This window comes from Ictidomys tridecemlineatus, chromosome 14 (assembly GCF_052094955.1).
Source record: "Ictidomys tridecemlineatus isolate mIctTri1 chromosome 14, mIctTri1.hap1, whole genome shotgun sequence".
NCBI classification, from domain to species: domain Eukaryota; kingdom Metazoa; phylum Chordata; class Mammalia; order Rodentia; family Sciuridae; genus Ictidomys; species Ictidomys tridecemlineatus.
In genome coordinates, this window is record NC_135490.1 from 11,848,950 (window position 1) to 11,921,038 (window position 72,089).

Consider the following 72,089-nt stretch of genomic DNA (forward strand, 5'->3'; position numbering starts at 1 on the left):
ACACAGATAAGAATGGCTGCCAGCTTCTCATCAGAAACAACGGAGCCCACAATTTAATGGAGTGGGGCATCACTGGAGTGCAGAAAGACTTTTATATCCAGGAAATATTTCACCTTCAAACATGGGGGTGAAACAAGGATACTTTAGAAAATCAAAAACCACAATGATTTGTTGCCAATGGATCTTTACTAGTATGCTAAGGAAGAGCCTTCAGTCTGAAGGGAAGTGAAAGCAGATGGAAATTGGGGTCTTTGAGGACATGGAGAAAGCCAGAAATGGCAAATAAGTGACTAAATATATGTTCTTCTTCTCTGATTTATTTAAAGGACAAACTAGTTGTTGAAAGCAAAAATACACACAGAAGATGGGATTTATAACATATGGAAGTAAAAGATGAGAAAAAGATAACCGAAAGAATAGGGGTGGGTAAATGAAAATAATTGCATTTTATATAAATTACACATTAATAAAGTTGCACAAAGGAACGTAGTATAGGGCTGGGGATGTGGCTCAAGTGGTAGTGAGCTCACCTAGCATGATGCGTGAGGCACTAGGTTTGATTCTGAGATAAAATTTTTTAAAAAATAAAGATATTGTGCCCACCTAAAACTAAAAGATAAATATTGAAAAAAAAAGAATGTAGCATATTAATCATGTCAAAAATGGTTACCTACCAGAAGAATGAGATGTTATACTCCATTTATGTATGCTGTATCAAAATGCATTCTACTGTCATGTATAACCAATCAGAACAAATAAAAACATTGAATGATATTGCAAAAAAAGTTTACATATTTTCCAAAGACTATAAAACTAACATCAAAGGAGCATGCTTAAAGTCAAAAAAGTAAATTAATAAGATAGCAAGAAAAATTAATAATCCAAGAACAAAATTTTTTTAAATAAAGCCTTTTTAAAAATGATGCCTTGAAAATACTGAATAAAAATAAGTATTTATTTTTATAAGAGTATTTAGTCTGATTTTTAAAAAATTAGAGATTATATATAAGTAATATTAAAATTTATAAGAGTATTTAGTCTGATTTTTAAAAAATTAGAGAGAGATTATATATAAGTAATATTAAAAGTCACAAATAGATTTAATGATGGCTACCAATAAAATGTTACAAAGGAATGCCACTGACAATTTATATTAATATGGTGAAAATTTTTTTTCACCAAAAAAGGGTGAAAGTTCAAAGAAATAAAAAATGAAAACAAACTATAAATAAAAGAAAAAATTCACTTTGAAAGACAAATTAGTTTAAGAAAATAAAACATTGATATGTTTTCAACAATCATTTTTTTAATTGCTGGTATACAACATTGACAAGCGATTTAGTCAGTTTTTCTGTCACTGTGACCAAAAGACTTGACAAGAACAACATAGAGGAGGAGAAGTTTACTTTGGCTCACGGACTCAGAGTTCTCAGTCCACAAACAGCTGACTCCATAGTTCTGGGCCCAGGTAAGGCAGAATATCGCAGCAGAAGGGCATGGAAGAGGAAAGCAGCTCAAGTCTTGGCAATAGAAAGCAGAGAGAGTTCTCACCAGGAACAAAATATTAACCCCAAAGGCATGTCCCCAGTGACCCACTTCTTCCAGCCACACCCTACCTGCCCACAGTCACCCAGTTAACCCATACTAGTGAATTAATGCACTGATTAGGTTAAGGTTATCATAACCCTTTAAATTCACCTCTAAACTTGCTTGCATTATGTCATACATGAGCTTTTGGGGGACACTTTATACCCAAACCTTAAGAGTGAGTATATGGATGAAATGCCCATTCTCTTCAACTATGCAAAGTGGCTTTAAGGAGGGTACTTCTTCAGCATATATAGAAGTTTACATGCCCTTTGACTCAGTTGTTTCACTATATTGGCATGCACCCAAGACACTTCCAATGATGCACTTTGTACTATTGAAATCCTGGAACATACTACATATCCTACACTTAGAGGTTGGTTGTATATTTAACACATTAATTATTATTTTTCTTTTTTTATTGATTTTATTTTTTAAATACATGACAGCAGAATGTATCACAATTCTTATTAGACATATAGAGCACAATTTTGCATATCTTTGTATAAAGTATGTTCACACCAATTCATGTTTTTATACATGTACTTGGTTTTTTTTTGCATTACACTTCTTATTACACATATACTCCACAATTTTTCATATCTCTGTATATAAAGTATGTTGACAACCAATTCGTGTCTTCATACATGTATTTTGTATAATGATGTCCATCACATTCCACCATCCTTGTTATTAATTCTATTTTTTAAAAAGTTTAAAATAAGGTATATCCATGTTTGCTTAATGAAAAGTTTTACAAGGCATGTATTTAAAGGGAAAAAGACATATTACAGAGTAATATGTGCAATGTAACCCCATTTAAATTTTAGAACAATGACAAGACTTTGTACTCCACTGTATCTAGCAGAATATTTTCTACACTATGATACATTATCAATTAGGGATGAAGGTAGGAGGAGACTGTATAAAAGGACATAAGCAAGTAATAAGGTAAGCATGCATACATTATGTACATGCTTGATTTTTCAACAAGCGTGCTAGGGAAATTCAATGGAGAAAGAATAATCTTGTCTGAAAATCGTGCTGTAACTATTGGATAGTCACATGTAAAGGTAAATAAATAATCACCCTTGACCCTTACCTCACATCAAATACAAAAATCTATCTTAAAATCAATAATATTTCTGACTTTAAGAGCTAAACATAAAACTCCTAAAGAAAACATAGGAGAATATCGTAAGGACCTTGAACTTGGCAAATATTTCTTAAATACAATGCAAGAAGAATGAATGAATGAATGAACTATTGATAAATGTGCTCAAACAAAGAAAAGGCCAGTCCCCCCCCCCCGGAAAAAAAGGGCAAATCTTGTATTATTTCATTTACCTAAAATTCTAAAAAAAAATTTTTAAAAGTGAGAAAATCTATACTGACAGAGATTGAATTCCTGAGGCCTGGACAAGGAAGCAGGGACATGACAAGACAGGGGAGAGAAGGATTCCCAAGGGTCAGTCTCAGAATGGTCATACATGCAGTTCCCTCTTAGTAGAAATCTGTCCCTCACCACTAGAACTTCACTTCTCTCCACTCTGGACTCCGAGGGCAGAAGATACAGAGCCCACATAACCACAGCTGGTGACCCTTAAGAGTTGGGCAACCCAACAGCCCTGCCCAACACTGCCTAACTGCATCTTAGCTATCGCTAGATTTTACCTCCTCTAGGAAGACTTTCCTGACACATACTCAGGGTCATGCGATTATTGACTCCGAATTTTTAACACATTCACAAGTATTTGCTCAACTGTCCCATAATTTCCACTTAGCCAAACTGGTGATCTTAATAGAGAGATGAACATAGTGGTATATAAGAAGGTCATTGTTCCTTCATAGTATGTCAAACACCTAAGTAATATTTAACAACACATATTTTCTTCCTATTCATACTGATTACCTTGACTTTGAAACAGTGTAAAAGCAAAAACTAAAATCACATGGATGATCCTTTTCATATCAATAATTTGGCTTTTAAATTTATTCATGACTTCATATAGCTAGGATGTCCGGAGAGCATTAACGCACACATTTCTGTCCCCTCTGATCACCCCCACCAAAACAGATATGACATGGAAGGTTATCATCATACAAGGCCATACAGACCAGACAAAGGACTTGACTCATGGAGAGTCAACTATTCGAGTGGCACAGAGTTGCTCTTCGGTGAAAGGAAATGCTTAACTATTCGATTTTGTAACTTCTCCCAGGTGGGTATCCATGACGTCCATCTGAATGAGGAAAGGCATCATTGTGCTTCTAACTTTGCCAGCGGTTCTGAGGATCCAGAACTTGAGACCCCTCCAACGAGCAGCTGTCAGGGCTGGAGCTCTCCAGTCCCTCTCCTTACGCAGAGAGAGAAACCACACACCCTCAGGAACTCACCCAAAGAGCCATCGAGCTGCCCCCGTGATTGGGCCTTTTGCCAGCAAGAGGCAAAAGCAATTTCAGTGGAACAATGAGGGACAGAGGGAAGGGCAGCTGCCGTGCTTGGGTCGTCAGTGCTGACGGGACAATGAGGAGATGCAGCCAGCAAAGAAATTCCAGAGGAAGCAACACTCCTCCCTGAAGCTCTGGGTGCAGGCCTGGCCCAGGCATCAGTGGTAGCCCGGAGGTGACTGTCCCAGCTGGAGGAGGAGGGGTACTCTTTCAGGGGTGTCTTTGCCTTTCTCCTCTCTGCTCGGCTCTCCCAGGCTGTTTGAAAAAGGTTTTGTTCAGCTGAAGCTAGAGTTTACCCGGACTCAAAGAGAAACTTACTCTCCTATTTCCTTTCCTAGAGCAGCAGAGGACAGGTATAGGAGATGTTGCAAGGGAACGTTGCATGGGGCCTGGGCATATCCGAGATTTCTAAAAAAGCTTCTTTCTGGATACACGCATTTTAATTTCCTTCTATAGCATACCAATCGTTAGAATCTTGAACTCAACCACTATGGCAAGAAATATGGAATTTCCTCACAAAAGCCAAAAATAGAAGTTCCATGTGACCCAGCAATCCGGGCACTGGGAGCATATCCAAGGGAAAGGAATTCAGTATGTCAAAGAGACACTGCACTCCCATGTTTAGGTAGTACTATGCCCAATATCCAGGCAGGGAATCCACCTAAATGTCTATCAAGGGATGGAGAGAGAAAGAAAAAGTGATATATATATATATATATATATATATATATATATATACACACACACACACACACACACACACACACACACAATGGAATATTGTTAAGCCGTAAAAAAAAAAAAAAAATGAGTGAAATCCTGTCCTATATTGTGACATAGATAGAACTGAAAGACATTATATTAAAGAAACCAGATCCAGAAAGATAAATACGCATACTCATAGTAGAAGCTACTCACAGAAAGAAAGAGTAAAACAGAGGTAGCCAGAGATGGGGAGGATAGCAGGGAGGTGGCATGGATAGCAGATAGATAATGGGAAAATATAAAAAAAAAATAAAAATATAAAAATATAGTTAGATAGGAGGAATAAGTTCTAGTGTTCTACAGCACAGTAAGGTGATTATCATTAACGATGATTCAGGTTTCAAAATAGAAGATGTCAACTGTTCCCAACACACAGAAATGATACATGTTTGAGGTGATAGAAATGCTAATTACACTGATATGATCCTTAAACATTATAAACATGTTTGGAAATATCATATCATATCTCATAAATACAAACAATTATTATGTCATTGAAAACATTCATTAGAGTCAGATAGGCCCACTGTTGAACAGTGACTGGGCCTCGAGAATCATTCCCTTTGTGGATATAAAATGCATACTAACGTGACAGGACACTGTTGTAAGGAGATGGCAGTAGTGACATGAATTGGATATGTCCGGGACTCAAATCCCTGAGGGTGGTAAGTTTATTTATGGGTGTGAGTCTTGGAAAGGGCACTAGAGGCTGCAGGAATCAAAGTTGGTCCAAAGCAGGAGCAAGGAACATCCTGTGGACTTAGAGTCTAACTGGCTATAAACCAGCATTTTCCAAGTTAGTTCAAGGAATGCTAGTTCTTTGGGGCATTAATGAGTGTTATCCTTAAAAAAAAAAAAAAAAAAGGTTATCGGAACAAAATGCATTTGGAAAACACTGGGTTGGATAATTTAAAAGCTTTCTTCTTGCAGGATCTCTAGGTGACCTTCCATTTGTGGAGGTTCATGGTACATTTCCACACCAGAGTGAATTTGAGCATAGGGAACTCTTGCTCTTGATGCATTTCAGAGGACTATGGGGACATTCTCTGGGAATGTGGGTCTAAATGAATGGGCCTCTGGCTCTCCTCGGATAACTCCTTCTTAACCGGACCCATCTTACTCATTAGGCACTACAAGATGGTGCCCAGCATCTGTGACCTTTTCAAAGACTTAAAGATAATTGAGAACTGGGAAGAAATTTTGCTAATTCCAAAGGAAGACGTACAAAAGGAAAACTGCAAAACCTTGCAATAGATATTTAAGTAAATATCTACAAAATGGAACAGCATACCAACTAGTCAACTGCTGTTCAACGCCTTACATAAAATTACTTAAAATATACTTACCATGGAATATGGGTACATTTTAATACATTTGCTGTGCTGTGTGATTCAGGGACTCCATTAGAATGAGAACCTAGAAATCAGGAAGGACATCTGTTACTTTGATAAGGACCATCCCCTTAAACTTTGTGTATGCATTCATCTCTCTCTCTCTCTCTCTCTCTCTCTCTCTCTCTCTCTCTCTCTCTCTCTCTCTCACACACACACACACACACACACACACACACACCTTGGAGCTGAAAAAATCCTAACCAATAAGAAACCAAAGTATGAACCCAGCCCTGTCATGAGAGCCACAGCTAAGCCCAGTCAACTCGCCCAATAGTGGTAGGGGGTGGGGAACCCTCCACCCTCACCTTCCTCAAGCAGTTCGGATTCCTCCCCACAGAACAAATCCTTTTTGGCAATAGCCACAGGATCCTGCAGTAAAGCACAGCTCTTTCCCAGTACATCTGCCCCTCCCTGCGAAAAGCCATTCAGGGCACCTATTTCACAGCTGGTGGCTCTGCATTCACTGCCTCTGAAAGGAGCTGGGGCTCCCAGGGGTTGCCTCCAAATGGATGGCACCGGCGACACTTTCAGGAGTGAGTAGGGGAGGAGGCTGAGAGGGACTGAAAGGAGACCCCAGGGCTTTAAAGGTCCTCTAAAGACATTTCATTTGTTTGAAAGGAGCCACTCGGGGTCATGAAAAGGTACGAATTCTCAGCACCTCCCTCACTGTGGACCCGAGGCCGCTCCTCACATCCTCCTTCACCTCAGGCTGGCGGGAGAGGAAAAGCTCCTACAAGAACCACCACAGGGCTCGGGAGGGAAATGACTCCGCGTCCATGCATCTCTTCCTGTGATCTGGAAAGATCTGGGCTCCTGAGATCAGCCCATCTCTCTATTTCTTTGCAGAAAAAGAAAAAAAGGGAGAGAGAGAGAGAGAGAAAGAAGAAAAGCCCAAAACATTGACCTTTCTTTCAAATCCATCTATGTTTCAAGGTCTGTTAAATATCATGTCAGGAAATACTCTCTTCTCACTTCTAATGTTTGATTTTAACAGAGTGACTCATTTCTCATTGTTTCCCGTATTCCAAAGTCTGTTGTGAGTGATTTAAATGGCAAATGAAAAAAAGGGTAACTACACACACACACACACACACACACACACACACACACAAAACCAACTGCCCTTCCTTTGTTAATCTAACAAGAGAAAACACTATTGACTACAATTATATGAAGAGATTATCATAGCCACAAATGTAAGAGGCAGCCATGAAAACATAATTAAAATTTGGTGTAGGAAAAGAACAATATTCACCATTCCACACCTTTTTCAGCTAAATTTCCTTGTCTTGGTGGCAGTGGCTCCCCTGAGGACATTTTTGCCCTTAAGGATCGTGTGACTTTGTCCAAAACTGTAACTTTTTCTCTCTCTCTTCCCTATTATTGTCACCAGAGAGTGTGGAATGAGATGTTCAAGAAAATGCTTGCCTGCAGGCCAGAGTGCATTTCCTCTGCGCTAGGATTTCCATTTATTCCACTAAATTTCCTTACAATTAATTTTTAAAAGGGCTGAGAGAGTTCATTTCCCAAACAGCTGACAAGAACTGCATTCCATGAAAGCAAACACAATGGAACTTGGTGACCATTTTTGCTACCATTATAAAATCCTTGCAGTATGAATTCTGATCCTGCGCATGATACTTTATTACTCTGATACAGTAATCAGAATATATTGTTACTCTCATGATACCCATCCAGAGCCAGAAACTGGTTTATCTTAATTGCACTTTAGCCTAAGACATATTAAATGCAACTTGATTATAAAATACGTCTGCATTGCCACAATAAATTTCTTGGCAAGATTTCTAAACATCAAGACGTCTCTGATCTCCTTGTCTGGCCAACGTGCCAGGTAACTTTGAATAAAGGCTGCTTCCTTCCCATGCCTCCCTTTTTCAGCCAATAAGCTAGTAATAATAGCTTTGTCTAGCACTCAGAAATGGCTGCAAGACACTTCTTTATTTGGACAGCCTGTTACAAATGACAAGCTGGCTTTGGGCTAAATATGTCAGCATGATGCATCAGAACAGGTTGTTGGAGTGGACGTTTTTAATTTTTATTTCACAAACTCATTGGCATCATCCATCGATCCCACTGTTCAATAGGGCAGATGCTGCCTTGTGTCCAGGTTCATGCAGTCTTGCCTTCCCCGATGACTTGACTATACTCACCTTCCCACCAGAGCCTTCCAGAGAGTATGTGTTGACTCCAGGCATAGATTTTATGGAGCACACCCAATGTATGGGTCCTTTGGCTGAGAGCAGAAAGCCCCAGTCCTCAGATTTGCATTAACCACTGGACAAGAGGTCTTTTCAAATATGTGCAATGTGACAGCATGCACAACCCCTGTGGCATCCCAAATCAGCCCCTGCCACCAACAGAATGCATACCCCTTCTTCACAAAGGCATTTTGGAGCAGGACCAAGAAGCAGAAGGCAAACTTACATGAGTTTGCCTCGTGTGTGCTTCCCACAATGCTCTGGAAGATTTCCAAACTGCAGGACAACCACAGAAAGTGATAGAAATTGTGTGAAAAGTTACTCAGCTTTAACCTTTGTCTAGAAAGTCCTGGAAGAAAGAATGCCAAATGAAAGAATGAATGAAAGATGTATCTTTGCTTTGGTAATGGGAAGCAATGCTAGCTCTAACCTTGAAATGAAATCCCTTTTTAACGAAGGAATTCAAAACACTGCAAGTGTATTATCTGATTATTCCCTCAGCTTCCCTGAACAATGTGAGTACAGATAATATCCTCCCATAGGAATAGGGAAGAACACTTAAACTTGCCTGCAACGTATTTCCTTATTAGACAATACAAGAATAGTACATAAAATGGTCTATACTGCAACACTTCCAAGAAGAGAGAACCATACTAGGCTGCAAGCTCACTAGCTAAGTAACAGGTATGGACTACAAACCTGTGTTGTCCCCCTAAGAAGCATTCTGATGGCATGAAATAATGAGCAAACAGAGCCAGGATTCACAACTGGGAGTTTTTGTTTATTTATTTATTTATTTTTGCTTTTTTTTTTTTTTTTTTTCCTTTTTTCAATTTAAAGGAAATGTGTCCACATTGTTGGTTGATTCGAGCGCCCCCATGTGTCTCAAAGGAGTAATTTCACTTTAGGTCTTTCGTAGGGCTATTTTAAAGGACAGATCAGATGACCCACAAAACCTCTTCACACTTGCTTCAGTAGCCTGCTGTATCTCTGGAGATGGGAAAGCTGCCCTAGGAGTATGAATTTGTCCTCCTGGATATAAAGAAGCATCACAACTTATACCTGAAGCAATGAGAAGCAGATGTTAACGAGAGAAGGCTAATTTCAATTTGCCTGTTCTGATTGAAGCCTGTTAAGTCATCGTGTGTGTGTGTGTGTGTGTGTGTGTGTGTGTGTGTGTGTGTGTGTGTGTGTGTTTCTTGCCCCTCAAGACAAGGGCTCTAAGCATTCATACTCTCTCTGCTACTGTGGTGGCCACACAAGAACCCAGAACTATTTCTGTAATTAGCAAATCTCAGGAGATTTTTCCCACTGTTCACACTATGACCACAAGCAAGCCATTTTTCGCCATGGGTCCTGGTCTTCTCCAGTGGGAAAGAAAGAGAGCACTCCTGTTATTACAAAATAGGATGCATCTTCAGTGATGCCTCACATAGACATGCATGCATAAATGTTAATTAATTGTTTCAAACCTATAAGCTCTATTCTAATTCACTAGCTATATTACATTCTCCTCACCCCACCCCTCCCCCAAAAAAGATTTAACATGCATCCTTTAAGGACTAGCTTGGGAATTCCTTAAGCATGGGAAAAGGTCAACCATCTCTTGCATTTCTCACCACTACCTGACCTAGTGCCAGTCACACAGTGACACTCCATAAACTAGGGCATGCTCTGGGCACGTGGGGAATGGAGGGAATTTGCCATCTTAATGTATTTCCTTGTTTGCTTTCTTTGATAGAGTTTAAAACAATCAAAGGCATGCAAGAGGCAGAGATTCATTCAAGGATTTGAGGCCATCTATACTGAAAACCTGGTGTCTTCACAGAAAAATAAAAATTTTAAAAAGCTTTCAGTTCATCCCCCCACCGCCCCCCCCACTGCCAACCCCCACATTTGTCTTGAGTTTAAAAAATCACAGTCCAACCATCAACAGAAAACACACAGGCCCAGAATTGCCAAAGAAAATGGCCCAAGCCCGGTCACTATGTCAGACCACCTTGCTGAGTCTTGCTCTCCACTAACAAAAAGAACATTTACCAAGAAACCAAGCTGTTGGGCTCCTCTCACCAAAAAGGTAAAGAGCTATTCACTGCTTCGAGTTAAGCTAGCCAAATCCAACAAAGCCCTGGAGAGTTTTGGCTTAATCTTCTCACTGAACTCCTGGCAGCCTTGCACGGGCACAGCCAGGGCATCGTCACCCAGCCCCAGGTACTGGCAGCTCCACGCTCACGCTCACACTTAGCACTTACTCTGCTCAGATGCAATGGCACAGGGTACCTAGCTCCCCTGCCACCCACTGCACCCCGGGGGCACCTCCAACCGAGAGGCCAGGCTTGGGAAGGCTCCTCACCCACCCAAAGTACAGTCAGTTCCTTTTGTTAGGTAACTTTATAACCTGAGCAGAACACCAAAGAGTACCTGCTCCACTGGGATACCAGGTGGTCCCTGCAAGTTAAGGGCAACCAAAAAATGGGGAGGGAAAAGTCTGATGTATATCATCTCCTTTATCATTAAATCAGGAGAAAAGATTCTTTTTTAGGAATTCCTTAGGTTAACTGATAGTGTCGATTTTATTTAAAACTTTTTTCATATTTTCCTCCTTCCTTACCTACAACCACCATTGTTACCTCATCAATCAACACAAACCGATATTGCTAACTAGTCGGAAAGCTTCCATTCCTTTCTTTGTCCAAACCATCATGTGCATGAATGCAAAGATTTTTCCCAAATGCTAATTTCAACACATTATTTAAAACAATTCCCATTCAAGAGCCCTTGGGACTCACTACTGCTTGCAAGAGAAATTCAAACTCTGAAATCTGACATTCCAACTCCTGCATATTCTCTCAGATCTGCAGGAGAAGTTACAGAGGAGCCAGTCATTCCCACAAGAGCTCCCAAGACTTTAATGACTGGCATATAAAGTCCAAGACAGAAGTACAGTTATCATGGATGTTCAGATAGCCTCCAATTGTGGACTTCTGGGAAAAGAACTTAGGTTGGGCATTACCACTTAGACTTCAACCCCCTCCCTTGATCTTCTCAAGCATATTGACACCCTCAAGTGTTTTGACATCCTCCAACATGTTGACGTGCACTCTAGTTATATTCAAACCCATGTGGCTGGCCACCATTGTATTTCTTCAAATGACAGCTTACCTGCCATTGCGAAAGGCTTGGCACGCAGAGCAACAAATTTCCAGGCATGTGATGGTAAGCAAGAAAAACAAGGAGGAACAATAAATCAGCATCAGAAAAAATACAGAACACATCCTCATACGTGTAGGACATTGCGTTCTGGTGAGAGCATTGGAGAGTAGGGAAAAGAAGGAGGAGGATGGGAGGTACACCATCACCTTGGCATGCCAGTGGGCAAACCAGGGAAAGTCCAGCAAGAGGAGCAAACATCAGTGCCTTTAACAGTGACAGTGGCCATGGTGGTGAAGAATCCGATGGACAGAAGTCAGGACCCTTGGAAAGAATATGCACCTGTCTTCTTGTGAGCTGGTTGACCTATTGCACTGAGTAACTTTGGCATTGCTACACATACATACTGTCCTGCCTAAAGCAATTAAAAAAAAAAAAAAACCTTGTAGCTTGTCCAAACAAGAATTTTATTTAAAACGTAAAATATCATAAATTCTTAAAAAGCAATCACAGAAGCTCACCTCCTTCCCCCACAAAGCCTTCCCTACATCTCTAGCTTGAACTCTCAGTGCACATGTTTTGCCAGGCAAGGCCATGACATCTTGAATCTTTAGGTGTCAGGGAGGTTGGGCATCTTCCCAACCTGCCTACAGGCACCTCAAGGTCAAGAATCCTTCATCTGCCTTCTTCTGGACCTCTTTTATTCCCCTCTCACCCCAGCACTCAGCCTGAAAGGTATTTGAGCAATACCAACACTGTCAACTGATATAAACTGAAACGTACAAGCATCCCCACTTTCCAACAACCCATTTTCACCAAGTGTGGCCTGGAAGTCACCCAGCAAACCCACTCCCCCTGTGTACAGAGCTCACTCTTGGTCGGTTTGTGATTGTAGAGCTGGAGGTCTCTTTCACTTCCATTTGAAGATGTGGGGATTTAAAGTGCAGCCACTGGCTCTGTTTCTTTGTAAGATCATCCTACCTAAGTCTGTACAAATCACCAATGGCCCTCCTGAAAATCCTTTAAAGGTTTTATAGTTTAATCCCTTCACTTCAGCACAGCCCTTAATGACCACCTTCCTACCCTGAGAAGTCCTCTCAAAGGTTGGTAACCTCCTTCACAAGTTACAGACAAGCCTTGCTGTTACCTACTTATAAGAAAATGAAAGCTTCTATAGTAGGCTTGATTGGTGATGCCACTGTAATTTTCCCATTAAGTCTGGAGTTTATCAGTCTTCTCTCCTCCACAATCTGGTCTTTTCCTACCCCTTCTTCCCAGTCCCGCCCCCTGCCTCCTCCCCACCCCCCAAGAAATGAACTGGTTTACCCAGCAGGTTTCATCTTGCTTTGACCAGCTTATGGTTTCAAACGTGATTGTGGAGTTCCTGGGCTTGAATCCACAGCTTATTAATTTCCAGGCATTCATGAGGTCTCTGTCTAGTGTGCTGTGGGAGGTGTGCAGGCGTGCCTCTGGTCACTGACACCCTGGGAGTTCGCAATTCAGCTAGTGACTGAAAAGGTGGAGTCTTTTAATTTGTGTTACTGTAGAATCACATCCCTTTGGAGGTGTAAGGACAGCCAGAGTTCAACTCCAGCATTTTACAGGTTTGAAAACAGAGATGGAGCAAGGGGAAAGGATTGATCAAGGTCATAGAGTTAATCAATCGAGGAGCTGGGTCTGCAGCTCAGAGCTGTCTTATCTCAATCCACCAAGACTCTTCCACTCACAAATCCTTCCTGGATGGCTCACGGATATGATTCCGAGTATAGGATGCTTGCAGGTCACAGAAATGCATCACAGATGCATAGTATGTGGGAACACAAACGTGCAGAGATGTGGAGACACTGTTTTGTACCCAGCTTAAAAAACAGAACATCCTGTTAAAGTTAGAGCAAAGGAGCTCTATTTAGATTAAGTTGCAATCCAAAGAGTTACACCTTCCCATCATACCCATAACTCCCATGGCCCTCAATAACTCCTTTTTTAAAAAAAAAAAAGATGAATACTGTTCAAAAACCACTTGGACAGATTTTCCTTTAGTTCAATCAATATAAAGTCATTCCTTAATCTGTGAAAATAGCTTTTTCACACATCTCTGCACACACAGCCACACACACATATAAAACATTGGCAGCAGGTACTTTTAATTTGCTGGAAAATATTTCTAAGAAGTCAAAAAGCTCCAGCTGAATAAGCGTGCCCTCCTATTGGCTGAGTTGACCAGTTGAGGCATATGATTGGTCCCTGATCCTGAGGACCGATAAGAACGGCTATAAAATCCCTGGGTGCAGCTCTTGGGCCCCCAGTTTGCAAAAGCCAGAGGTGCAAGAAGCAGCAACTGCAGCAGGCGGCGGCGGCAGCAGCAGCAGCGGCGGCAGCAGCAGCGGGAGACGGTGTTGGCAGCAGGGTCCGCAGGAGCAGCATCAGCAGCAACAACAAAAAAAAATCCTCATCAAATCCTCACCTAGGCTTTCAGTATATCCAGATCCACATCTTCATTCAAGCCGGGAGAGGGAGAGAGGAAAGGGGGGGAGGAAAAAAAAAAAACCTAACAACTTAGCGGAAACTTCTCAGAGAATGCTCCAAAACTCAGCAGTGCTTCTGGTGCTGGTGATCAGTGCTGCTGCAAGCCATGAGGCGGAGCAGAATGACTCTGTGAGCCCCAGGAAATCCCGGGTGGCAGCTCAGAACTCAGGTAAGCGCAAACCCCGGGACCGGCTTCTCCCCCAAAGAGCTGTCCTCATTTGCCTCTCACTTTTGCAACTGTGTCTGTAGCGGCTGATCTTGATAATAAATGTGCTTCGTGCCCCATGGCAATAAACTGCCAGTGTAATCCAATAGCCTTAGGAAGTGAAGCTCCTTTGTTTAATAAATTGCATGCAACTAACGAAGGAACTGGGCGCTCTGCTGAGGGTATTTCATTGCATAAGCCTAGCCTGATTGCCTGAAATCTGGCACGTACCCTCTTGGGGGAGGGGGCGGGGGAAAGGCTTGAATGTTGGCATGCCTCAGAGCACTCTCTACACTTTCCAGAAGCTGGTCTTAAGGTGAGACACAGCTTGTCTGATGCTGTCCTTTCCCCCTCCCCCTTTGAGACCCCCAAAACTTGACTTCTCTACCTCTTCAGAGAACCCAGAGAAGCTCGCTTTTCAGACTGATTTTCAGATCCATAGCCCTCCAGTCTGACAAATCCAGAGCGGATTCAGAGAAAACCCTCCGGATCCCACCCCCAACACCACTCCCTCACTCTCCGCCAGCTCGCTGTCTCTTGGGCTCCATTCAGTTGCCCTTGCAGCCCGTGGCCAGAAAGCCCCTTGGAAGAGAATATTCGTGAAATGAAGCAGCTGTTTCTCCAAGGGGAAGGTCTCACTTTCATCCCGACTCCCAGAGCAGTTAATTGTGTACGATCCCAGCCTCTGAAGGAAAAGGGGGCGTCGGGAAGCCTGTATCAAGACCTCAGCCCCTTCGCCCCTGTCCCCCGCTCTCTGCTCTTCCATTTCAGCCCTGTCTCCCCCAACTGTCAGCCTAGATGGGATCGCAGGTGTCAAAATGCTGCAGAGCGTGCTCCCCTTGGAAGAGCGCAGGTCCCTGCCGAGAGGAGGGCTTTGCTTCCCTTCCTTTTGTATTTAGTTGCTATAGAGATGCCTGATTCACAATTCCAGCTTGCCTAAAACAATAGCAGCCCTAATGCATATTAAAACTGCTTAAAGCAAAGTTATAATTTGAACCCGTGGAAATATATAATTAGGGAAATGACTTGTAACATCCCAGAGGCTGCGGGTGGTGGGAGGGGGTGGGGAAGCCTAACTGAACCATGCTTTTGATCTCGGAGGAGAATCCTACAGTATGAAGGCTACAGATCATTTCTTGCCGAGCTGCCTGCCAGAACACCCCCCTTCTGTGGGAGAGAAATTACTTTTATGGGAGATCTTATCCAGAATGTAGAAAGCCTCATGCAAGCTCTTTGCGGTTTTCTTCCAGTCTTGCACAAGGGGTGCCTTGGCCTTGTTATTCCACACCTGTGTTTCTCCAAAAAAAGGGGGGGGTTAATATGAGAGATTATACATACCTCTAAGCACTAACCTGTGGGGGTTGGGATGAACATGAACAGATGAGATTCCTTTCCACCAATATGATGGTAAGTTAAAAGCCTGAATTCATAAGGGTCTCCCTCAAGTGGCCTATTGGCAAATTCTTCTCTGCCATTTGGGCTAAAATCCCATGCTTTTTACCCTAAAGTGCATTTTTTTAAGCCAGGCCCTCCCACCTCCTAAACCCATCACCAACCACTTCAAGTGCCAGGCGATGGTCTTTGATCCCACAGAGCTGCTGGAAGGCACTGTGCATTGCCCAGACCCCAACCCTGCTGCAGTCACCAAAATGTGTGTGGGGGTGAGTCGGAGTGGGCACGTCTCCAAGGAAGAACTCATTCCCCTAGAGTGCTCTGGCTCTCAGAAGCCAACAGGGCCTGTCCATCCTCCTTCTTACCCCACTCCTCTTCAAATGGGTCTCTTTAATGGTCCTCAGGACAGAGTTCTGGGATATGTTCTTCTGGTCCCTTGTCCTTGAACTTTGCCTGCACTGGCTGGACCCCACCCAGCATCCCTCTGTTTGACTGAATGTGATGTCTCTTCCAGCTGAAGTGGTTCGCTGCCTCAACAGTGCTCTGCAGGTTGGCTGTGGGGCTTTTGCATGCCTGGAAAACTCCACGTGTGACACAGATGGGATGTACGACATCTGTAAATCCTTCTTGTACAGCGCTGCTAAATTTGACACTCAGGTAATAAGACCTTGACCCCTGCTCCCTCTGACTGATTGTCTTTAACAGAGTAGTCCACTGTTGTTCTGAGGAACCAGTCTTGTAGGGAACCAGCCCTGCTTCCCAGCCTCCCTATACATAATTGCCATCTCAGGGTGTGTGTGTGCACATACACATGCACACACACTCACAGCCTGGGTCAGGAAATAGGCTCTGTCTTACACACTCCCACCCCCACCCCGGGGCGTGCCAGTAAGAGCTGACAGAGGCTGGCTTAAAAGAGGAGGGGGATGAGCAGAGAAGCCTTCCCTCTTCTGAGGAAAAGAAAATGTTCTAACAAAGAACTTCTTGCTGTATGACCTGACTTACTGGCTTGACATCCAAATGACCAAAGTCTCCATCCAAGAATATCTAAAACTGGAGTATGACAGAATGACAGTTGTCAAGATGCAGGGTGGTTGATTATGGATCCCTTTCTTTTTTCCTCTTATTTCCTTTCTGTGGAGCTCAATTTTCAAGATTATCTAAGTGAAAAGGTGTTGTTGTTTTTTTTTTTTTCCTTTAAATTCTTGCCTATGACATACAATCTCCTCATGGCAAGGATATGCAGATGGTCATGATATAATGCAAAAAAAAAAACAGGCCCCCTGAAGATTCTCATATTGCACCCCCTGACCTCTTCTGTCAGTTCAAGCTAAGCCTTTTCTTCTATCCCCCTTCCTCGACAGGGAAAAGCATTTGTCAAAGAGAGCTTAAAGTGCATTGCCAACGGGGTCACCTCCAAGGTCTTCCTGGCCATTCGGAGATGCTCCACTTTCCAGAGGATGATTGCTGAGGTGCAGGAAGAGTGCTACAGCAAGCTGAATGTGTGCAGTGTCGCCAAGCGGAACCCCGAAGCCATCACTGAGGTTGTGCAGCTGCCCAATCACTTCTCCAACAGGTATGAACTCGGTCCACTTCTTTGCAATCAGAGGGAGAGGAGGGGCGGGTGGCTGGCAGAGCCAGACTAGGAAGGAGGGTTAAATTGCCACAGTCATGCTCTTATTTTAGCTTACCGTCTTCCCAGCTTTTGCAGGGAAAATATGTTTGTGATTGGTTGTGACAGTTTGAGCAGCTTGGTTTTTTTTCCCCCACTGTTATAGGAAAAGTCTTCCCATGCAGATAACAGAAAGCTTCATCTACAGCATCCCTGGGTACATTTTCTTTGTCCATTTCTTGCCATGACCCTGAAGGAAATGGTGACGTTTCTGGAAACCACCTTTTGAGACATCACATTTGGCTGGAACCAAAACCATGCAGCAGTATAATTGGCCAGTATCAAAACTTTGGTCAAATGTCATCATGCAGATTGTGCTAAATCCGCATGGATTTCAAATCAGTCCCAAGCCCAGTCAGACATTTCACTGGCTAACCCAGAACCAGCCATCTTACTTTCCTGGCATTTAGATTTGCTCAATGAAGAGCAAAATGGCCTAAGTGCCCTTGCTGGCTTTATGCTAGCCCATCCCTCTAGTCCAGGGTTTCCCAGGATGCAGTTTAGTGGTTGCCCAGAGTGTATCTCCAGCTTAGTGCTCTCACGTGACCAAAGCCACTGAGCTCAGAATGTCTGAGCATCACACCTTCCTATACCAAGCTCCTGCCTTAACCAGCCAGTGCTGAAATCCTAACACATGAAAAGGCTGGCCTCCTGGTTTCATGTGGGTTGGCCTGCAAAGGCTTCCTGCAAGAACTGAGGCATGTTGGTGGCGGGTAATGGAGACACGGCAATGCGGACCAGTCAGGGTCAGCCTACTGTGATCGCTCTTGGCCTAAAACTTGAATCCCAGGCGCAAAGTTCCATTGACTCTTCAGCCAAATCTTCTCAGATTCACAAAGATCAGCCTTATGTTCCTCTGGTCCCCTGAGAGCTATTACAGCCCTATCTGATTAATTTTCTAGCCAAGTGCCACCACCCTTCTCCAGAAAATGGCAACAGCCAAGTGTGTCTGGGGCTTATAAGAGAGCTAGTTATGTACCCATAGGAAAGTGGAAGACCAGAGAAGGTTCTCCCCCATAAGAAGAAGCTAAAGTCCCTAACATAAAAACTCTGTAAATTTCTGATTCAGTCTTAGATTAGTGCCCTTGAGAACCACATGTTAGTTTACAGAAATCATTTGTCTGGTCCTTGAAAGCAAACAAGGACCAGGGTTCTAACCAATTGTCTCAGAATAGGACAATCAAGTCTACCAGGCCTCTCATTTTTTTTTTTCTTCTTGTATGGGGAATTGAAGCCAAGGGGCACTCGACACTGAGCCACATCCCAACTCCTATTTTGTATTTTACTTAGAGTCAGGGTCTCACTGAGTTGCTTAGCACCTTGCTTTTGCTGAGGCTGGCTTTGAACTTGCCATTCTCTTACCTCAGCCTCCCCAGCCACTGGGATGACAGGTGTGCGCCATCTCACTCAGGTCAGATGGCTTGTCTCCTAATATCAATCTTGGTTTTAAGGAAGATCCCTGTTGCACGGGTAGGGATGAGAACTGGCTCTTTGTTAGCGACATCCTTCACCACAAGGAAAAGAAATGGAGAATTCTTCATCCAGCAGTGGCTTGAGACAAATTATGCGCGCATGCAGTAGATGGGGGTAGGGGAGTAGCAATGCCATTGCCACAAGTTTACACATCATGGAGCCAATTTTGAGACAATCTGAGCTCACCATTTCAACCGACACAGCATCTTCCATGTGAAGGGAGAGGTGCTGTGAAAGGAGGATGCATACACCAGAGGTCCCAAGGTCCCAACCCAACCAAGAAGAGACTCGTGGAAAGAGCTCTTAACCAGACAATCTTCCTTTCATTAGGTGCCTTATCTTTCAACACCTTCAGGAAATGGTCAAAAAAGAAACTCTTCTGATTCCCCCTTTTCACTATTAAGGATAAGGAAAGGGGGTAAGGAAAACAAATGGCCAGTTCTGGAAGGCCATCCTCCATACTAGCCCTTACCTTTCTCCAAGTATTTCGCTGCAGGGGGCTACTATTATTCCTCCTTGGGGCTGTAGAGATTTCCGGTTCCAGGCTGGGCCCGACTTGCTCTATTTAAGCTCCTCACCCTCCTGAGACATCCTGCTTTCCCAGCCTCTGTCCCACCATAGACACACACTAAGTTGGTGCCAGTTGGCACAGAATTGCAAAAGGAAGTAGTTACAGGTTCATTCCACCTTCCTGTGACTTATCTAGCATGAGATTGGAGGCTGGGAGAATCCAAAAGCCTGTGACTGGACCAGGAGTCAGAACAAGGGAGTTTCCCATGACAGAGAGGCACCTAGAAAAGGAAAGGTAGTTGAAGTGTCCCCTGGCTGAATCTGCAAACTGGGCCTTCAGGGATGAGAGAGGCAAGCAGAATCCACCAGGCGGCCGCGGGGCTTGGGAACCAATTAGACCAACCCAGATCCAGAGTGGGAAAACTGACAAAGCGTCCAACTCTCAGGGGCATGGATAGGGAACAGGAAACAGAAGAATAATATTGATCAAGGGAAACAAAGGACTATTTATAAACCCTCACACAGAACGTTCCTAGGCAGTGTGTGTGTGTATTTGGGTAGGCATGGCTGAAACAGTAGCTATGGAGAATATCTGATCGTATTCTTTACCAAGAGAAAAAAAAAAAAAAAAGTCAGGGATGGAATTTTCAAAGTGGGAAGAAAGAAACGTGCTTAAAAAGGAACTTTCAGGCTGAGAGATCAGAACACTTGGCTCACTGGGTCTTCGCAGTACAGCCCCTTTGCCCACCACAAAGGCCTTGGAGAGAAAGAAAGGAATCTACTCAAGTACTCCTAGCTCCTCCTGCAAAGGAGGGGCTTAACTCTGAGCTGCACTATTTTTGCTCAATTGAGAAGAAATCCCTAGAAATACAAAATGTCAGAGCTAAAGACCATTATGTAGACTAACTGCCTTATTTTTCTGATTAAAGATCAGAGGCTCAGAGACAGGAGTGACCTGCTGAAGGTCACACAGCTCGTGAGTAAGAGTTGGGCCCAGAATTCATGTGGCCTTGAGCCAAGCTATTTTGATTCCTACTTCAAAAGTGGCAGCCAGAAAAACTTGCAAGAAATAGCCACAATCCAAAAATAGAAAACCAGGCATAATTGAATATATATGCACCAGAATGGTCAGCAATTAAATTTGCATACATTCTCCCCTAAAAGAAAAGACATTTCCTCCCAATAGCTATGGAAACAGTAAGTCTTGGTGCAAGAGGGCGCTCGCTAAATATGTGACCGTTGCGAAGTCCACTTTTGCTGGTGGCACAACCTCTTCAATTATCTGTCTCACTTAGTGACCAATGGGAAAGAGGTGTCTCATTGACCAGCACATCCAAGAAGTAAATGTCATATCTCAGACTTAATGGAGAGGAACAGGGCTAACCCTGCTGACATTAAGGCACCACTAGCCACTGATCTCCAGCCTGCCCTATTGAGCTAACAAAACCCCATCAGGAAAGCAGGAAGGTGAGAGGCAGAGTGGACAGTCACTGGGCTGTCATACCTGGGCTAGCAGAGAGAGCAACACTGAAGGCAGGAGACCTCGGAGAAAGACAGCAGGTATTTAGACTGGGTGGGGCCATGGGCAACATGTGGCCCTGACGACAAGGGTAGCTATCGAAGTTTCATTTCCTTTAAGGTTTTGGACTTCTTGGTTCAGACAAAGGGCTTTCTGTTCTTTCTAAGGGAAGATCATTGTTTCCAGTGCATTTGGGGGCTCATCTGGCATGAATAGTTCTTTCTGGAAGTGGAAGGGTTAACTTCCAAGTAATAAAGTCTTTCCAGGGCCTTATCCTCCCAAACCTAATTACCCTCTGAAACAGACACAGTAATCCAGGGGACCACGAGTTAGGAGATGCCCAGAAACCAACGTATATATAGCTCGCTGAAGCTATCAGCACAAAACTGTTTGTTCTCAGTTTTTCCAAAACCAGTTTTCTCCCCATTTCTCCATCCAAGCAAAGGCTACTTGACTCATGTGCTTTATAATTCCAAAGTGCTGGAAAATGTTCCCCTGTGCCAGAGAAGCCCAGCTTTGCTCACAGCTGGATGTAATTGTCCCCAGGAGGGAGGGTCCTGCCAGGATTGCGTCTGCTAACTCGACCTGCACTTTTCTTTCCACCCTTGACTTGGTTCTCTCACCCACAGAATGGTGACCTCTTGGCTTCATTACCCACATTCCACTCTATTTACTGTCCATCCTTCCAAGGACCTCTCTGGGGGTTAAGTCCTTCTGGAAAGATGTGCAACCCTGCGCTCTGGGAGGCAAGTTAAAAATAAACAGGTTTCTTTTCATGGAAGATCCTGTGGCCCCAGAGATCTCTAGTCCCTCCAAGGAAAGGTCTCCCCGCATAGTCCCGCAGTGTCTCCTGTTAGTGAACAGAGAGCTAATGGGTTTGAACATCTGTCACCTCAGAAGGAAGCAGGTACATCCCAACCTAAATTGGAATACACCTGCACAGTTCTCCCCAAAGAATAGCACAAGTAATATCTATGCTCTAAACACTGCACGGTCTAATCCTTTCTGAGCCATAAAATTTAGCTGCATTTGGGGAATTTGGCTCCAAAGATGAAGGTAATTTGTACCAAACATGAGATTTCTTATAAAATCTACCATACTGACAGATCATTTATTCCTCAGGAAATCACGATTTATTGGAGGGAATTATGTCTTTAAAATGCCATTTCCTCAATGACCACAAAATAAATTAAAAAATCTACAGTGAGCAGGCAATATGGCCTGAGGTAGACAAAGAACAAGGACACAAATCGCACTTTCTATGTTTTCAGTCTAATCCGGAGGGGAAAACTGATCATGAAACCATCAAAGGCTGGGCAAATGTCTATAGGACATCGGAAAAAGGAAGAGGTCAGCAAGAGCCAGACCAGTGAGAGGTTTCATGGGATTACAGAGACAAGAATCTTAAGGACCATTAATCTTTCCTCTTAAAAATCCTCATGGCTTAGTGTTTGGTTTTCCAACTCCAAGATACCTTTGAAGGAAACCTGAAAATGGGATCAGTCAATAGAAGCCCTTATCAAGACTGACTGAGATGTCATAGGAAAAAAAAAAAAAAACATGAGACACAGGATTACAGGGGCCTTAGGAAGTTTAGTTAGAAGATGATCTCAAACGCACATATGCCTGAGCACATGCACCACTAAGAAAAAGGAACATTGCATCAAAATAACTACAAATCCACTTGCCATAACTATTAATATAAGCATAGACTGTTCAGTTCACCTTGTTACATTCATTTTGTTTAACTGAGTCCCAGTTCTGCCATTAACTCACTATATGTCCTTGGGCAAATCTCTTGGACTCTCTCATCTCAGTTTCACCTCTACAAAATGAAAGAGTTGAACTGACCACTAAATGGTCTCTGTGGTCCCATTTAGCATTAAAATTCTGTTTCTAAAAATTTCAGAGAGCACAGTCAGCCTGCTATTCAAAATGTCACCTAAATCTCCTGAATTCTAAACATAAAAACGAATTCCTCTCACATGGCAGGGCAAACCTGGGGAGCTCATGAAGTCAAACTAGACACTGCATAAATCTGGAAGCAAAAACCCAGGTTGGGTGAAGAACTATTTATGTTGGCCTGGTTTAACCAATCAGGACTGATGTTAGCAGGAGCCCAGATGATAACCTGGATGGGTCTCACCTGAACTCTCGTGAATGACTGTCCCATGCACTCTCTTTCTCAATGCAGATACTATAACAGACTTGTCCGAAGCCTACTGGAATGTGACGAAGACACCGTTAGCTCAATCAGAGATAGCCTGATGGAGAAAATTGGGCCCAACATGGCCAGCCTCTTCCACATCCTGCAGACGGACCACTGTGCCCAAACACACCCGAGAGCTGACTTCAACAGGAGGCGCACCAGTGAGCCGCAGAAGCTGAAAGTCCTCCTCAGGAACCTCCGAGGTGAGGGGGACTCTCCCTCCCACATCAAACGCACTTCCCATGAGAGTGCGTAACCAGGGAGAAGTGTTCACAACCTCGCCAAACTAGTATCATTTTAGGGGTGTTGACACACCGACTTTGAGTGTACTGTGCCTGGTTTGACTTTTTATTTTTAAGTAGTTCCTATTTTCTATCCCCCCCTTAAAGAAAATTGCATGAAACTAGGCTTCTGTAATCAATATCCCAACATTCTGCCATGAGAGCATCCCCACACACCAAATCCACACCACCATCCCGCCTCTGCAGAACATACCCTCTCCCATCACCTTCCTCCATCCACGTCTCTTCCCAGCTCCCCTCCAACTGCCCTCCAACACAAAACGTTCATGTAACTGCCCCGTCATTGTAATTGGGAGATGTGGAGCCCTTTAGAATGGTTGCCCCAGTAGAGTTAGCTGATACGAAACAACTTTATTTAAATGCATGTCTTAAATGCTCATAAAGATGTTAAATGGAATTCGTGTTATGAATCTGTGCTGGCCATGGACGAATATGAATGTCATGTTTGAATTCTTGATCTCTAATGAGCTAGTGTCTTATGGTCTCGATCCTCCAATGTCTAGTTTCCTTTCCGATACATCTACCAAATTGCTTGAGCCTGGCTCTCCAACCAGGCTTTGAGCCTGCATCTTCTTGCATCTAATGAAAAACAAAAAGCTAACATCTTTATGTACTGTAACTGCTCAGAGCTTTAAAAGTATCTTTAACAATTGTCTTAAAACCAGAGAATCTTAAGGTCTAACTGTGGAATATAAATAGCTGAAAACTAATGTACTGTACATAAATTCCAGAGGACTCTGCTTAAACAAAGCAGTATATAATAACTTTATTGCATATAGATTTAGTTTTGTAACTTAGCTTTATTTTTCTTTTCCTGGGAATGGAATAACTATCTCACTTCCAGATATCCACATAAATGCTCCTTGTGGCCTTTTTTATAACTAAGGGGGTAGAAGTAGTTTTAACTCAACATCGAAACTTAAGATGGGCCTATATGAGATAGGAAAAGCCAACAGGTTTATCTGAAGGACCCCAGGTCAGATGTTAATCTCCCAGCCCACCTCAACCCAGAGGCTACACTTGACTTAGATCTAACCTGAAACAGCTCTGTCACATCCAACTGGTAATTTCAGGAACCAAAAAGAGCATCCCTTCGGGCTTGGACCACTTGGTGTGATAAAGCCAACTGTACCTTGGGAAGGGGCAGTTCTTGACTCCCCACCTTTCATCAGTGCCTAGCATTCTGGCAAAGATGCTGGGGTGGGAGATCTCCCACTGAAGCAATCAGGGATGAGTCAACCAGCCTTTGGGTCTTTAGTCCGGGGAACTTGGGGCTGAGGGGGTGTAAATAACCCTGGGCTGTCCAGCCTTAATAGACTCCTCTTACATTTTTGTCCTGTAGCACGCTGCCTGCCAAAGTAGTCCTGGCAGCTAAACCATCTCTGTAGGATCGTTAAAAAAAGAGAAAAAAAAAAAGAAAAAAATATAGATAGAAAGAGGGAAAAAGAGCTGGTGGTTTGATCGTTTCTGCCTGCCGTGATGTTTACAAGATGGCGACCACCAAAGCCAAATGATTCGCCTATCTATGAACAACAGTAGTTTCTCAGGGTCACTGTCCTTGAACCCAACAGTCCCTTATGAGCGTCACTGCCCACCAAAGGTCAATGTTGAGAGAGGAAGAGGGAGGAGAGGCAGTTCTGCAGGGGCCGCTCCAATCTCGCTTGGTGTAGAAACTCTTGGTGCTTGACTCTCACTAGGCCAAACTCAAGATTTGACCAAACCGAGTGATAGGGACCCTGGTGGGAGGAGGGAGGGTACCTCTCCAGAAAAAATGAAAAGCAATACAACTTTACCATAAAGCCTTTAAAACCAGTCATGTGCTGCTCAAGGACCAAGAACAAGGTAGCAGACCCAGCAGCAGCAGCAGCAGCAGCGCCCACGCTGCTGCCATTGTCCCCACACAGCCCCCAAGCGTGCTGACGTCAGATTGTAAAGGGCATTTTTATACTCAGAACTGTCCCATCCCCAGGTCCCCAAACAAATGGACACTGCCTTAGCCTCTTGGAAATCAGGTAGAGCATATTCTAAGTTAGATTCTCCCCCTCCCGCCCCCACCGCCCGCCCCAGGCAAGGCTGACTTCTCAGAACCAGAAAAGCTAATAAAGTGTGTGTGTTGTGTCCATTTTGCAAACCCACTAAGCCAGGACCCCAAAGTGACAAGTAGTTCATGAGGATTCCTAGCAAAATTCTCTTTTATTTCAGTCCGGTAGATTCTCTCTTTTCTTTTCCTTTTATTATTTTTCCTCTCTCTCTGTCTCTCTCTCTCTCTTTTTTTCTCCTGTGATCTCTTCAAACCGTGGTACCCCCTTTTCTCCCCACAGTGATATTTATATATGTATCCACAATACATATATCTACACATACGGAAAGAAGCAGTTCTCACAACGTTGCTAGTTTTTTGCTTCCCCTCCCCTCCGCACCCCACCTCCTCTGCCTCTGTACTTCCAAAGCTTCGTCTTGTGTTCGCTACACAGAGTGACTGGGGGCTGACCTAGACCAGTTTGCATGATCCCTCTATTGTGATTTGGTTGCACTTTAGACATTTTTGTGCCATTATATTTGCATTATGTATTTATAATTTAAATGATATTTAGGTTTTTGGCTGAGTACTGGAATAAACAGTGAGCATATCTGGTATATGTCATTATTTATTGTTAAATTACATTTTTAAGCTCCATGTGCATATAAAGGTTATGAAACATATCATGGTAATGACAGATGCAAGTTATTTTATTTGCTTATTTTTATAATTAAAGATGCCATAGCATAATATGAAGCCTTTGGTGAATTCCTTCTAAGATAAAAATAATAATAAAATGTTACGTTTTATTGGTTTCCCCCCTACGTCTTTCATTGTTATTCTTTAAAAACTTCTTGAATGAGAGTTTCTAGCATGAAGTCACTGGCTGATTTGTTTTCTTTAAAGTCACTGAGTGTCCATAGGTTAATGAATGCAGTTTAAATCAACATTTTCCAAATTTCTTTAAAACTATTCACTGGCTCCCATTTACCCTCTTGATACAAAGGAAACCCATACCCCTTATGTGGTTGGAAGAGGCTTTATGGTCTACAAGCTACGCAGCAATCCAGCCTCACAGCTCCACCTTCTCTGTTCAAGGATCTCAACTTCCCAGCCACACAGGCAGCACTGGGAAGAATGGTGCTGTCTCTCCCTCCCAGGTCTTATTTATGCTGTTCTTGCTCTCTGGAAGATCTTCCCCTTTACCCTCTGCCTAGACTGGAAGCATCTGGGGGACAGGGAAGTATACTAGTTCACCAGTGCGTCCTTAGCACAAAATCAGCACCTTTGATACTTTAAATTATTTAGAAAGCATAGGAAGCGGGAGAAAGATAATTGAATCCCCATGTGACAGGGAAAGCAGACAGCTCTGTGGTTTCCATAACACAGCCACCACGCAGTCAGACATCTGGGGTTGAAATTCTGGCTCTGCCACTTATTAACTGCTTGATGTCAAATGAATTCCTTAATCTCAAAATACATCACTTTCTTCCTCTGTAAAATGGGAAGAGTGCTAATGACCCTGTAGAGCTGTCATAAGGCAATGGTTGAGTGGCTTACTGCATTCCCAATGCATAATTAGCTCCAGAGGCATCAGTGCAGCCTCATCACCACAGATTGGAGAATAGACCCTCGGCATCTCAGAAAGTGGGAGAAGAATTCACACCAGAACTACAGCTGGGCCTCCAAGGGTGGTTACAAGCTCAGTCACAGAAAAGGGCGAGTTTCTAGGATGCAATATTTTTTCAAGAGAGACCTCTATCATTTTTTCTAATTAGTAGATTCTTCCTAAGGTTTAAATTTTCAAATGGGGACATTTATTTCTCTCAATATCTTCCATTTTGAGCTCTAAACAACATATCCCAGCAGAACAATTGTCACTTTAAGGCCAAAAACGTATTATATTTGCTTGACTCTGGCCTGGCCAAGAAAAGGAAAAAAAAAAAAGAACATTCATTTCATTACTATCCTTCATCCTATCCTTCTATCATTATTTCCTTATAGAGAAGCAATACATGAGGCTACAGGGTGGTGTTAGAAAACTTAAACCTGGAACTTCTGTGGCCTGGGTTCAATGCTAGTCCTGCAACTTGGTTGCTTTGGGCTAAGAGCATGACCTCTTCACACCTTAGATTTTGCATTTGCAAAACTATCTCTATGAGGTAGGGACAAATAATAGGTCTTACCTCCAAAAGTGCCCAAGAATTAAATGTGTGGCATATAACACATTTAAACAGCGCTTAGCATACAGTAGGTATCCCCAGAACAGTATTGACTGAGCACTGAACAAACATTACCATTAGCAGGAACATGAGTGCTGTCACCACATGTAAATTCCACTCCCACCCTCCACGTGAGTTCTGAGGCAGTCTTTTGCCTGGACTTTTTTTTTTTTTTCTTGCTCTTTTTCTCTTTGTAGATCACTACATATTGAATCATAAATTTAATAATAAAATATCGCATTCTACAAAAAGTAGCAAATGATACCATGATGAACACCTGCACCCCATCACCAAGCTTAAGAAATAATAAAAGAATGCAGATGCCATTCTTTTGGCATGTGCCTCCCTGAACACATTCATACACTAACTACCCATGACTGAGGCATTTTGAAAAGCTTTGGCCCAAAATGGTAGAATTTCTCATAGCATTGAAATATATTAATTTTTTAGCAGAATTTTCTGTCTGCCTTTCTGAAAAGAGGTTACAAAGATCATGGAACAAACAGCCTATAAGTCTGTGGTATGAGAAGAAAAAGGTCAAGTCATTCCTCCTGGTGTGTCTGAATGAACGTCATGAAAAACCATCTGTATGGTTAGCATCAGATGTGGATGATTAAAGAAGCACTCTTAAATCACCACTTCTCAGAATGGCTGTGCACATCACCTAGAGATGATGGCAACATGACTGTTATGCCTGAGAGCCTGCATTTCTAATGTGCTCCTAGGCAGTGCTAATGCTGTTGTTCAAGCAGGATACTTTGAATAGCAAGGTCCCAAATGTAGCAATGTCTGTGAATCAGTTCCTCAGCTCTAGAGCCCTCTACAAACCACCACAGGGGTGTTGCTAAAGTGCAAGTTTGATTATTTCGCTTCCTTGCCTAAGTAAGCTCCTGATTGCTTCAAAGACAAAAATCAAGCTTCCTGACTTTAAGTGTAAGCCACTCAAAATATGTGCTCTTTGCCAGGCGTGGTGGTGCTCGCCTGTAATCTCAGCGGCTCAGGAGGCGGAGGCAGGAGGATTGTGAGTTCAAAGCCAGCCTCAGCAATTTAGTGAGGCTCTAAGCAACCCAGTGAGACCTTGATTCTAATTAAATACAAAATAAGGCTAGGGATGTGGCTTAGTGGTCAAGTGCCCCTGAGTTCAATCCCTGGAGAGATATAGATATAGATATAGATATAGATGATATAGATATAGATACAGATATAGATATAGATATAGATATAGATATAGATATTCCAGAATGTACTCTGGGTTCTGTTGGAGCTAACATCTTATTATTCCTCCAAAGACACCATGACTTTTTCTGCCTCATCACGTTCTCATACTCTTTACACGTATCATTCCTTCTAATGAATAGTCTTCCCCAAACTCCTTTTCACACTCACCAAAGCTCACATCACCCTCTGGAAGCCTTCCCCAGTATAGCCCAGCATGCAGCAAATTGCACCGCAGCCTGCTCTCAAAATGGGAAGCCCTAGACATCCATGTCCGATGCTCAACTCACATGCACTTAGCATTTATGAGCAGAGGAAGGAAGGGAAGAAGGAAAGGAGGGAGGGAGGGAAGAAGGGAGGGAAGAAATGAACTATTTCCACCCCAACCTTTAATCCACGACCTTTCCTTCCATAGGATCTGAGGCCCTAGCAGCAATAGCAGAGTATGCCAGGATATGGAAGGCATGTTGCCATGGTGGATAAAGAAATTAATCCTGGATATAGTTCCTTGAAACTAATTTCAGGTATCCTTAAATCTGCCAGCTTGTAACAACACTCTATAACTACACTTCCTGCTGGCATTAGCCCTGTTAAAGATATGCAGTTGCCCTTACTTTCTCCTGCTAATCTGAGCAACAAAAGACTCATCAACAAACATGTTTAGATATTTGCTAAATCTACACAAGGCATCAGACCAGAGAGCTGTAGCACAGAGAAAATGTGACCATCTGTGCATCAGACTACATCACATTTCCTTCTACACTTATTTATTTTGTCATGTAGGTATAATACTCCTCAGTTCACTAGTTATTCTTTGTGCTTCAGTTCTGCTATGAACTGCATTCCTCAGGGCCCCTTGGTTATCTTTCCCCAAAAAGGAGGAACTTGAAGTCCATGGAGAGATATTACCTAAGCTCACCCTGAGTACTGCAAAATCCAAAGAGCAATGCACATCACTGTATTTTGCAATGCACCGAAGCCCATTTACTGAGTCAGAGTCACCTGAGCGTCGATGTGCTTCTCGACACTGCCTGATGGCTGACAGGAGCATGCTGCACTGAGAACTCGCTGGTTCAGATCCTGACCTGCCAATTAAATGCTCCCCCTCCGTACTAAGGGATTTGCGGCTTCCAGTTGAGGATAGAATGCTGTTCTCAACTCTAGCACAATTAAGTGCAGGTGTATTTTCTGCTTCAGGAAAACCAGATACTGTATATGTCCCACAAGAGACTGGAGTTATTTCCAACATGTGGTCAAAGTCCTGGAATCAATTCCAATATCAGCCTGCTCACTTGTCCTGGGATTTCTTGGAAGCACAATCTCTCCAGGCCATAGCTCACTCCACACCGGCCTGGGCTCCTCTTCTCCCCATTCCCTATCCATCACGAGCCTGCAAGGACTCATACTTTGGAAACCTTGCATCTTGCTAATCCCATCATGCCTTGTATCCCTGTCACCCAAGTCTCCATTCAAAATGCAGGCGTCTCCTGTCATCTAGCCCTCTGCGCTCGGCACCTTCCCATACTGCCTCATGTCCACCCCACCTCCACTGTTCTTTTCCTTCCAAAATATGTTCATTCTACTTCAGTTATCTCCTGGTATTCAACAGAGATTGCTTCCAGGACCCCCCACCCTTCCTCAGATACCAAAATCTGTGGATGCACAAACCTCTTGCACATAATAAGGTATTATTTGTATAAAACATATGTACATCCTCCCATATGCTGTAGATCATATCTAGCATATTTATAACACCCAATACCAGAAAAATGCTATGTAAACCATTGTTACGCTGTATTGTTAAGGGAATAATGACAAGAAAAAGTCTGCACCTCTTCAGTACAAATGCAACTTTTCTTTTATTAATATTTTCAACTTCTAGTTGGTTGGCTCTGCAGATGAGTAAGCCAAGGACATGAAGGGTCAGCTGTGTGTATTTGTTAGGGTTTGGAAATGAGGGGTCCCCCAGAAGCTCCTGTGTTAATGCAGGAGGTGACGTGATTAGATCACGAGAGCTGTAACCAACTGGATTAATAATGGAATGAATTTGGGGCTGGTCACTGTAGACAGGTGGGGTGGGGCCGGAGGAAGCGGATCACTGGGGATGTACCTTGGGGATTATATGTTTAGTCCCTAGCCCTCTGCACCCTCTCTTCCTGCCTGTTGTGAGTAGAGTAGCTCTCCTCCACCACAACCTTCTGCCATGATGCTCCCCTCAGGCCCAGAGCATTGAAGTTGGCCATCTATGGACTGAGACCTCTGAAACTGTGAGCCTAATATAAACTTTTCCTCCTCCAAGTTGTTCTTGTCAGGTATTTTGGTCACAGCGATGAAAACTGACTAACACAATCTTCAATGTCTCTTAAGATTCCCCCCGTTTCTTGTCCTAACTGAAACCTGGTTCTCCAAAGAACAATGTTCTTTGCCACTCTCCCAAATGGTCTTCCAAAGCTCAAGGTTGGTGAGTCCCGAGTACCTGTTTCTCCCAGTGCTAGTCCTCACTGTGGTTCTGCCGCTGTCCTGTAAAACTTCTGATCCCCTGAGGCCATCTTACTACACCCCTTTCCCTTCTTCTTTATCTTACTACACCCCTTTCCCTTCTTCTTTATCTTACTACACCCCTTTCCCTTCTTCTGTATCACTGTTGTTTCATACCAGCCTTGGAATGATAACAGGAGTTACGTCTCGTTTATCAATGATGATAGTATTCAAATTCACAATTTTCCCTTTCATTCCCAAATCACACCATGAGTCTGGGAAAATTTAGTATTCCTAGGAGTGACTCATCCAGGGCTCAACTCCTCATCCCTCCTCAACCACAAGGATGACAATACGTACCGCAGAGCCACACTCTGCAATCAGGAGGGCTACCCCAATATGGTTATGTTGGGTAGTTACTCGGATTGGTCGTTGATCGTGTCATACCAGTTACATGTTAACTACTGCTCTTTTCTGAGGCTGACACAATTCTGATGTCTTAAATGTGAAATCTTCCCTCTGACCATGACTCCTTTCTCCCCAGCTCTCCTACACATCAATTTGCCCTACACCAGTTAAGCTCACACTGCCCTCCAATCCCTTGACCCTTGCATTCTCCTGATCCTTCCACTCCCTTCTCTCACCACATCCCCCCTGCTCAGCCCTGAACCCATGGCTAATCAGGCCCACCACGCTATTGCTCTGCCCTGGGGTAGCTGGCTTCATCCATCTTCTGTCACACCCAGCTAGAAAAACCTCATCCCTGGAGTCTGCCTTCTCAGCTAGAGAAAAGAAATCAGAAAGCCATGAACATATTTGGTGTCACTTAAAATTTGTCAGCTTCGAGCACAAGAGGACCCTTCACACTGACTGGGAATCTTCTATTCCATCCCTGTCCAACTCCCTTTTCCATTCTCCATAGCAACTATTAAAACCTCCAATCAACTCAAACCTCCCTCCCAACCACCTCCCTTCTAACGCCCGGCAGAAAATCTTGCATCCTACCAAGAAGACGAACCAGAAACTATCACAAGAAAGATGCCCCAATTCCTCATGGCCATACCTACCCACACCATCCTCATCCTTGTTCTCTGTGCAATAGGTGCAGAATCTGGTCTGGAACTAGTAAGAGTGCCTGAGTTCTAGATCCCAATTGTGCCCGCCCTCAGCAGACTCAAGCCTTAGTGCTTCTCAGCAGCAACCTCTCCCTACGTCAGCATGCAGCTACCACCCTACCTGCCTCATCCTTTCACAACCCGTCCTCTTTAGAGAGATGCCTAGGCAACGTGAGGTCCTGGGTTTGCTCTCTAGCCCAGAGAGAGGGGGAGAGAAAGACAGAGAGTGAGAGCGAGAGGTCTGCATTCACTTTCTTCCTTTTCTCAACTCCCATCTGATCTCTAACCCTTTACACTCTGACACCCACCTTCACTGAAATGCCTATCACCAAGTTAAAAACAAAACGGAAACAACAATAAAAACCAAACCTTCACTTCCGAAAGTGACTTCGCATCCCTTGTCTTGTTGGTTAATCTGTGCCGTTTGGCACTAATAAACATGCTGACCTCCTTTAAAGGTTTCCACATCAACACTTTTTCTTTCTCTAAATGTTCCACGTCATCTTCACCTCCTCTTTCCATTTCTTAAACATCAGGGTTCCTCAGCTTCCTGCCCTAGCCCTTTTCTTTTTCTTCATATACTTTTCTTTGATAGGATTGTCTACTATACTGCAATTGCTGTGAATGTATTAAAAACTCTGGTATTTCCCCTGAAAATTCTATAAAGATTCAGACCCACATATTGAACTGGAGGATAACAGCTCCAGTGTACGACAGCCACCAAAATCTTCACATAGCCAAAATTCCTCTCTCCAAACCTCCTTTATTTCCAAAAATATTTCTTTGCATAATCCCATGCACACATACACACATATTTCCATGTCTGGCTAACGACTATTTGTTCTTTAGGATTCAGCAAACTCACTTCTTCATCCAAGAAGCCTCCCATGACTACCTAAGACATGATTAGATGCCCATTCTACATGCTTCCAAGCATCTATTAGAGTTTAGATTGCCTTTTCTTCCCTCAACTAGACTGTTTGCTTTTTAAAGCCAAGTCAGTGTCTTTCAAAATTATGTCTGTAGTCTAACAGTGCATGTTACCTACTAGACACTCTGTAAACATCTATTCAATTTAATTGAATGGCAGTATGTCCTAAATTTTGGGTAGTCATTCTCTTTTCAGAAGATTTTGTGTGGGACAATAATAAGACCCACATAAGACATAAAAAGAGCCCTTATCATCTCTGAGCATAAACATTCTGGTAGGTAAATCAGTCAAGGAAATAAGAGCAAGTTATAAAATAACAAGTACAACTGGCAATTGCAGATGTAAGCAGCTTAAAATACATACTCTTTTACCACGCTAATTGGAAAAGGTTTCCTTTTAAATAATAATTTTCAGAGTTGTATAGTGTTTGAACAAGCCTTAAACTGCTGATGTGAATGCACAACAGAGTGCCTTTGGAGGAGTATTGTACTGAAGACTGCACTGTGTTTTAAACCTTTTCAAATTCTTTGAGAATTTTCTCTTCTAGAAAGGTAGTAGAAGACAACATACGTATACAAGTTTACTGCAGAGATATTTATTACTAAAACCTGTTACCAAACAAATCAAAATAATCTATTCTTGCAACCATATATTGATTAAAGAAACTATGATATTGTATTAAGTAATATTTAATCCTTAAAAGGATAAAAGTAGGTTTATATACATATACATATAACTGAAAAAAGAATATAGTAAAATGTTTGATATGATCTCCTTTTTTTGAAAATATGTGCATATGTATTCATATACCAACACATATGCATATACAAAAGACTAGAAATATATATATTAAAATCTTGGTAATAATTTTCTTTGTCTCATAGGGTAACTAGCCATTTTAAGTTTGGGTTTGCTTTTGGATTTTGGTTGTGTTTTTGTTTTTTTTCTGGTATTTTTATAAAGCGCTATATTTTGTAGTAAGACAAAAATAAAATTTTAAAGAATCATCATCAAGAAGGAGGATTTCAATCCATCAGCAACTATTTATTATGAAAGTATTATAGTTTGACCTTAAAGGATTCAAAAATAGGGATGCCTTGCTCTCACCATCCGTATTAATATAAAAGCCCTTTTCAAAGTAGCAAACTCCCATTATATTTGATTACGAGCTATTCATATATACATCCAATTTTAATATTTAAGAGATTATGTGCCTATTCCAATAACCCTACTAAATCACACATTCAAGGTCAAGGCAACTTATACAACATGAATTATCCAGCTCTTTCAAAGTGCCAAGCTAATCACAGTCCAGGATTAGTAACCACCTTCACCCTTACAGAATGATAAGAGTTCACAATCTTTTCTTATATTTTTAGTGCCAGGTTGCTAATTTGCTGCCCCTTCTATATGACGATGAAGCCAGAGTGATATTTTGAGCGGGTTTCCTGGATGGGTCAATCCATTCACACCTGACCTTGTTCCTCCCCCACTCCCTCTTGGGCTTTACGACCAAAGCGATCATTTGCCAGGTCACTGGCTGCCAGTGAAGTTTTGCCAGTGCTCGGAAGCCAGAATGACCAGCTGTCCCACTGTGGCTGAAACCCACTCCTCGGTTCTCCTTCTTCTATGGTAACACCCTGATGAACCGAGACCACTTGCCTTATCAGACTCCCGAGGGGAAGTGGCCCACCTGGAAATAAAATCCACAGAACCCAAAGTCCCCATGTGACAACCAGCAGAGACCCAGAGCATGAGTCTCCAACCCCCAAGCCAGGACAAGTGGGTCATGGGATCAGTGAAGAAGGACACTGGGGATCTGCACTCTGCAACACTGGGCTGTAAGGTCATCCCACCTAAAGGGACTTCCCCTACCTGGCCCCACCCCATCCATCTTTTAGAATGTTTCATCGATAACAAAAAATAAAAGGGTAAGTGCCAGGCAGGTGGCATGTTGTGAGGCTCCTACCAGCCAGCCACAGCAGAGCCACCATCTGCTCCCAGCCCTGCTTCACCTGGTCTCACCTGCGAGAGCCTGTGAGAGCCTGCTCTGCCGGCACACACCTGTGGCCTACGGCTCCACGGCTGTGGCATTCATGTGCGCCATCCTCAATCCAACCTTCTTGAACCCTCTGACTCTCCTCTGCCAACCCCGCTGAATGCCAAAGATGGCCAGTTCTTCTCATCTTCTCGGCCCACCCTCCCCCAGCTGCCCACCGCCTCCCCATGGTCTCATGGAAGAGCCTCAAGTTATATAATGGAACAGGGTTTCTGAAGCCTGCCTGAACAGCCACGGCCTCAGCACACTCAGATAGTGGAAATGATCTCCCTGCAAAATAAATTCACTGGGCCACTTAACAGAGTCGCTGCAGGGGCCTGGCAGGGAGCCCGCGGCTCCTGCTGCCAAAATCCAGTTTCCCTTTATCTTTTCTTTCGTGCCACTTTTCTTTTCATTTCAGGTTAATGCTCCTGGGCTTTTTGAAACAGGTGACTGTAGCCATGCTAATAAAGCAAGGTGTGATAGCATCTGCTATGACTTCAGATGTCAAACACTGAAGAGAAGAGGGAGAATGCTTTTAAATGACCACATCCTCTTAAGAACATTCCAGGGAGAGACAGCTTATCTTGATTTTAATTTTTCAGTCTCCTTTCATCTCTCCCTCTAAAAATATAGCTCAGAGAAAGATCGCCCATGAAGTACTTATCAGAAGGACATTATTAACGTTTGGTGGGAGCCGGCGGGAGTGTGGGAAGATTAAGGGCAAGGCTTACAGGGGACAGACAATAGAACCTGATGAGAAGACACTTTATATTTTGGAAGCCCGGGCACACGTCATAAAAAGAGGCTTGAGCAAATTTAAAATTTAAAGTAATATAAACAGGCATGGCCTGAAGTTCACCTCCAAGTTTCCTCTGTAGTCATCGAACCAAGCAAAATACCTAGGATAGAAAAACTTAGGGAGGAGAACATTTAGACTACTTAAGAAGTTACATTGTTTTCTGTCTCCAAAGAAGCTCTGATTTAAAAAAGGTCATTCTTACCGGTCTTAAGCCTTGTGGCTTTAAATTTCTATTGGCCAACATGACAGGTTGTCTCTTTTTACATGAAAATCAGACTTCCAGAACCTTCAGTGTGGGCCAGTGTTGCTCAGAGTGTGTGACTCTTGAGCCACCTGCATCAGAAGCACCTGTGGTTCCAGGCAGGTTGAAGGCTCTGCTGCCCCTTAGCTATCCACCACTTGGACACCTTCCCTAACTGACCTTCTAAACCAGAATCCCTGCTGGAGTTCCTGAGTTGGAGTCTAGAAGCAATTTCAACAGGGGATTTCTGTCCAGCTGGGTAGAGATAGGTGGTCGGGTAGAATTTGACTTCTAAAAGGTCTGGATCCAAGAACTCATCGAATAAAGGAATCCTGAACATCCAGCGCCAGACACCCAAATGTTGGTACCTGAGTCAAGACCACGTCAAGTTACTAAAGAGAAATCATGGAGTCCAGTGAGACTTCAAGGCCACATATAAGGACCAAAGTTGGGAAATTAAAAATGGGGAACAATGACTCTGTCTTGTTAGCAGACAAAATCCCTGCAGCACAAATCAGAATCCAGAGGCAAAGCAACTGACCAACAAATATAGAAAGAACTGTAGTTAGCAGCAAGGTGGACAGGATGGGGGTTCAAAGTCTTCTAAGGAAGGATCTTGGGGCAAGACAAGGCCCCTTTGTCCTTGAGCTCAGACATGTTCACACACTGTATCTGATTAATGGGAGCAAATGACTGCCAAGTCCTCGCTGCCCCCACATCAGGACCCCTGAGCTTTGTGCAATCCAAAGGTTTCCACAAGGTCTCATGTGAAATGGGCAAAGCCACCAAAGGCTGGATCGGTCACCGTGGGATGAGAGAAGATGAGGGCCTCGGTCTTGGAGAAGAGGAGGGGCTGACATCACTTTATATCCCCAAGTGCAAGATAACTGGTCATCAGCCCAGTGTGCAAGCCCCTGCCCTGAGGGACCGTGCACATCTGTGGAGGAAGCATTCTTCTTGCTCAGCATTGAGCAACTGGCCAGGCGAGAGGTTAGAGTAGCCACGGGAGCGTTTTCCTCTCTCTGCCTCTCTCCCTCCTACCTGAGGAAGCAGGAAGTGACCTAAAATCAACACTGAGAATGTGCCAGCGGCACCTTTGGTAGCAGCATCCCCTTGTGCTGCCTAGTGGTCCCAAGAACACAAAGGAGTTGCACTGTCCCCACTTTCCAGCTAAGAAAACCAAGGTCCAAGTAAGGCAAGAGACCTGCTTAAGCTCTGCGACTTTGCAAGACCAAAGTTCGTTCGCTCACACTTTGAACCCAATTCCCTCTGACTCCAAAACCTCACTTTTTCTATGACACCACACTGTGTTCCACATGCCTGTCTCTACTGCAGGTCCCCTCCCACCTCACTCCACTGGCTGGGATGTCCCCAAACGTCAAGACCCAGTTCCCTTCTCACCTCCTGTAGGAAACTCTCTGAGTCACCCGCCTGTGCCACCCCCTCCCTTCTTCTAGCAAAAGGGAGAAAAAACACATATACCAAGCTCACGGTCAGCTGAGAGCAAGCCTGCAGCGAGTCTGCAGCCTGGAGATGTTGATACTATTCCTGGCTGTGACTGCTTTCTCTCTGTGATGTTGGACAAGTGCCTAAACCTCTCTGTACTTTGATTAATTCATGAACAATATGTCTAATCCTTGTCTCATAAGAGTGCTGTGAAAATTAATGATCATATAAAATTAACCAAAACTGATGTAAAAGTCCTCTGTATATCCTAGAGATGCTATAAACACCAGGTGATTTAATTGAAAATACAGATGTGTGTTTCCATTTATTCAATATACGAGGCAACACACAAGAACATTCAGCTTTACAAAGTAACGCCTATTTGGTTATTTTAAAAAAAAAAAAAAAAAGTTCTATGCTGAAAACAGGACATCCTGTAGGTGGAAGAAAATTATGTTAAGTACTCAGTTTAAGATTTAAATTTTGATAACTTTTATTGAGGGCCTATGATGTGCTAGGTGCCATGCTACATAGGTATTACACCAATCCTCAGAGATATCCATGGAGGGGCTTCTTGCAAATGCCCATTTCACAGATAAGAAAATAAACTCTGAGAAAGTAATTAGATCACCTGCAGTTGCAGATGTGCTTAACAGTGGAGACAGGACAAGCATTGAGCCTTGGGACCACATCAACCTTGCCCATGTCCGTTTCCATTAAAGTACACTGGCTTCTCCAACAAACATGTAGACCCTGTAGAATATCCAATGTGTGTAGAGTATTAAATGGAAAACAATAAACTAAAACTTGGCAGAGCAGCCAAAGGGAAAGGCTTAGAAATCTAAGTGCCTGTTAATTCTAAAGACAATACATCTAAGATAACTCATCTCTGAAATGAACAAGTCAATAGGAAAACACCAGGTAATGGTTGAAAGTCTTATTTACATTTGCCCTGCCCCAAGTTCCTTGTGGTCATCATTGTCATCAAGGAGGTTTCTAGGAGCTGGGATTTCCAGGAAGCTCCGTGCAGACTGAGATCTGCTACCCGGGTAAGGGTCCCCTCTGACCTTAACATGCTCCACAACCCTGGACAGGTCTCTTGGCTTTTCCATAAAATCTAATAGGGTTGAATAAACATGATGGAAAGCCAATTAGTCACCAGGCGAGGACCAGATGATCTCTTCAAGCTACAAGTCCCACGGCTCCAGGAAAGCACACTGGAAATAAGAGCGCAATATCATTCTCCTGGCATCAATTACCATGTTCAGTGCTTTCCCACACCTAACCTATTGCTGGGGAGGAGAAGGACTGAAGCAAGGAGCTCTAACGTGTTCAAGAGGTTTCCTCGCTGCAAATCTAATGAGCCCTGACTCTAACTTTCCACTCTCTGCTGCCTGACATCTCAGCGATCTGATGATTAACACACCGTGCTCCACAGGGAACAATCACCCCCTGGCCCCAGGGTGGGTTGCTGACCCTGGGCTTCCTCCAGCGCACGTGTTGTCCACCTGTTTCCTCTTTCTCAGACTTGCAGTTCTCAAGACACTGCCTAAAGCCCAGAAGCAGAGGAGAACTGGATCCTCCACCCAGGGCCCTGGAGTGGAGCTGGGTTTAGTCGGCCACTTGGGTAGAGCTGAATCCTCCCTTTGCAACCTGGAGAGCTGAGCCTGAGTCCACTGGGCCTCCTCCAAGCCACCTGCAGTCTCCATCCCTCATCTCAGCCAGGAAGTGCTGGAAGGGGAGAACAGGGCCTGTCACTCTCCCTAGAAAGGAAATGTACAGGAAGTCAAAAAACCGAAAGTGAGCATATGTGGGCAAACCTCTACAGTCTCACATAGGGCCACTCTCAAGTCTATGGGAAGCAGGCAGCTACCCACCTAGAGGCAGGATTTTAGGAACACCAAGAATCAATCTTACCCCCAACAACCATGATTTGTGAAAAAAGACTGCTTTCTCCATAAACTCACTAAATCCCAGGCTGCCCTCTCTTCCCATTTTGTCTAATCCTGGGGGAAGTTCTAAAACATCCCAACCTCAAAGAGTGAAATGAAAATTCAGAAAATAAGAGAAAGCACATTGTAACCAAAGATTATCAAAAACCCAGGGACATTGGGGTTTTTGTCCAGACTTCCTCATTTAACATTCCAGAGACCCTAGGGGTCTGCTTAATTCCAGACTTATTTGTTACAAAGAAAATTTGTGTTTTGAAGAATCATTTTCTTCTAAAATTTTTCAAAATCTTAGAATACTTAGGGAATAATGTGGTTGGACTGGTGGAAATAACCAACTGAAAATCCAGCTCTTCATCCCATTTATGAAGAGGGTTGATTGTCATGGGACCAAGTACATCATCCTTAGCTTCAAGGTCCTCCCCAGGCTGGCGACCCAGAAATTCAACACAAGGAGGACTTCTTGATAGTATGCAAATGATCATCCCCTGAACCTCATTTGCTTTATTTTTTTCCTTAGTATCAGGGTCAATAAAAATTTCTAATTCAAGCAGCCATTTTATTTCATCCTTAACTTGAATCCGTTGAGAATGCGTTCCTTACTAGGGACGTCTCCAGGTGTGGCTGGATATTTCATTGTGACACAATCAACTTGAACTGAAAAAGACTTAAAAAATTTTAGGGATAGAACTGTGCCTTTCCTATTGTTCCTTATTTCCATTCAAATGGCTCAAGATTTGAAAGAAAAAGGGAAGAAAGAGAACAGGATGAGAGTGGTGGGGAATTGAGATAGAGGAAGATAACACTGAAGTGTTAAGTGGACATTTACAGACAGCTTACCATATAAAGAAATTCAGGGGTCCCACATTCATGAACCTGAGTCATGAACATGTTGGGTCAACCCTTGGAGCCAGCCACCCATGGAGACTCCTGTGTTCAAGCTGAAGACCATGGTATAGCATTCCAGGCTAAAAGACGGGACGGTTGGAGATAACACCCAGGCCAGGTGTGTGGAGGTAACACCCAGACCACATGTCTGTCAGAAATAGACTCCAGGCCACTTTGCAGCAGATCTTTGCCACTGCTCAAGATGATGGTTCAACGTGTTGTGGTGGTGGTTGTCATTGCTGTTATTGTTTTCTAAAACCTTGGCCAGGATAGGACATCAGGTCACCAAGTCAACAGCAGGCTTAGCAGCCAGGGGCTGGAGCTCAGTAGGGAGGGCAGGTCAAGTTGCATCTAGAGGATGACAGTCCTGAAGCCCAAGTCCCTAGAATATTTGTGGACCCAGATATGGGAACTAAAACCAAGAGCTAAGGGGCAAAGAGAGGCCGCAACAGGGGAGAAGCAAGAATAGAAATGAGCATGATGGAAAGAATTGTCTTCTACAGAGATGTAGAGATGTGGTGGCCACGGATCCTCCATTCTGTTTCAGCCAGGCAGTGGGGGTGGGGAGCATGGCCTGGGTCAAACTCACAGCCATGGTGCTTATTAAGCAGATCAACCTCTTCCTCCCTTCTTCAGAAAGTTAACACATTCACAGCTTCTTGTCCCCACTGCTGAGAGTCCATGAACATATACACCCACACAGTCTCAACACTTGGCACCTCTGTTTTAAAAACTTGACTAAAGATTAAAAGTAGAGGAAATATAGATCCTATGTCTTGGTCTAATACCAACTCATTTGGGGACTTCAGAGTAGTATCTTTAGCCCTTGTTTTTCCACTGTCAAACTGTAGCCAACATGGGCTAACCTTCCAGTGGTTTGGAGAATGAGGTGAGAGAATGCATTGGGAAAGCACTTTGGAAAAGCATATGCGTGATATCGATGTAAGAGAGCATATTATTCAAACAGCTTTGTGGGCAACTTGGTTTTTAGCTCTTTCTTTCAAAGCCAGACTAATCCCAAGAATCGAAGCCAATGGCAGCCCATTTACAATCACACTCAAAACAGGACTTTCAATTCCTAGAGCAGCTCACCCTGACCTGCTTCAGGTTCTCCAGCTTTACTGAGTAGTCTTACCCTAAGGTTGCCAAAAAAAAGAAGAAGAAGAAGAAGAAGGAGAAGGAGGAGAAGGAGGAGGAGGAGGAGGAGGAGGAGGAGGAGGAGAAAAAGAAATGCAGCATTCAGTTAGGTTAAAATTTAAGGCAAGCAAACCACAAATTGTTTTTTAGTATATATATGTTCCAAATCATCATTGTACTAAAAATGTTTCTCTTGTTTATCTTAAATTCCAATTTAAGTGTATTATGTATTTTTATTTGCTGCATCTGGCAACCTTAGTTTTTCCGTGTACTGACCTATTGTCTCCTCCTGAACCCAACAGTTTTTAATATAGTAATGCTATTAGTCAGCCTTACAGCAGAAAATGATAATGTTATTCATTATCCTGCCAATATTATTCATCCCAAAAACAGAGAATTTTTTTATTTATATATTTATTCCATAAATACATTTCAACAGTTTTGTCATAATCAGTTTCTTAAAACAACAAAAAGCCTGGAGATTAGAAAGCTCATTTCCAGCACCCTTCTTATCTTCATACCTACGTTCCAGCCCCACCTCCCCAAATAATACAAACATTAAAACATAAAGAAGACAAGAATCCTCTCTTGCCTTCGACCACTTTACACCTCCAACTCTACACCTCTTAAATCAGCAACATGCAGAGGTCAAGTAGTGTTTCTTCAATCCCAGATGCACATTTGAATCCCCAGAGCATTCGGACTTCAAAGGCTCAGGTGACTCCCCAGGCCAACTATATCTTAATCACTTGGGGTGTTGCTCAGACATCAGTACTTTTTAAAAGCTCCTTGCTGTGATTCTGCTGTGCATCCAAGGTTGAAAACCATAGCTGTAGCTTTTTCTCTCATTTTTATACCCAGCCCAAGCCCCTTAAGAAGTTTAGGAAGATACAGGACCCACAGGGCTGAGGAAAGGAGGAAAACAATGGAAAGCAATGAGATATGGCAGGACCTTTGCTGTGCTCAAGTTCTGAATTTGGATTTGGTGGGATTTCTTTTAGCTATATTTCAGTCAGAGCCACCTTTGCCACATATGCAAATATATTATCCAAAGCTTATCATGAAACTTCCTCAATATTAGGAAATCCATTTTAAATGGGATAAAAATAATAACTGACTCACGTTTTAGAATCTGTGACATGTTTTATCCTTACAAGCAACTTTGGGCAAACTAGAAAAATGAGGGTTATAACATTTAAGTGATTTGGCCAAGGTCACCCAATGGTCACTTAGTCCATCCAAGTCAAGATCAGCTGCTTCTCAGATGACAATGCACAACCACATTCAGCTGCTTAGGACATGTGCTGTCCAGTCCCAGGGAGCATCCCCCACTGTATATGTGGTGACTTTAGAGCAGAGCCATAGACGATCTGCAAATTCCAAGACACAGACCTAAACTGCTCTCCCAAATCATCAGACATCATTAATAACATGTCCATGAGCAGAGTTCTGTGAAAAGGAGTCTTGATTTTGATACAAAGTCTCCTAACTCAATAAATCCTCATGTTTCTTGCTCCCCAACCCAAACCAAGTAGGACAGGCTTAACTGCAAAAAACATGATTGGGACAGAGTAAGAGTCAAAAAACGGGACCCCAAAAAGCACCCTCTCATGTCGACCTCCAGTTCGGCGTTTCCTGACCTCTCCCTGCTCCAGAACTGTTCCTCCCCCATAACAGCTCATAACAGTTCATTCCAGCATTTTTCATGTAGCAGTTGTAGCCAAAGGCCTGGGACTTATTCAGTATCCACACCCTCTCCTTCACTCCCTCACACACAGTAAGTCACAACGTCCTGACATTTTCCATCTTAAACCACCAGGACGCTTCCCGGTTGTCCACTTTTCCCCCCACCATGGCTCAGCCCCAGTTCTGTGGGCTAACATAATGACCTCCCACCTTGTCTCCCTAAAGTCAGCCTTTGCTCCTCACCAGCATCTCCACATTGCCACCAGAGTGGTCTCTCTGATATCACGCCCATGTTTCAGAAGCAAACCTCAACAAGTTCTCTGTTACTTCTCCTTCACTTGCAAGATGAAGGCTGTTTGAGCATGACCCAAGAAGTTTCCATGAGCTGGCTACCTACTTTGCCCACACCACCTACCCCTCTACCTTGCCAGTCATGCTCGGGTAAAATCAAACTACTTGTTGTTACCACCTTGTTCCCTGAGGTTCCACACTAACCATCTCTACTCCTGGTGGACCTTGGCCCTGACCATTCTCTCCTCTCACCACATCCTCTTTAGATAACATCTACCCAATCCTCAGGGCTTACTCAAGTGTCCAAAAAGCCTCAAAACCCAGTGTGAACTAAGAGCCTCACTTGGGAGCTCTCGTAGCAACTTCTATCATGGATCCTACTAACCTGTGTAAGAAATATCCTGTCCACGTGATCTACTCCCTCACAGATCACAAACTGATGACCTCAGGGCTGAACACATCTCCAGATGGGTTTTGTTTGCTGGCAGCCTATGTTTTAAAATCCTGTGTTATCTGCCAACCTTCACTAAATGGTGTTCAACTTTTGCCAAGCTATAGTAACAAAGAAATAATAGTAACAGGGACCAGATACACCCTCCTGGATGAAACAAAAACAAAAATAAAACAAACACAAGAAACTTATGAAGCAGAAGTTTTCAAGAAACTGGAAAACAGGTAATGAAGAAGAGTGATCCCTGAAAGATGGTGAACAGAGGAGGCTGGCCCTACCATCGTCCCCATATATTGCCTTGAGAGACTATCCAGGCCATGGCACAGCAGGAAGAAGAACCTCAGTGGTGGACAAAGGAGTCCCCGGATTGGGGAAAAGGAGTTGAAAGCCCAAAAAGGTTAGAATTCACAGGACAGAATATCAGAATGAAGAGAGTCACACAGGGAGAGACGCTCTGATATCTGCAGAGGGCCCTTTGGAGTATTCAGCAGGATGTGGATCAGAACTCAAGGCCAGAGAAAGAACCATCCAAAGAATTATGGAAAAAGGCCCAGCATTCACTAAAGCCAGGAATATTGCCTATTTCCAACAGCCAGACTAAAAAAACCTCATAAATCACAGGGAATCGGGTAGGGTACTCAGAAATGTTGCCTCAGTAATGGGAAATGATTAGCCCTAAACCAGACACCACACTTCTACCACCTAACAAATCTTAAAAGCAGGACCCCCAAAATCAAAATATTTTCAAGTATTTCAGCTGTGTCCCTGAGCAAAAGTTAGGAATATTTATAAGAAAACATATTGTGTTATGTGCCTGTACAAATATATACCAATGAATCACACCCCATTATGTACAGCTATAATGAATGCATCAATTAAAAAATGAAAAATAAAGTGTGAATACCAAAAACAAAAAAAATACAAAAATATCTAGTATTCAAAAAGGTACATTTTATAATTCCTGGAATCCAATAAAAAAAAATCACCAGGCACACAAAAAAGCCAAAATCCGATGACCTATGAGCAGAAAATCCAATCAGTAAAACCCTAACACGAACTGACACAGATGTTAATACTAGCATACAAGAATGTTAAAATAAACAAACAAAAAAAATATATATATATATATATATATATATATAACAGTATTCTCTGTTCATGGGCATGCGTGTTCAAAAAGTTAAATAAAACTAGGAAAGAGGACCCAGGGCCATGGGGAGAGTAGAAGGGCGGGAAAGGGTAGTAGGAAGTGTCAGAACAATCAAAACATGACCATGCACGTATGGAAATGTCACGTTGAAGCCCATTAATGTGTACAATTAATATGATTTAAAATTTATTAATAAATAGAAAAATTTTAAAGTTTGTAGAGATGCGGGAGGTAAAATAGATAAATGTGCAACGATCTGAGATTAAAGCTACAATGTCAGGGTTTGTAGAATATGTTAGTATGGGATTAAAGATGTTATATCAGACTTTGCAGAAGAAAAGAGTAGAGAACTTGAAGGCATAACAATAGAAAATATACACAAAATAAACCCAGAAAGGAAAGAGCATCAGTTGAATACATTTAATTGAATTATTATGGATATTACAGAAGTCTCCTAAATAAAGGAGGGAGACAAGCTTGTTTTCAAATCTTGGCCAGCAAAGCTGTTTTTTCTGTTATGTTGAACAATAAATTAAATTTAATATCATTGATCATAACCTACATTATAAAATAAACATTCAAGAATCTATACTTATAAATAATAAAATAAATAAACAAAGATAGCAGACAAATTTAAAAAATCAAATAAAAATCAATTTGGGGAGTTACTCTGCTCTACAGGAGATGGAACATAAATCCCCATTCTGTAAATGTATGTAGAATTTTAAAAGATACTGTAAAAGTTGTTAGGAGAAAGCCTAACTCCACAGAAGAGAGACCTGGCAAAGTGATCGAGGTTAACAAGAATACTGAGAAGTCATATTGATAGCTCAGGCTGAGCAGCCAAAAGTATGAAGTCCAAAGTGTCCCAAAATCCAAACATTTTTAATGCTTTCAGAGTTTCATCTTTTTATTGGTGCATCATAATTACACATAGTAGTGGGATTCATTAATGCCGTATCTGTACTTGCACATAATTTGATCAACCTCATTCCCCAGTAACTTCCCTTTCGCCTCCTTCCTCCCCCAAACCATTTGCTCTATTCTACTGATATCCCTTCTATCAATATAATTATTGTTTCAATTAGTGCAGTGTAGTTGCATGTGTAAGTGTGATTCCTTGCGGTATATCTTACATGGACATAGCATAATTTGGTAGATTTTGTTCCTCTCACTTTCCAAGGTCCTCCCTTTCTCCCTCCCTTTCAATCCCCTTCCTTTACACTATGGTTCTTCCTTCTATTTTCATAAAATCCCCATTTTTTTATTCCTTCCCCACAACTCCCAGCTTCCAGATATGAGAAAAAAAAATTCAACCCTTGACTTACTGGATCTGGCTTATTTCACTTAGAATGATGTTCTAAAATTTCATCTGTTTACCAGCAAATGACATAATCTCATTCTTTGTGACTGAGCAAAACCTGTGTGTGTGTGTGTGTGTGTGTGCACGCCTGCACGCGGATCACATTTTCTTTATCCACACATCTCATAGACTCAAATCCAAACCTTTTTGAGTGTCAATATGATGCTGCAAGCAGAAAACACCATGAAACTGATTTATGCACAAAATTATTTAAAATATTGTATAAGATTATCTTCAGACTATGTGTACTAGGTGTATATGAAACACAAGTGAATTTCATGTTTAGACTTGAGTCCCATCACCAAGGCATCTCATTATGTGTATGCAAATACTTCAAAATCTGAAAAAGTCTGGGATATGAAAGCACTGTAGGTAAGGAATATGTAGCCTGTATGTGTCCTTGTCATGATGTGACAAAAATGCATCTTATAGTCTTCCTCCTAAAACCACAAAACTCCAGTCTAACCATGGGAAAAATGTATTGATCCTATTGAGGAGCATTCTACAAATTTTTGGTGAGTACTTCTCAAAGCTAAGAAGGTCATCAAAAACAGGGAAAATATGAAAAATTATTAAATTCAAAAAGAGCCTAAATAAACATAAAAATAGAATAATATGACATAATAGGATAAAATCCTAGAACACAAAAACAACATCAGGTAAAAACTAAGAAAACATGACTAAAACATTGGTTTCAGTTCATACCAGTTCATTAATGGTGTCTTCTGTACTATGTCATTAATGGTGTTAAATGTACTATGTCAACATTAGATATTAATAATAGGAAAAATTGGGGCTGGGGCTAGGTCTGTGGCCTAGTGGCAGAGAGCTTGCCTAGCATGTGTGAGGCACTGGGTTTGATCCTCAGCACCACATAAAAATAAACAAACAAAATAATAAGAAAAACTTGAGGATGTGGGGGTAAAGGCACTCTTATATTGTTGGTGGGACTGCAAATTGGTGCAACCACTTTGGAAAGCAGTGTGGAGATTCCTTAGAAAATTTGGAATGGAACCACCATTTGATCCAGCTATCCCACTCTTCAGTTTATACCCAAAGGACTTAAAACAGCATACTACAGTATCACAGCCACATCAATGTTTATAGCAGCACAATACACAATAGCTAAATTGTGGAACCAACCTAGATGCCCTACAATAGATGAATGGATAAATAAACTGTGGTATATATCTACAATGGAATATTACTCAGCATTAAAAGAGAATAAAATAATGGCATTTGCAGGTAAATGGATGGAGTTAGAGAATATAATGTTAAATGAAACAAGCCAAACCCAAAAATCCAAAGGCCAAATGTTTTATCTGATATGTGGATGTTGATCCATAATGGGTGGGGGACATGGGATGAAGGAAGGAAATTTGGTTAGGACAAAGGGGAGGGGACATGAGAGTAGGAAAGATAGAATGAGATGGTCACATTACCCTACGTACATGTATGAAGATACAAATGGTGTGATTCTACTCTGTGTACAACCAGAGAAACGAAAACTTGTGCTCCTTTTGTGTATAATGAAACAAAATGCATTCTGCTCTCATGTATAACAAAGTAGAACAAATAAATTTTTAAAAAATTTAAATAATAGGAAAAACTAAGTGTGGGGTATTTTAACTCACTGTACTACTTTGTAATTTTTTTGTAAATCTTTAATCTTCTAAAAAAATGATAACAGTATATTTCACTTTGGAAAAAACACAGGCAAAATTTCAGACTGGTAACTTCATTAAAGAACTGCCATGAAAATATCACTCATCAAAAATTCAACACCCAGCAAAAATATCTTTCAAAAACAAAAATAAATTCACTTTTGTGAATTGTCCTCATCAAACACTCCAAGATAATTCATCACTGGGAGACTCATGCTATAAGAAATATTTTTAAAACTTCAAGCAGAAGAAAATTAAAGCAGGTAGAAATATGGACCTACACAGAACAAAGAGCATCATATACGTCAATTGTATAAGTAAATAAGTATTTTTCTGTCACTTAAGTAAATTTGAAGATAACTATCTAAATATATCTAAGATTTTTAAACTATGACAGTGGACTGTGAGCTTAAAGTAAACACATAATAAATCATCACAATGTATACCATAAATATATATCTTTTTTATTTGTCAATTTTAAAAAATTTAAACAAAATTAAAAGGAACAAGCATAATTGAAATGTATGGTAATAGCATAATGGTTAAAAAAAGAGAATTAAATGATACTATGTGAGGTTCTTGTACAGAACTTGAAGTGATATAATATGACTTGAAGGTACACTCTGATACACTAAAGATGCTTATTGTAAATCCAATAGTAAAGAATAAAATATAACAACAATAAAATGTGGCCAAAAATTAACAAAAGAAATAAAAATGAATCACAAAACATACTCAACTCAAGAAAAAGGATGAAGAAGAAGGAATAGAGAACAAAGAACATTTAGAAGCAAATAAGAGTCTGGTTGAATTGTTTTAAACTGATTAACCATATGCTGCCTACAAGAACTGTAATTTAGATATAAAAGACATAAATAGATTAAAATTTTAAAATGGAAAATGTTATATTCTATGAACATCAATTAAAATAAAGAGGGAGGACTATATTAATATCAAAGTAGATTTCAGGGCAAAACAAATATTACCAGAATAAAGAAAGTTGTTCACAAGAGTAAAGTGGCCAATTCATCAAGAGAATGAAAAATCCTAAACATGTATGCACATCTTCAAATTTATGCACAGCTTCAAAATTCATGAGGCAAAAACTGACAGAAGACATAGAGTACAGATTTGAGTATCCCTCTATCAATAACTGATGGAAAACAGGTATACAAATCAGATGGTATGTAGGAAATTTGAGTAACATTACCAACAAAGCTATAATGAAATAGTATAGTACTAGCATAAAAATAGACCCATAGACTAATGTAGTAGAATAGAGAGTCTAAAAATAAACCCTCACATATGTAGGCAATTGATTTTTGGCAAGGACACCATGACTCTTAATTGGGGAAAGGATGATCTTTTCAAAACATATTGTGCTGAGAAACAAAATATTCATGGGTAAAAGAATAAAACTGGACTCTTATCTTACATTATATACAAAAATTAACCCAGAGTAAATGAAAGATTTAAACATAGGAGCTAAAACTATAAGATTCTTAGGGAAAAAAAAACACACAAGAAAAACTTCCTGACTTTGAGTTTGGCAACAGCGATAGATATTTTACCAAAATCATAGGCAACAGTGTTTTGTTTTGTTTTGTTTTCATATCATCTGAAATTCTATTATTAGGTATATAAACAGAATATCAGATTGCTATATTGAATCTCTTATTAATATGTAGTATCTTTCTTTGTCCTTTTAGATATAAAAGACACAAATTTTGAGTTTTGAATTTAGACCTATTTTGTCTCATACTAGTAGAACCACTCCAGCTCTCTTCTTGTTATTCCTTGCATAGATTATCTTTCTTTATCCTTCCATTTTCAATTTATTTCTGCATTTGGATCTAAAGTAAGGTTTTTGTAGATAGCATATAGTTGGGTCATGGTTTTTCAAAATCCATTCTGCTTTCTCTGTCTATTGATTGAAAAGTTAAACCATTTACATTTAGAGTAATTACTGATAAGGAGAGACTTCTGTCATTTTTCTATGAGTTTGCTATTCAGCTTTTAGCTCTTTGTCCCTTATTTCCTCCATTACTGCCTTGTTTTGATTTTTGGTAGTAAGATATTTGAGTTCCTGATATTTTGTGTTTATCATGGGGAATACATTCAATATTCTAAAGTTATAACAATATAATTGAAATTTGTAACAATTTAACTTTAATAACATACAAACTCTGCTCCTATACAAACCTTATTCACCCCTCCCTTTCTGTCATTGATGTCACAGGTTATATTTTTATACATTGTGTGCCCAATTACATAGATCAAAAATATTTTATGCAGTTGTCTTTGAAATCATGTGGAAAATGGAAAGTTAATTTACATAACAAAATTACAACAATACTAGTTTTTATAATTGGCCATGAATTTACTTCTATTGGAGATACCCATTCCTTCATATAGTTTGAAGTTACTGTCTGGTTTTTCTTTCAATGCCAATCTTAAGAATTCACTTAGCATCTCTTGCAAGACAAGTCCAGTAATAACAAATGTGTTTATTGATAATATCTTCACCTGGGAATTTCTTCTTCACTTTTGTTGAACAGTTTTTCCAAATGTAGAGTTCTTGGTTGAGTTTTCCTCTCAGCCCTTTGACTATATATAGCCCTTTGACTATATAAAACCCATTGCCTCTAACTGCCTCTAACTATTCACCTGATGATCTTACTGAAGATTCTTGTATTTGAGAAATCATGTCTCCCTCTTGCTGGTTTCAAGATTCTTTCTTTGGCTTTGTCTTTTGACAGTTTAATTATAATATGTCTTGGTATGCATCTCTTTATATTTATTCTACTTGGAGTTCATTGATTTTTTTTTAATTTATTGATTTATGTTCTTGTATCAAATTAGTGGACGGGGGATATTCAGACATTATTTCTTCAAATATTCTCTCTGCCAGTTTCTCCTTTTTTTCTGGAATTCCCAAAATGAATGTTTAGGTTGCTTGATGGCCTCCCACACTTCCTTAGACTCCATTTATTTATTTTCATTTCTTCTTTCATTTCTTCTTTTTGTTCTTCAGATTTTATCATTTAAATTTTCCTATCTTTAAGTTCATATACCCTTTCTTTCGCTTGTTCACATCAGCTTTTGAGTTCTTGTGGGGTACTTTTTATTTCATTTTTGTGGATACTTTGTAAATCTCTAGCTCTATATTGATATTCTCGTTTTGTTCATACATTCCTTCCCTCTTTTTTGTCCATGATCTCTTTTAACTCTCATTTAGCAAGGACTGTGGAATGTGATGGACATCATTATCCACAGTACATGTATGAAGACATGAATTGGTGTGAACATACTTTACATACAACCAGAGATATGAAAAATTGTGCTGTATATGTGGAATAAGAATTGTAATGCATTCCACTGTCATTTATTTTTTAAAAATTAATTAAAATTTTTTAAAAAAGAAAAAGGAAATAAACATATTTAAGACAGTTGTGTTAAAATCTTTGTCCACCATGTCCTTATATCTGGACTTCCTCAAGTATATTTTATGTCAACTTGTTTGTTCCTTTGAATGGACAGTACGTTCCTGCTACTCTGCATGCTTTGTGAATTTTTATTGTCAATGGAATCTATAATGGGATCACTATGGATCAGATTCTCCTCCTCTGCCAGTTTTTCATTGTTTGTTTGTTTGTTTGTTTGTTTGTTTTTAATTTTTGTCAGAGGTTTCTATGCCAAGATCAGCTTGAAATGTTCAAATTTTTCTCAGGTCTGCTCTGAGCTTGTGTCTTTTCCTGGACACAATAGTGGCTTTGTGAAGGAACTCCTGCAGACAGCTGTTAAGAAACATTCAGTGCAGACTCAAGACTGTCATCTACTGGAAACCACGTCATCCCACAAGGGTGGCAACAACAGCATCCAGCTCCACCCCCTTGCCTCACCATTTAGAGTAGCAACCCACAGCCAGGATGCAGGACCCCAGTAGCTGGGGTTCAAGGTCCTCATTGCCCACCCTGGCTACAGCAAGCAGCTTTGAAAACACAGACTGCCATTGACCCAGCTGCCCGCCACATGGCCTGGGGAAACAGATAGCCACACTGCCCTGATAGCTAAACCTGACCAAAGCTAGCGACGGTTTGCCACCCAGGATGTCCCCCAGAAGATGCAAGCATTCAAATTAATATATAAAACTGAAAAAAAAAACTACATAAAATCGATAAATTGGACTTCATCTGAATTGTTTAAACCTGCATGTTAATTATAATTTTTATTTTCTATATTTTAACATCTTTGAAAGGGCCTTGGGGGTTTGGGAGAGAGACTGCTCTTTCAGGGAAAGCTATTCCCCAAAACAAAACAAAAAAAAAAAAACCAGCCAGTCTGTGAGTGAGTCCCCCTTTCACATGTAAACTGATCCCCAAGCACGTCCTCATTCTCCCCCAGAAGTCACTCTTTCCCCTACCCTAAATCAACCCAAGGCCAGGTTCCAGGTCATCAGGGACATGTATATACCCCAAAGCCTGCTGGTACCAATCCTGAGCTGTTTACCCTGCAGTATCTTTGCCTGTCTCGTGGAAAATCCAATAAAGGCTCTGGCCTATGCCTTCTGTCACTCCTTTCTGCTTCCAGAGTGGGAAGTGACACTGGTGCCTTCTTGCCCCTGAGTCCCAGGAGGATGTGCTGTTTATCACCCACAGGGAAACTGCGACACTCAACTTTTCCCTCCACGGCATGACCTCTCAGGTTTGTCATTCAGTCGCCTCCATCAAGTGAGATTCAGGCACGAATCAGTTTTCCAAAGACCCTGATAAGAAAATGAAAAGTATAATCACAGAGGGGAATAGAATATTCGCAAAGCATGTATTTGACAAATGATCCATTTAGAATATATTTGTTTTTAAACTCCATACTCAATAAGAAGAAGAAAAAAAAAATCTGAACAGAATATGGGTAAAAATATTTGAACAGACACTTCACCAATAAAGATATGAAAAAGAAAAAAGGAAAAGATGCTCAATATCACTAGTGATTAGGAAAATGCAAATGAAAACCACAACCATTAGAATTGTTAAAATTAGACTGGCCATACCAAGTGTTGCAAGAATTTAGAAGAACTGAAATTCTCCTTCACTGCTGATGGGAATCTAAAATGCTACAGTTACTTTGGGGGGGAAAAATGTGGTAGCTTCTTAAAAAGTTAAATATACATCCACCACATGACCTAGCCATTGTTAAGATTATAACCACAAAAGAAATAAATGTGCAAAAATATGTATATAAATATTCAAATTAGCTTTCTTTGTCATGGCCCAACACTAGAAGCAACTGGGGAGCAGTAGATGGATAAATAAATGATAGTCTATCCATGTGATGTAATACTCTGCAGCTATAAAAAGGAATTGACTATTGTTTGCACAACACAGATAAGTTCAGAGTATTTATGCCAAGGAAAGAAGGCAGATAAAAAGGAGTCCATGGTGTATGATTCCATCTATATTAAACTTTATAAAATGCAAACTAATGTCTAGTGACTAAAAGGAGATCAATGGTTTCCTGGGACATGGGGTGAAGAGAGGTTCATCAAGATGAAGAAGGAGGCTGTTGGGGTGATGTTACACTTGCTATCTTGATTGTGCTGGTGGCTTGAGAGACATAAACATAGGTTCAACTTTATTAGTTATGTGCTTCCAATAGTGCAATTCATCATTTTTCAGAAAAGCAGATTCGTACTTCTGGCTTCTCCTGCAAAGAATTAGAAAATTGAGAAGCACGGATCTCAAGGTCCTGCATAGCAACCATCAGTCTCAATTATGGAGGCCTCCAGATACGTGCTTTGGTCAGCCACTGGCCCCATCACTCTCTGCACATGCAGGCCATTTCCTTCCCATAGAGCTCCGTGGTTTCCGTCAACACTCAGGTGTTAAGTGGCTGCACCAAATACTTCTTCCCTGTACTTCTTCGCTTCACGAGAGGAAGCTACCAACTTTTCTTCAAAATCAAAGTGATCTGAAAACTTAGGCTCAGACAAAGACTGCAAATGACTGTTTATAGTAGCTTTATTCATAAGTATCCCAAACTGGAAGCAAATAGATATGGTTCAATAGCCGAATGGATTAACAAACCGATATATCCATACAATGGAATGTGATTTAGTTATATATTGTATTAGAATAGAACTATCGGGCTGGGGATGTGGCTCAAGCGGTAGCGAGCTCGCCTGGAATACGTGCGGCCAGGGTTCAATCCTCAGCACCACATACAAACAAAGATATTGTGTCCACCAAAAACTAAAAAATAAATATTTAAAAAAATTCTCTCTTTCTCTCTCTCTCTCTCTCTCTCTCTCTCTCTCTCTTAAAAAAAAAAAGAAGTAGAACTATCAAGAAATACATGGAACTCTCAAACACATTCTTCTAAGTGAAGAAGCCTGTCTGAAGACACTATATTACCATGTGATTAAAACTAGCAGGGTGCAGTAGCACATACCTGTAATCCCAGCAGCTCAGGAGGCTGAGGCAGGAGGATCACGAGTTCCAAGCTAGCCTCAGCAAAAGCAAAGTGCTAAGCAACTCAGACCCTGTTTCTAAATAAAATACAAAATAGGGCTCAGGAGTGGCTCAGTGGCTGAGTGCCCCCTGAATTCAATACCCGCTACACCCCCTCCCCCCAAAATCTATATGACCCTGCAAAAGATAATAAAGATGGTAAAAATGTCTGTGTTTGCAGGGGTCAGAGGAAGAAAGAAGGCTTAATGGTTAAGCACAGGTGACTTTTTAGGGTCACAAAATTATTCTGTATGAGACTACTACAGTGATAAGTACATAATACAATTTGTCAAAACACACAGAACTTCATAGCACAAAGAATGAAATTCAATCCTTGAAAAAAAAAATTTGAAATCATTTAGGAGATTGGAGGACCCCCAAGATGGAATACAGAATGTGATAAAAGTATGAAACAATGTCAATGAAGGGCGTAAAGAAGAACGTGCTAACCAAAATAACATGGGAACAGGAGTCTGAAAGATCAAAGGTAAAAACAATTGTACATAAGCACTGCACTCTAGCTGATAGAATTGTTTCCCATGAGGTATGGGTTAGCAATTGTGACTCCACTATGCAGGTACACTAGACTCGAGCAACTCAAGAAACAGATCTTAGGCCAGGTGTGATGGCGCACACCTGCCTGTAATCCCAACAGCTTGAGAGCCTGAGGCAGGGGGATCTCGAGTTCAAAGTCAGCCTCAGCTCAAGTGAGGCGCTAAGCAACTCAGTGAGACCCTGTCTCTAAATAAAATATACAATAGGGCTGGGGGTGCGGCTCAGTGGCTGAGTGCCTCTGAGTTCAATCCCCAGTACCCAAAAAAGAAAAAAGAAAGAAACAGATCTCAGATAGTGGGAGGTAGGTTTTCACTGTTGGGTGGGAGATGACAGATAAGCAAGAGGAGTGAGCTGGAATAATCCACCTGGAAATGAAAAGGGCAGGAGTCTGAAGTTAGGTTTAGCTTACTCTAGATACAGATGTGTGTGAGTCCGAGTTCTGCAGAGAAGCAGAACCAATAGAATATTCGTATACAGCAGGTGCTCACAGGACCGCCGAGGCTACAAAGTGACACAATAGGCTGTCTGCAAACTGGGAAGCCAGACGGATAGCATACCTCCTACCTTAGTCTAAAAAGCTGAGAGCCTTAGAATTATGGAAGCCAATTGTGACCTCCTGTTTGAGGTCAAAGGCCCAATAGCCTCTGAAGGCCAGTTGCTGCAAGTCCCTGGGTCTGAAGGCTGAAGAAGCTGGAGTCTGATGTCCAAGGACATCAGCAGGGGAAATGCACTCACCCCAGAAAGAAAAGCTGGGGTTTTTCCACTTCTGATGCTTCCTTCTTCCACCCAGGCCCCCACCCAATGGGATGGGGCAGCCCATACTGAAAGCAGGTCTTGCCCACTCAGTTCACTGACCCTCACGCCAATCTTCTCTGGAAATCCCTTCACAGACATCCCAGAAGTTATGCTCCACTAGCCCTCTAGGTACTATTCAATCCAATCAGATGGACACCCAAATTGCCACCAAAAACTGGTTATATTTGGAAGTATTTGTGGACATGTGTATAGAGTGGGTTAGTTTACACACATATATTTTCTTGCTCCACCAGCTGATGAGGCTTAGAAGCCATGATCTGCCAGTTGCAGCAGTGAACCCACCTAACACCTGAGCCTTCTCTTGACAAATCCTCCCGACCTCCCTCTGGCCCTCCATTTCTTACTCCAGAAGTGCACCTGGGAGATCATCTGCTTCCACTCTTTCAGTCCTCACACATGAAAATAGAAGCACGAAAATGTTCTGGGTCTTGCAAACATGGGTTCTCCAAAGTCACATAGCTAATTGATAACAGGGCCAGCTCTGGAGCCCCTTGCTGTTATTCCAACGCTTTACACTGACAGGGCGATCCCCAGGGTGTGTGTTTGTTGTATTTTACAAAAGAGGGTGGGCTTTGGACCAGTTCTTTTCTCCAAAACATTCTTCAGCACTATTCTTAGGGCTGGGAGAGAGGACTGGAGATAAACTTGCTAGGTTCTGTTTTGTATTCATTTCCATAAAAATTGCTTATCTTCTCGATTTCACAAGATTTTCTTTGACAGGTGTTGCATTTTCTTATGAGCATAAATGTCCTTCCAAAAGGAGAACTAAATGGATTAGAGTTGGTTAACATTAAGCTCTTTAAAAATGAACAAACAGAACAGAGGACGTTTCAACTTGGCCCAGAATCAAAGAAGCTGATTGACTGATGCTCTTATCTCCTTTTTTTTTTTTTAAGTTTCATTATATAACAAGGGAAAAATCATCTCAAATTTTCCTGGCCCTCACCCTTCCTGCCTCTCTTTGCTTTCTTTATAGTTAAGCAAAGACACTCAAAAAATTGGCTCTTAAAAATGTCTTTAGGAAAAGAGCCTGGCTGTGGGGTGGGTAATGTGCTCTGCTTCCTGCTTACCCTGGAGCCTTCCAGACCTTCAAACTCCAATTTCTTACAAATGGGCGCTGTCTTAATCATCCTCTTTGTTTTGCTTGATTGGAAGTAATTACAAAAATTCACAATTACACATTAAATCACCTTTTTTTTTCCTAAAGGCATCCTATCCTCTCCGTTCCACACTCATAATGAAACCTGAAAATAATGGGGTTTTTCCCAAGGTCTTGCACCAGTTGGGGCCTTTTTTATCCATCTTCTTCCTTGTTCTTCTCCAGCACACTCTCCAGTTCATCCAAGCTCAAGTCCCGCCCGTCCCCCCCCCCCCCGCCTCCTCTCCCCCTCTCACACACATGCACAAATGCACACAGGTACACATGTGCACCTTCCTACCTGAACCCCAGGAGATTTCTTAGAACAGATTCTTCCTGCCCTTTTTTCTGGGCAAATCCTGTTTATCCCTCAGGTCTTGCAAAAGTTTCACTTTTTCCAAAAACACTCCCTATGGGAAGGCATTCTGTTAGAGAGAACAATTAATTCTATGTCGGCTCTACCCTCAAGGAGTGATTTTCATTAGTCCCTTCTCATGGGACAATGCACCTCCCCACCAGTAGTAGAACATGCAGAGAGCATCTTGCTATTCTCTGCCTCAACTGTGGATTATTAGAACATAAATTTGACATTACACCTGTACAATCTTTGCTTCCCATGCCAGCTTAGAAGAGGGATAAGTGGTAGCAGAGGAAGGTGGGAAAGCAGCCAGGAGTCTGAGTAAGACGCTCAGCAGATTTCCATCCTGGGCTTAAACTTGACCAGGACCAGAAGTCTCCTAGGGCCGGATTGTAAATGGATCCTCAAATGTCCTTGGTGACACTACCCATGAACCAATAGGTTTAAATACTTGCAAGTTATAAATCAAGCTAAGACACCTAAGAAAAACACCATTCCCCAAAATATCCTTCAACACTATTCTTACTCTCCTCTTATCTTGATGAATATACTCTCACAACAACAAATTTGAAAAACATATGTAAAGCTAGGGGTTTAAATAACTGAAAGTCAAATGATTGGATATGATTATTATTCACATAATCCTGTGTTCTGTGGTTGGGCTAGCAATTTTTATTTCAGTAATAAAGTCATACATGATTCATAATCATTACTATTCCACAAACTTTATATTCTTTGCCTTTATTGTAGCAAAATCACAATGGTAGTAATGGATATTTCCATATGCTTTGGACTCTATTGACAGTGATAAGATTTAAAGATAAAAAGTAATTCTATCAAAGCATAAAATTCCAACAAAAAAATTTAAATTTTAAAAAGAGATTTTATTCTTATAAAGTGTTTCAAAATTTATTTCTTCCAAAGTATCCAAAATGATCTATTTAAATAAAAAGAAAGATTCAAATCATCATATCACAGTTTAAAATTTTTTCAAAAATATATATTTTTTGATACTGGGGATTGAATTCAGGGTCTCACTAAGTGGTCGAAGCTGGTCTCAAACTTGCCATCTTCCTTCCTCAGACTCCCGAGTAGCTGGGATCACAGGTGTGCATCACCATGCCCAACACTTAAAATCAAAATTATTTAGAAAAAGCTGGATTTTATTTAATTATATTTTACGACATAGTGCATAAAAATAAACCTATCCTCAACTCAATGTCCATCTAGTTGCCAATGAATAATTGGTATCACATTTCACAATGTTATGTCTAGACCCACACATGCACAAATTCAAGCGTATTTTTGTTTAAAATTGCAAAACGCTCTTCAGCCATTATGAGCAATTGTTGCAGATTCTACGCTAATCCGTGAGTAACTCCAAAACCACAATTTAAACCTGAAGAGAAGCAAGAAATGGATATTGAGTCGTATTGGAAAATAATACTTCATGATGCAAGCCTTGATTGCCCACACGCTAAGGATTTGAAAAGGGAAGTAAAAGAACTTTTGACATTTAGGTACATGCCACTACCACTCACATCCTCCCACTCACTTAAGCAGTATCCTCAAATGTCCTTGAAACCACAAGAGCATTTAAAAACAATTCCTTTCATTCTGAGACCAAAGACAGGAGGTATGGAGAAATCATTCCCTGGGGAAATGTTTAGGTCACATCTCATGCCCAACACGGAGCACACAATCCCAAGGGACAGAGATTACCCTGTGTTCTTTGACAAGTTTATTTATTATATGTTTGTGTGACATGCCCAGAAGCATATTTTATGAGCAATATTTTATGCTTGATATCCTCTAAAATTAAAAAGAAATGGAAGAGTAATAAGTTACTATACAAGGAAAAGATTTAGTATATAAGAACATTTTTGATACAACATGGTGAATACAATTAATAACCATGTATTACATTCTTGAAAATTGCTCAGGTAGTAGATTTAAGTATTCTCATCTTTAAAAATATGTGAGATAGTACACATTAATTAAATTGATTTAGCCTTTCTACAATATACAGATATTTCAAAGCAACAAAGTAAAAAATAATAATAATAATAATGTTCAGTTACAAAAGAATTATCAATGTCTTTAAAAATCTTATTAACAACAATGGTACCCACAAAACAATATAGCAAAACCACAAAAATATTAGAGAAAATTGATGCCAGACTTAGATTCTGTAGTTAACCCAATTATAAGCAAAGTACACGGGTAAAAGAGATATTTGATACCTTCACTATGCCTACAAAATTACCTTCTTGTTTACCTTTCCCAGGAAGCTACAGGATGCTCCACTCCACCACAAATTAAACAATAAGAAGGATGACATGAGATTTAGATGACAAGACTCCAACATGGAAGAAGTGTGGAATTTACCAAGTGAGAGTGAAGCCCCGGGATAGCAGCTCCAGGTAGAGCGACTGGACTCTCTCTAGAGGTGGTGATCTTTTTAGAGAGAAATCTCCTTGACTGTAACCAATGAAACATGCTTCTGAAGATGCTCATCAAGAGAAAAAGAAAGGGACAGGACGCCAGACATGTATAAATGTACAGGGCTATTTCCCATCTGTTCCGGGGGAATGTTCAGGAAATTTAGTGATAGGTGCAAAAGTTAACTTAGCAAATAAAAATGTAGCAAGATCTAATTTCAAGAAAATTATGAATACAAACAACAATAAGTGTTGGCGAGGATGTGGGGGGAAAGGTGCACTCATACACTGCTGGCAGGGCTGCAAATTGGTGCAGCCAATATGGAAAGCAGTGTGGAGGTTCCTTGGAAAACTTGGAATGCAACCACCATTTGACCCAGCTATCCCACTCCTCGGTTTATACCCAAAGGACTTAAAAACAGCATGCTACAGGGACACAGCCACATCAATGTTTATAGCAGCACAATTCACAAGAGCTAAACTGTGGAACCAACCTAGATGCCCTTCAGTAGATGAACGGATTAAAAAAATGTGGCATATATACACAATGGAATATTACTCAGCAATAAAATATAATAAAATGATGGCATTTGCAGATAAACAGATGGAATTGGAAAAGATAATGCTAAGTGAAGTTAGCCAATCCCAAAAAAACAAATGCTGAATGTTTTCTCTGATATAAGGAGGCTGATTCATGGTAGGGTAGGGAGGGGGAGCATGGGAGAAATAGATGAACTCTAGATAGGGAAGAGGAAGGAGGAAAAGGAAGGGGGAATGGGGTTAGAAATGATGGTGGAATGTGATGAACGTTATTATCCAAAGTACATGTATGAAGACATAAACTAGTGTGAATATACTTTGTATACAACCAGAGATATGAAAAATTGTGCTCTATATGTGGAATAAAAATTGTAATGTATTCCACTGTCATTTTACAAATAAAAAAATTAATTAAAAAAGAAGAAAGGTTGGCTTAGCATATTCTGCATGTAGTTCAGTTGTGATTATTGGTTATATAGCAATGATGTAATAAAAGCTGAGGAAGGACTTACCCAAAGCTTGGAGAAAACCATGTTAAACAAATGGAGGACTAGTGTGGTTGTATGTTTATGTGTGTGTGTGAGTGTGTGTGTGTGTGTGTGTGTGTGTGTGTGTGTGTGTGTGTGTGGAGAGGCAACATATCACTGACAAGTAAATAGTTGTATAACCATAGACTTTGTTGGGGGGACAAAAGAAACAAATAAAAGGAAAGTCTTACCTCAAGAATGTGGAAATTGGCAGAGAATCACTGTTTTCTCATCACATACCTAATATTATTTGTTGACTTTTTAAACTATGAATATATTTGACTTTGATAAAATTCAATTAAAAAATAAGTTGCAAGGTCTGGAGTGTGTGGGATGAGACTGCGACAGATTGTAGAGCAATTCTAGAAAAGTGAGAGTATGCACTGACAAGGACAGAGACTGAAAATGCTTCTCAGAATTAAAAAGTCCACTTTAGGCTGGGTCGGGATTTTAAAGATTGGCTGGTATAACCACAGGTTCTTTCTCCCACCAGTACCTCTTCAAGCATAAGTACAGGAGCGAGGCAAACAGGAATGGTTGTCATCAAGGTTTGGCCAAGTGAATATGGTAAAGGAGAGAATGGAAAAAGAATCAAAGGCATTTTAGTTTGAATCAATCCTATTTATTGATTCTGAATTTTACTTCTTGCACTTTAGGGGTCTTGTTAAGGAAGTCAGATCCTAGGCTGACGTGAGGAAGATTTGGGCCTATGTTTTCTTCTTTTAGGCGCAAGGTCTCTGTTCCAGTGCCTAAGTCTTTGATCCACTTTCAGTTGATTTTTGTGCAGGTTGAGAGATAGAAGTTTAATTTCATTTTGCTACATATGAATTTCCAGTTCTGCCAGCACCATCTGTTGAATGGGCTTTCTTTTCTCCACTGAATATTTCTGGCACCTTTGTCTAGTATGAGATAACCATACTTATGTGGGTTTGTCTCTGTGTCTTCTACTCTGTACCTTTGGTCTACATGTCTGTTTTGGTGCCAAAACCATGCCATTTTTTGTTTCTTAGCTCTGTAGTATAGTTTATAGTATAGGTATTGTGATGCCTTCTGCTTCGCTCTTCTTGCTAAGGATTGCCTTGGCTATTCCGGGTCTCTTATTTTTTCAAATAAATTTCATAATTGCTTTTTGTATTTCTATGAAGAATGTCATTGAGATTTTAATATGAATGCTATTTCACATCAAAGTCTTACAAGGGATGGGGAGCACTAGGGAAGAATAGAGTTACCTTAGATTAGGTAGAGGGGAGTGAAGGGAGGGAAAGGGATGTGGGGATAGAAAAGACAGTAGGATGAAACAGACATTATTACTTTATGTATATATATGACTGCATGACCAATGTGATTCTACAACATACACAATCAGAAAAATGAGAAATTGTATCCCATCTATGTATAACATATCAAAGTGCATAAATGCATTCTACTGTCATATATAACCAATTAAAACAAATTTAAATAAATAAATAAGTAAATAAAAGAATCAAAGGCATGAACAAGTCCAGTAATGACCCAACCTGAAGTTTAAAATAGGTGAAGAGGGAGGAATCAAGACAACAAGGAAAGGAGGGGCTGAATCCGTTGATGGGAAGTCTTGATGCATGAAGAGATGGCAGCTGTTTCAGTCAGCTTTTTTGCTGCTGTGACCAAAACACCTTGCAAGTACAATTTTAAGGAGGAAAATGTTAGGGTCTGTAAACAAGACAAGATGGCGCCTGGCAAAATGCCAGAGGGAGTGGTTTATGAAGTAACGCCAGCGAGCCATTAAGTGTGGAGATTCCTTATTGGTTGACTACTGTATCTAGTTTATGTTAATTAAGATAAGCTGTGTGGAGTGTATATATACCCCTCCTGTCCTACAATAAATGGCTCCCACTCCTGCTGTATCAATCTACACAAGTTGCTCGTCACACCCCCCCCCGCCCCCCGGTTATTTTGGGACTGTGGCAGGAAAAGTTTAGTTGGGGCTCATGGTTTTAGATGTCTGTTTATAGACAGCCTACTCCATCGTTCTGGGCCCAAGGTGAAGCAGAACATCATGGTGGAATGGTGTGGAGGAAGAAAGCAGCTCAGGACTCGATAATCAGGAAGCAGAGAGTCAAAATTTAAACCCCAAAGGCACACCCCCCAATGATCCACCTCCTCCAGCCACACACTACCTGCCTACAGTCACCATCCAGTTAACCCATTCAAGTGGATTCATCCACTGGCTGGGCTTCAGCTCTCGTGATCTAATCATTTCACCTCTGAACATTCTTGCATTATCTCACTCGTGAGCTTTGGGGGAAGGGTTTTTGTTGAACCCTGTCAGAATTAATGCACTGATTAGGTTAAAGTCTCATAACCCAATCAGTTCTCCTCTAAACCTTCTTGCATTTTTTCACACGTGAGCTTTTGGGGGCACCTCACATCCACACCATGACAGTCTCTAGACTAGGGAGGCATGCAATTAAGGCTCTGGTAGTATTGTGGTCATGGGTGACACCCAGGTAAGTGCAACCAGGGGAGTAAGTGGTGAGAACCAGAGGCAGTTAGGAGAATGAGAAGAGCTCAAGGCAGTGTGAGGACAGGATCATTTGAGGGATCAAGTGACCCCAAGCAATCAGGAGGAAATACCTAAAGGGTCACCTGTTGACACCCTTGATGTGGGATGCCAGCCTTACATTTCAAGTCTGTAATCTTGAGGCTCCTGAGTTTTATCAGTTCAGGATGGAAACTGCTGTCTCGCCCAGTCTACAGTAAGTGCTATGCACATCCTGGAGTAGGGATGGAGCACACCTTAGGAATTCAGCAGGTGATGACATCAACACCTTCAGTTGGCAAGTTCTTTGGTGGTGTTTAATGACTAAATACAAAGAAACTGGTTTGCTGTGTTTGTTCCTTTGGAGAGACCCTTATGGAGTTCCACTGTGTGTCCATGCCATCCTGTACCCACAGTGGCTACCCGCTGGGAGTACACACAAGCCAGGTGCCATGCCCTGCCTCCACACTTGTTCAGACTTGCTGCTTCTTTCACTCCACAGCCTCTGCTTTCCAGTCCTCAGACTCCACAGTTGAGATCCTATTGCCATTTCACCTCCCTCTCTAGGCAACCATCCTGTGATCCTTCAACATCCTTCAGCCGGTTCTCTTCTTTTTGGATGTGTTCTATGACCACCCCTTATTTTGGATCATCCTCAGTTTCAAATAATGTTGAGGAATCTATCCCACTTAAATTAAAGTCCAACCCAGTTCTTTAGGAGAGTCAGGCCACTCAACACACAGGTCACAGTTAGGGTGAGTGACCACCACCATCCAGACATGGGTCTCTTAATGTTCTCCCCAAATTAGGGAGAAATATCTAGAAATGACAATTCAGGGGTGTGTAGAAGTCCACTGCACTTTTTCCTCCTGGGGGTAAAGATGGAGATGGAGATGATGGAGATGGAAATGGAGATGGAGATGATGAATATAAACATGGAAATGAAGATGGAGATAGTGACGGAGATGATGGAAACAAAGATGGGCATCGACATGGAGATGAAGATAGAGGTGGAGATAGAGACAGAGATGGAGATGGAGGTGGAGACAAAGATGGAGGTGGAGATGATGGAGATGGAGGTGGAGACAAAGATGGAGGTGGAGATGATGGAGATGAAAGTGGAGGCAAAGATGGAGGTGGAGATGATGGAGATGGAGGTGGAGGCAAAGATGGAGGTGGAGATGATGGAGATGGAGGTGGAGGCAAAGATGGAGGTGGAGATGATGGAGATGGAGGTGGAGGCAAAGATGGAGGTGGAGATAGAGATGAAGATGGAGACAGAGATAAAGATGAAAGTGAAGGGTCCCAAACTCTTGCCTTCCCCACATATGTACTCATGTTCCATGTTTCTAGCCAAAAGACAGTGCATTGCTTTTCATCATGCAGTGAATATCTAACATCTAGCATGTGCCTGGCGCTTTGCCGGAAAGGGATGAGTCACAAAACTAAGCAGGACACAGGCTAGTTTTCCAATCACCCCTGAGATACTTAAAGATTACACATGACTTTTAGCACAACTTCCTATGCTCTCATAACTAAAGGCATTCCTTTTAAAACAAAGAATAATTTTTTGCTCCATATGCTGATTTGATCAAAGTAATGAAGAAGTTTATCCAATCAGGTTTGTTGCTCAAAATCTTGCAAAAATTTTTACAATGATCTAGGGAATTGATTCAGCCAAAAATAAAATTTGAGCAATTATTTTAATACTGGATATATATTTTTTCTGATGGTTATTTCAAGGGTATTTAAAATTACTTTGCCCAAAGGACCTATATGTAACCAATTAAAATGAAAAATTTTTCACTGGTTTTTCTTCATGTCCTTGCAAGTTTATTATTTGAAAGTTTTTCATAATTTTTTTAATTTGTTCTATTTAGTTATACATGACTGTAAAATGCATTTTGACATATCATACATAAATGAGTGTAACTTCTCATTTTCCTGGTTATACACAATGTAGAGTTAACCAGGTCATGTGATCATAAATGTACATAAGGTAATAATGTCTGATTCATTCCAATATCCTTCCCGATCCTATACTCTCTCCCCTCCCTTCACTCCCCTCTGTCTAATCCAAAGTACCTCTATTGTTCTCATGAACCCCCCATTGTAAACTAGCATCCACATATCAGAGAAAACATTCAGCCTTTGGTTCTTTGGGATTGGCTTATTTTATTTAGCATAATATTCTATAGCTCCCTCCATTTACTGGCAAATGCCATAATTTCTTTCTTTCTGAAGGCTGAGAAATATTCCACATACCACATTTTCTTTACCATTTATCTGTTGAAGGGTGCCTAGGTTGGTTCTGTAGTTTAGCTATTGTGAACTGAGCTGCTATAAACATTGATGTCTTTCACTGATTTTTTAACTTTTCATTTGGTTATACTGTATTTCTACAGCCAGGAGTGGGGAAAAAGCTGTTTCTTACACTTTCTTCAGTGGGCATAATTCAAACATCATGCTAGATACACAGTATGCCCTTAGTATATGTTGGGATTTCTGTTTGTTTCTTTTTGTTTTTTCAGTAAAACATTCTTCAGGAAAGACATGGAGAACATATTTGGTTTTTCTTAAACCTCATATAGTCTGAATGTTGAGACCCCCCCATATAAAAATCAGCCTCCCATAACTTCACTATAAGTAGGTAAAAGAATATTCTTGTTCTCAGAAAATACACATTCCAGAATTTAGAAACAAAAAGGTATAATATCTCCAATTTTCTCTCAAAGGTTCAGAATTAAAGTGTGTTTGTGTATAGAGAGACACAGAGAGAGGGTGACAGAGTGAGAGAGTAGTCACAGTCCTAGAGACAGAAAGTAGAAGGTGGTGGCCAGGGACTCAAGGGAGAAGGAGATACTGAGTTCCGTGGGTACAAGTTTCACTTATGCAAAATGAAGATTTCTGGAGCTGGATGGTGGTGACGGTCCTCAACACTGTGAATGTATTCAGTGCCACCAAATCGTGCATTCAGTGGTTCAGATGGCTGATTTTACATTATGTGCAATTTACCACAATTTTTAAGTAGGGCACACACCTGTCATCCCAGCAGCTCAGGAGGCTAAGGCAAGAGGATGGCAAGTTCAAAGCCAGCCTCAGCAAAAGCAAGGCACTAAGCAACTCAATGAGACCTGTGTCTAAATAAAATACAAAATAGGGCTGAGGATGTGGCTCAGTTGTGAAATATCCCTAAGTTCAATCCCCTGGAACCTCCAAAAAAATAATAATAGGGCAGAAAAAAAAACAAATGGAAAAAAGTGGTCAATGGTTGGAGAATCTCATAAAGAAGGGCATTTAAAATTTCATGCACGATTGTTCCAATTTCGTTGGACCCTTGAAATTATATAAAAATAACAAATTGCCCCCCAAAGTCAAGATGTCTAAAGAAGTATATAGTCTATCCAGCCGTGCCTTGGAAACCAGGAGAAAGACATTTTTGGAGTGCTGAGTTCCGGGTAATGGATGAAGAGATGTGCTCCGGCCACTTCAACAGGGACAGAGCCCAGTGGAAAGGAGCTTGCCCTTTGGCTGGGCCGGGTTTGGCTCCCAGGCAGCCCATCGGTCAGAAGTTAAGGAGCTCTGGGAAAATCCCAGCACACATGTTGGAGCACTGTCTAGGTCGCTTCTGGAAGCCCTGCCCTGAGACAGGTCCACCCTTGAGACACTGTCCAATGGAAAAGGAAGTTGGTGGAACAATAAGTTATAATTACAAGGGAGAGGAGATGGCTGAGAAACTGGGAAAGAGCTGTCATCGCTCTGCTTCTGAAAGCAATTCATAGTTAACTCCGAAGGCTACTGTGCCTCCTGAAATGTCCGGTGATGCTGCCTTGTCTTCCCCCCACCCCCAAAAATCATCACCAAGTGCCAGAATGCATCAGAGCCTTGAGACTCAAGGGCATTGACAATTCATGGACCAGTGACAGGGACATTACCTCCCCTTCTGGCTCCCCCCATGCCACCTGGTTCTCCTGAGTCCTTCTGCAGTGACCGGGAAGCCCGGGGCAGGCTTGCAGTGTTCAAAGTTCACTGTAAGCAGGCAAAGAATTAATTCGAGAAACTTCCAGGCCATGCATGAACAGACGCTCAGCGAAAGCTCGGGGATGCCCGAGCACAACTGAAACTGCCTGAGTCAAAGTCAAGAAGTCGTTCACAGGCCAAGGGCCTCTTCCTCCGCGCACCCCCCACCTCCACAGTCCTCCGTGAGTCAGTCCTGCGTACTTTGATTACGGCTCAGCTGATGTCATTCAAGAAAGCAGGGGGGTCACCCCCTGCATCAGAGGAAGAGACATTTGACTGAGCCGGATCCACCCTCCTGCCCTCTGGGGAGCCTGACATTTCCAGGACACGGAAAACAAACTTCCTCTGGAGAGGGAATATTCTTTCAGTGTGGGAAAAAGAGAGAGAACGGAGAGGGTCAATGGTGCTCGCCCTTGGCCGGACGCCCACCGTCAGGGAAATCTCTGTTCTTTCAGAAAAGGTGAAGACATCACAATGTCCCCTGGATGGACTGCTGATTCAAGTCACTGCACGTACACGGGGAGACTTCGTGACCCAACAGAGCTGCAGCGTAAAGTGACCTTCTAATGTCCTTTCAACCTTGAACAAGGTCCCCTGGGGAGCCACCTGTGTGCTGCAGAGCCATCCTTTGTGGTGGGAGAGGGGACTCAAAGACAACAGGGCCAAAGACACAAGCCCTGCAGCCCTTGTCCCCTGCTGTGAGAATCCACAATGAGTTCTGTCACTCTTCTGCATGGATTGTCTTATTTGAACCCCAACAGTTTTTCCAGGTGGTTGTTATAATAGTGTCTGTTTTATAAATGAGAAAACTGAGACACTGAAAGGCTAAGTCATTAATTCAAGATCACACAGCAAGTGAGTGGCCGAGCGAGGGTTTGAACCCAGACTGTCTAGACCAGCCTTGTCCACTGGAACTTTGGGCAGGGGGCAGCCACTAGCCCTGTGTGGTTACTGAGCCCTTTAGGTGCGATTGGTACAAATGAAAAGCTGATTTTTAGAATTGTGGTTAATCTTAATAACTTAAATCTAAATTGTCCCCTGTTGCTAGCAGGTGCCCTATTTGACCACACAGTTCTGTGGCTTGGAAATGTGTGTGTGTGTGTGTGTGTGTGTGTGTGTGTGTGTGTGTGTGTGGTGCTGGGGATTGAACCAACGGCCTTGTGCATGTGAGGCAAGCACTCTACCAACTGAGCTATGTCCCCAGCACTCTACCAACTGAGCTATGTCCCCAGCCCCCTTGACAACACAGTTCTAGACAGACACAGAACCAATGCACTTACCCACGTGCTTGATGGCCAATGACAGCGCACAGGACCGTACCCTTGCCTTTTCTTAATCGATGAGGAAAACAAATTACAATAGACATCACTGTCCTCCCCAAAGGGAAAGAGGGTCATCACGAACCTGTCGGAGGGTGGGAGAAGGGCATGGGCAGTAAATGGCCAGGAACAGAACTCAGGCGCGGCCAGGGCTCTCCTCCAGGCACTGAGGCATGGCGGTGGACAACCAGTCAGCAGGCCCTGAGAGCCTGGGCCACCGGCTGCTCCCTCTCTGGTGGGCACTGTGCTCCTCACCAAGGACGACACAAGAGGAAGGCCCCCCGGCTGCCTGCCCTCTGGCAGCTCACACTCCAGAAGGCAATTCCAAGCTGGGGCTCACCAAGGCACCATGCAGCCGTGGACACACACAGGCGGTCATCAAGAGGACAGTGTCTGTGCGCTGGGTGAACGTCAGGACCAGGTCACAGAGGAAGAGGGACCTGAGCTGGACTGCCCAGAGGGGCTGCACTCAGGAGGCGCGAGGAGGGCAGAGGAGCACAGGGGCCAAGAAGGGCCACGGGGCCAAGTGCAGAGAGCAGCAGGGCCGGCTCTGCTGGGGGCGGTCAAGGTCACCGCCACTCGGCAGCTCCCTTAACGAGCGGCCAGAAGGGAAACGGAGGTTATTTAAGTTGGCAGTTCCAAACCCGAGGAATTTCTCTAAACACAGATATCTCACAGGCCACCCCTAAGGGGTTCCATAAAACTAGGTGTGGACCAAGAAGTCAGTTTTGTTTTGTTTTATTAACCAGCAAATGAGGAGAAGTCAATGCTTCTGAAGACCCCCTGGGTGCCTGGGAACGAGATTTCAGCCAGTCCCTGTTCCAAGAAAGAACTCGCTCCCGTCAGAGGTGAAGGAGAATCCTCCCATTTCTGGGATGACCCAAACTCCCCTGGAAGGTTCTTTTTTTTTTTTTTCCTTCAGTTTTAAATATGTTTTCATTCTAAGTGATAATAGCAGTTTCCCAGAAGCTTGGATTAATAGACTGTGAAACTTTGGGTAAAGTTGGACAAAGCGATGATAAATGCTTAGTATTTGAAAGAAGAACCACAGTGGACTACAGCCATTCATCTAATCCTTGGGGTTCAGTCCCAGGACTCCTTTTAGTTACTGTCTTAGTCTGTTTTGTAACTATAATGAAATGTGTGAGGCTAGATGACCTTATCTGAAAAAGAGGTTTACATGGTTCATAGTTCTGAAGGTTCAAGGGCCACATCTAGTGATGGCTTTCTTTTATTTATTTATTTTAATCAGGTATATATGACAGCAGAATGCATTTTGATTCATTGTACACAATTGCAGCACAACGTTACATTTCTCTGGTTGTACATAATGCAGCCGTCACACCATATGTGCAGTCACACATGTACCTAGGGTAATGACGTCCATCTCCTTCCACCATCTTTCCTGACCCCATGACCCCTCCCCACCCTCCCTCCCCTTTGCCCCATCAAAGTTCTTCCATTTATCCCATGCCCCCCCCCCGCAAAGGCACCTAAGATATACATTGGAGAAAAGATAGCCTCTTCCACAAACGGTGTTGGGGGGCTCTTCTCAGAGGTGATAAAATTCACTCAGAGATGAATCCTTGGGGGGCTAAATGTCCACGAAAAACCAGAGCAACTTCAAGTGGCCACCTTGGAATTAAAGATTTCTTTACAGGAAACTCATTAGTTTCTCCAATTCCTTCATTTTACAGCTGAGGTTTGGAGAAGAGTGTGACATGTCTACCACCATGAGTGGCAGAGGCAGGCAGGTGCCAGGACTCCCGCCCAGGGACACTTTGACTCTACAGCTCTAGTTTGAATGTGCGTATATCTCCCAAAGTCTGCATGTTAAAGGCTTGGTCACCAGAGTCGCCCTCCAGGGAGGTGCTGGGACCTTTAGGAGATGTGGCCTTATGGGAGGGGCTTAGATCACTGTAGGCATGCCCTTGAAAGGGATTATGGGAACCCACACATCCTCTCTCTGATCCCTGGCCTGAGAAGTTACCTTTAGCTCTTATACATACTTCCACCATCATGCGCCACGCTTACCAGAACTGAACCAATGCGGGCTCTGTACCTTTCAACCTCCAAAACAGTGATCTAAATAAACCTTTTCTCTTTATAAGTTAGCTGCCTTGGGTATTTTGTTGTAGTAGCAAGAAGCTGACTAATACACTTTCCCTGTTGCCTCTCACTAGTCCCACTCTGAACAGAGCAAATCCCTCCCTCAGCATTGACTACAGAATTCTGCCACAGACCTCCCCACTAACAAAAGACAGCTCTTCTTATGGACACTTTGGAGCTATCGTCATTTAGCCATTTTGCTTGACACCAGTTCTGTATTAAAAAGCAGACACCTTTTGAGGGCCATGTTCTTTGTAGTATTATCTCAATGTTTTCCAAAAGCTCACAGAGAATCAAAGAAGATAAAGCTCTGCCAACAAGATATATGTTAGCATTTATAAAGGTGGGGGGAATCAAAATGGAAATCCCTATGCAACAAAATTAAATTAAACCCCTATCTCTCACCATGCACAAAACTCAACTCAGAGTGGATGGAGGACTTAGGAATTAAACCAGAGACTCTGAGTCTAATAGAAGAAAAAGTAGGCTCTAATCTCCATCATGTGGGATTAGACCCCAACTTCCTTAATAAGACTCCTATAGCACAAGAATTAAAACCAAGAATCAATAAATAGGATGGACTCAAACTAAAACATTTCTTCTCAACAAAAGAAACAATCTGTGAGGTGAAGAGAGCCTATATCCTGGGAGCAAATATTTACCCCTCACATATCAGATAGAGCACTAATCTGTAAGGTATATAAATAACTCAAAAAGCTAAGCACCAAAAAAACAAATAACCCAATCAATAAATGGGCCAAGGACCTGAACAGATACT

General features: G+C 41.9%; 1 protein-coding gene and 1 long non-coding RNA gene across 2 annotated transcripts; one reads left to right on the forward strand and one right to left on the reverse strand.

Annotated features, from left to right (window-relative positions):
* Positions 1–2,040: 2,040 nt before the first annotated feature.
* On the reverse strand, positions 2,041–7,059 carry LOC120892441 (uncharacterized). Its single transcript, XR_013430487.1, has 3 exons — positions 6,901–7,059; positions 6,150–6,219; positions 2,041–4,293 (listed from the first exon to the last, which is right to left on the reverse strand). It is a non-coding gene; the product is annotated as an uncharacterized LOC120892441 (long non-coding RNA).
* A 6,800-nt stretch (positions 7,060–13,859) lies between these two features.
* Stc1 (stanniocalcin 1) lies at positions 13,860–26,203 on the forward strand. The gene is made up of 4 exons (XM_005329328.4): positions 13,860–14,261; positions 16,204–16,346; positions 17,054–17,265; positions 23,058–26,203. Exons 1-4 carry the CDS (start codon positions 14,144–14,146, stop codon positions 23,326–23,328), a joined length of 744 nt encoding a protein of 247 aa, XP_005329385.1. The 5' UTR covers positions 13,860–14,143; the 3' UTR covers positions 23,329–26,203.
* Positions 26,204–72,089: the final 45,886 nt, after the last annotated feature.

What these genes read in the sequence shown, in the direction of transcription:
- Stc1 (XM_005329328.4), top strand. Translation starts at nt 14,144, where the DNA reads ATGCTCCAAAACTCAGCAGTGCTTCTGGTGCTGGTGATCAGTGCTGCT. An exon ending in GGTGGCAGCTCAGAACTCAG is followed by an intron (nt 14,262 to 16,203) that starts GTAAGCGCAAAC and finishes TGTCTCTTCCAG; the next exon opens with CTGAAGTGGTTCGCTGCCTC. An exon ending in CCCAATCACTTCTCCAACAG is followed by an intron (nt 17,266 to 23,057) that starts GTATGAACTCGG and finishes TTCTCAATGCAG; the next exon opens with ATACTATAACAGACTTGTCC.